General features: G+C 35.0%; 1 protein-coding gene and 14 non-coding genes across 15 annotated transcripts; all 15 read left to right on the top strand.

Moving 5' to 3' along the window:
* Positions 1-11,991: 11,991 nt before the first annotated feature.
* LOC131654510 (small nucleolar RNA snoR134) lies at positions 11,992-12,127 on the top strand. The gene has a single exon (XR_009299535.1). It is a non-coding gene; the product is annotated as a small nucleolar RNA snoR134 (small nucleolar RNA).
* A 202-nt stretch (positions 12,128-12,329) lies between these two features.
* Positions 12,330-12,414, top strand: LOC131654492 (small nucleolar RNA U36a). The gene has a single exon (XR_009299517.1). It is a non-coding gene; the product is annotated as a small nucleolar RNA U36a (small nucleolar RNA).
* Positions 12,415-12,464: 50 nt separating this feature from the next.
* On the top strand, positions 12,465-12,556 carry LOC131654436 (small nucleolar RNA Z223). The gene has a single exon (XR_009299474.1). It is a non-coding gene; the product is annotated as a small nucleolar RNA Z223 (small nucleolar RNA).
* An 82-nt stretch (positions 12,557-12,638) lies between these two features.
* On the top strand, positions 12,639-12,753 carry LOC131654442 (small nucleolar RNA Z278). Its single transcript, XR_009299480.1, has one exon. It is a non-coding gene; the product is annotated as a small nucleolar RNA Z278 (small nucleolar RNA).
* Positions 12,754-12,795: 42 nt separating this feature from the next.
* On the top strand, positions 12,796-12,919 carry LOC131654445 (small nucleolar RNA Z278). The gene has a single exon (XR_009299483.1). It is a non-coding gene; the product is annotated as a small nucleolar RNA Z278 (small nucleolar RNA).
* A 73-nt stretch (positions 12,920-12,992) lies between these two features.
* LOC131654479 (small nucleolar RNA snoR97) lies at positions 12,993-13,098 on the top strand. The gene has a single exon (XR_009299510.1). It is a non-coding gene; the product is annotated as a small nucleolar RNA snoR97 (small nucleolar RNA).
* Positions 13,099-13,132: 34 nt separating this feature from the next.
* LOC131654490 (small nucleolar RNA snoR8a) lies at positions 13,133-13,215 on the top strand. Its single transcript, XR_009299515.1, has one exon. It is a non-coding gene; the product is annotated as a small nucleolar RNA snoR8a (small nucleolar RNA).
* A 20,009-nt stretch (positions 13,216-33,224) lies between these two features.
* LOC131654509 (small nucleolar RNA snoR134) lies at positions 33,225-33,361 on the top strand. The gene has a single exon (XR_009299534.1). It is a non-coding gene; the product is annotated as a small nucleolar RNA snoR134 (small nucleolar RNA).
* Positions 33,362-33,567: 206 nt separating this feature from the next.
* Positions 33,568-33,652, top strand: LOC131654493 (small nucleolar RNA U36a). The gene has a single exon (XR_009299518.1). It is a non-coding gene; the product is annotated as a small nucleolar RNA U36a (small nucleolar RNA).
* Positions 33,653-33,702: 50 nt separating this feature from the next.
* Positions 33,703-33,793, top strand: LOC131654437 (small nucleolar RNA Z223). Its single transcript, XR_009299475.1, has one exon. It is a non-coding gene; the product is annotated as a small nucleolar RNA Z223 (small nucleolar RNA).
* Positions 33,794-33,879: 86 nt separating this feature from the next.
* LOC131654443 (small nucleolar RNA Z278) lies at positions 33,880-33,994 on the top strand. The gene has a single exon (XR_009299481.1). It is a non-coding gene; the product is annotated as a small nucleolar RNA Z278 (small nucleolar RNA).
* Positions 33,995-34,035: 41 nt separating this feature from the next.
* LOC131654444 (small nucleolar RNA Z278) lies at positions 34,036-34,157 on the top strand. Its single transcript, XR_009299482.1, has one exon. It is a non-coding gene; the product is annotated as a small nucleolar RNA Z278 (small nucleolar RNA).
* A 75-nt stretch (positions 34,158-34,232) lies between these two features.
* On the top strand, positions 34,233-34,338 carry LOC131654480 (small nucleolar RNA snoR97). Its single transcript, XR_009299511.1, has one exon. It is a non-coding gene; the product is annotated as a small nucleolar RNA snoR97 (small nucleolar RNA).
* Positions 34,339-34,373: 35 nt separating this feature from the next.
* LOC131654491 (small nucleolar RNA snoR8a) lies at positions 34,374-34,457 on the top strand. Its single transcript, XR_009299516.1, has one exon. It is a non-coding gene; the product is annotated as a small nucleolar RNA snoR8a (small nucleolar RNA).
* A 6,991-nt stretch (positions 34,458-41,448) lies between these two features.
* Positions 41,449-43,543, top strand: LOC131653739 (protein TIC 20-IV, chloroplastic). The gene is made up of 3 exons (XM_058924011.1): positions 41,449-41,648; positions 42,098-42,183; positions 42,766-43,543. Exons 1-3 carry the CDS (start codon positions 41,575-41,577, stop codon positions 43,419-43,421), a joined length of 816 nt encoding a protein of 271 aa, XP_058779994.1. The 5' UTR covers positions 41,449-41,574; the 3' UTR covers positions 43,422-43,543.
* The last annotated feature ends 28,546 nt before the right edge of the window (positions 43,544-72,089 follow it).

The following is a 72,089-nucleotide window of genomic DNA, read 5'->3' on the forward strand; positions in this document are numbered from 1 at the left end:
AATGACTTAGGCAAAAATTAGGGCATCCCGATGGATCAAATTCAAAGGAATTGGCTCATGCAAAAATAAGGGATAAAAAAAAAGGCGAAATACAAAGGACAATATTGTGACTGCTAAATCATCGAAGCTTCACATCAATGCTTGGATCTCTACGACATTTTTCATCGGTGCTTGGATCTCTACCAAGGCTTCTGCTCAACATCAAAATTGAAACGATTCTCTTGCAAACAAAGCACATTCATTGGATTTAGCAAATTTTTAGGATTTGGAGAACATCAAGGAGAAAGGGGTGGGTTAAATAAATTTTGAGTCTTATATCCGCTGTTTCTTAAACCACGAACCAAGCCAAGTTATAACATTCAAAAGTCCTAATTGAGGCAAGGTTAACTACGAAAGCATATTAAGCAGGATTTTGTTATACTGAATCCTAGGTTTGTTAAAACTATTTCTAACCACTACGCTTCTTCAAACATTCATTTCTAATCATCCAGTCCTAATTCATAACGGACTTCGATTTCAAAACTTGCATGCGCATCGCATTGGAGTTACTTCTCAAAGGGCATGGCGTCATCTACGAATATACACTTAGCATCAAGGAGATTTTGAAATTGGTTAATCAAAGGCGATCATTTCTAATAAAGATTCTTGAATGGGGAAACCACGTCTAGAGGGTTTTCCTAAACAGGGGCAAAATCTCAAGGGTTACAGGGGCATACAATCAAGGATCCTATTAACTAGGGGCATTCATCCTAAGGTTCAATCGACTTGGGTCACAATAAACAAGGGCATGTCAAACATGGGAAGAATTAAAACCGAACGGATAAGAACACTATGGATAGCCCTCCATATCCTAGAGATCGAGGGCATACCCTTCACTCTAAATGTTGAAGCATATGTATCACATTTGCATGACAATGTTATTTCTCGGGGCACTTCCTTCATGGCTTGGAAATCAAAGGCATCTTTTTCCATGAAAATATTGGGGGAGTGGATGTCAAATCCATAGGGCGAACAATTCGAAAGGTTAAAGGTGTGAAGAACTTCAAGAGGTTAAAGGTGCGGAAAATGACAAAAGGTTAAAGGTGGAGAATTCCAAAGGCTAAAGGTGTGGAGACTTTCAAGAGGTTAAAGGTGCAAATTGCAAAAGGTTAATGACATGGAGAACTTCGAAAAATCAAAAGGCGTGAAAAAGTCAAACCGGGGCAAGGCGCACAGCAAAAGGAAAAGGCGTTCTCACACTTTACAACATCCGACAAATTTTTCTCCTAACTACGATCTTCAAGTTCAAAAGCAGGTATTGGGAAGTCGCGCTAGCATCCAACAACCTTACAAGACTAGCAAGCTATATACGCTTTGGTTATCAACGACCTATCATCTGGGGCATTCGCATACTACATATCATAATCATTTTACAAAGGATATTTTGAAAAGACATTATCAACGACCATTAAAATACAATCCGAACAAGGATTTATTCTAACAAACATCCCATACATCAAAAACATACAAGTCGTCACTCTGGTGCTAAACCATACTGTCCACCTGCTTCCTGGTAACCTTACCGATGACAGTAACCTTACTGTTTGTTATTTCCAATCGCCTGATTGACGTATCCCGGTAACCTTACCGATGACAATAACCTTACTATTGGTTTATTTCTAATCACCTGATTGATGTATCCCGGTAACCTTACCGATGACAGTAACCTTACTGTTGGTTTATTTCCAATCACCTGATTGATGTATCCCGGTAACCTTACCGATGATAGCAACCTTACGGAGATATTCACCCCAATCACTTGATTGATGTATCCCGGTAACCTTACCGATGACAGTAACCTTACTGTTGGTTTATTTCCAATCACCTGATTGATGTATCCCGGTAACCTTACCGATGATAGCAACCTTACGGAGATATTCACCCCAATCACCTGATTGATGTATCCCGGTAACCTTACCGATGACAGTAACCTTACTGTTGGTTTATTTCCAATCACCTGATTGATGTATCCCGGTAACCTTACCGATGATAGCAACCTTACGGAGATATTCACCCCAATCACCTGATTGATGTATCCCAGTAACCTTACCAATGATAGCAACCTTACGGAGATATTCACCCAATCACCTGATTGATGTATCCTGGTAACCTTACCAATGATAGCAACCTTGTTGTTCATTTCACTCATAAACAAACTACACATATGCATAAGCATAAGCATTATCCACATTACCAAGTCGGCATAAGCATAGTCGTGGTATAGGTGCAAATATGGTTTAAACAGAGTTCAATGGGTTTAAGGAGATAAAATCTTGGGATTTGCATCAGCATTAGCATATATACATATGCATCAGTATAAGCGTTCGAGTCAACATCATAAGGCATCTACATGGCACAAACGCCAGAATCATAGGCATGTACTCGCTACGCATTACACACTACGCTCCGCACACTACGCATTACACACTACGCTCTACACACTACGCTTCACACGCTAACTTGGTACAAACAGCATATACAACGCCAGGTCTCTGGCTCTCATATTTCTAAGTTCTACAGATATGCCAAAGAAATTTATGCAGGTAAGCTTGTCAGAACCATGGCAGGTAATTCCTTGGGTGCAGGTAAGTTTGCTAGAACTATAGCAAATAATTCCTATTAGTGCAGGTAAGCTTGTCAGAACGATGGCAAGTGATCCCTATCGGTGCAGGTAAGTTTGCTAGAACTATAGCAAATAATTCCTATTGGTGCAGGTAAGCTTGTCAGAACCATGGCAAGTGATCCATATTGGTGCATGTAAGTTTGCTAGAACTATAGCAAATAATTCCTATTGGTGCAGGTAAGCTTGTCAGAACCATGGCAAGTGATCCCTATTGGTGCAGGTAAGTTTGCTAGAACCATAGCAAATAATTCTTATTGGTGCAGGTAAACTTGTCCGAACCAGGGCAAGTGACTCCTATTGGTGCGGGTAAACTTGTCCGAACCAGGGCGAGTGATTCCTATTGGTACAGGTGAGCTTGCTAGCTAGAACTGTAGCAAGCAATCCTTTTGGGGTTACAAAAACTACGATAGTAAGTGGGTTAGACCAACTGCGAAGACTTACTAGAACTATAGTAAGTGGGTTATACCAACTACGAAGACTTACTAAAACTACGATAATAAGTGGGTTAGACCAACTACGAAGACTTACTAGAACTATAGTAAGTGGGACATACCAACTACGAAGACTTACTAAAACTACGATAGTAAGTGGGTTATACCAACTGCGAAGACTTAATAGAACTATAGTAAGTGGGTCATACTAACTACGAAGACTTACTAAAACTACGATAGTAAGTGGGTTATACCAACTGCGAAGACTTACTAGAACTATAGTAAGTGGGTTACCTACAAACTACGAAAGCTTGCTAGCACTATAGCAAGTTAACTATCTTCCACACAACAAACTGCGAGTCGTCGCTATTGATAGCTACGTTTATTCATCACGTTAGTCCCTCGGCAGTGATCTCTTCCAAAATTACAAAGGTTTTTACAAAGGATTTTTACAAAGGGTTCTTCAATTGGGTTATTCATCACGTTAGTCCCTCGACAATGATCTTCTTCAAGACTACAAAGGGTTTTACAAAGGATTTTTACAAGGGGTTCTTCAATTGGTTTATTCATCACGTTAGTCCCTCGGCAGTGATCTTCTTCAAGACTACAAAGGGTTTTACAAAGGGTTTTATAACAGGGTTTTTTTCAAAGGGTCCTCAATTGGTTTATTCATCACGTTAGTCCCTCGGTAGCGGTCCTCTTCAAAACTTCATCAATAACAAACAAGGGTTTTATTTTTATTTTCCAAAGTTACTAACATACTTCAACTAACATAGCTAATAGTCATGCATCATTCAATTGCACACCTCATTCATACATAATGCATATACATACATTGCTCTCATTTATTTTGAGAAGCTCACTGCATCATACATTACATGCATCATAACATTGCATAAAATCAAGGTTGCCTTTTCAGGCCATGCTACAATCAAAACTCATGGTTCCTTCCAAAAAGCATCTGCTTAAAAGGGTATTTACCTTGGATGACATCTTTAAGCCCATCTCCCACAGAACTTCTTCCCAAATGCAAATTTCAGGGCACTTCAGTGTTCAATCATCTTCTACCTTTAGACCACGATAGGAAGACGTGCCTATCTAACTCTTCAGGTTTAAGAAGATTGAACAGAGGCAGCTGTCATACCCCAAAATTTGCCCTCTTATATTCAATCAAAGGTTCCTCAATTTGCCTAAGAGCACTCATGGTTCTATCAGACAAAGCTCCTCCTAATCCAGGATCTCCTTAACTAGGGTTTGCATTTTATAAAAGGAGTTTGAATCTCTAAAACCTTTATTTTTAGGGCAGGTTGCTACAGTTGGCGATGTTTATATATATGGTACTAAGACTCACTCATGAACCAGGGATTTTTCTCACACATATACTGTCTAAATATATTAGTTACTCATGAACCATAGATTTTTCTCACACATATATTGTCTAAATATATTAGTTACTCAACGTATCCAACTAACAATTTTTTTCTTATAAATAGGATTAGTGGGAACAACATAGTAAATTCCAATCCTTCATCATTAATATAGCATACTAGTTCAACAAGTTGTATCAACGACCTACAGTAAGTGCCTATAGCATGTGATGGTTTTGCTTAATGCTTAAGACCACTTGTAACGGGGGTGTTGATTTTTTTCAATTGTTGAATGCTTCCAATAGTGTGTTGAATATATTCAACATGTTGAATGAGAAGTGAGTGGGGACCACATCATATACTTTGTAAAATCTTATTTGTTATTTTGATTATTTAGATTTTTATTTCATCATAATTATTTGAAACAATTAGTTTATAATAAATTAATTTTTGATTTATTTTTACTTACACTAAAATGCATCATTTTTTTATCTATAAATAGATACTTGGTTCATTTGATTTGGACACAAAAAAATCGACTTTTTTCTCTCTAGTTTTTCTATTTAGCCTCCAATAAATTATTGTTTGTAGTTCTAAACATCTTTGGTGATGCAGGACCGTTGGGGGATGAGATTAGGAATGATGAAGCTGGAGGCAATTCTGATGTTGAAAGTTTTGTGTCATCCTATTATAGGTATAAACTTATAATTTGTCTGTATCCATAAATTGATGTATAAATTGAAATCTGCCTGTATCCATAAATTGATAATCTGTGTGTCATCTATTTGTATGCAGAAAGACACAATGTCTGGCCACTTACTCCCACATTGTGCTACCATCAAATGGACTAAGACTATGCCCAGTGACAAATATTGAGTACATTAATCCACCACTTATGAGAAGGGCACCAAGAAGGCCAAAAAAGCAAAGGAACAAATCCAATGATGAGCAAAGAAACCCCGGTGTGCTGCCAAGGCAGTTGAAGACATTCAAATGCAAAAAATGTCACAAATATAGACATAACCCAAGGTTGTTTTTTCTCAGAAAAATAAGAAACAGAAAATAGCTGCTAATGAAGTTGATGTTGATTTGTCTCAGGGATCACAGGCTCCACAACCATCTCAAAAGTAGATGCCACTTAGGCCTTTATTTTGGTGTTTAGACAGTTATGCATATTTTGTTGTAATGACAAGTAGATGTCACTTAGACAATTATGTATTGTTGCTATGACAATTAAGTAATGTTTTGGTGTAATGACAATCAAGTATTGTTGTTATGTAATGGCAATTATGTAATGACAATTAACCTTGTTTTTCTGTTACGGTGTAACTTTTGAAAATTAACAAAATTTATATTTGCAATCAACACAATTCACATTTGCAATCAACATTTGAAAATCACATTAACATTCATTTGAAAACTACAACATACATCACTTAACAACTATTTCAACAACTTAATTCAGCTTCTAAACAACTAATTCAGTTGCAACAACACTTATTCAACGCTTTTTCAACACTTTTTCAACATAACGGTACATATCAATCCCATAATGACCACTACAACTAAAACAACTGCTCCTTGACAGAACTTAAGCTTCCTTTTCAAATCCTCATCCTGTTTCATCTTCAAATTGTGATTCTTCTTATCTCCATTAATTCTCTTCATTAGTCACAATATCATTTCCTTTGCACGAACTGACATTTCTTCATCGTACCAGTTGAAGAAGTTACACCCCTTTCGTCCTTGCAACTAAAATCACAAACAAATTTCAGATTTTCAATTTTTGGTGTTTGTTCATCGTACTAGTATAAAGGAGACGCATACAGTTAGATAGAAATTAGTGTTTACCTTGTATAACCCACAACCATTAAACCTCCGCTCAGGACTCTCCTTCGGCCACGAGGTAGTGAGCGGCAAATCAAGGTCACAGAAGCAGCGAATCTGTCTTCTTCGTGACACACAATTGTTAATGGACACAGCATATGATTCTGACATGGTGAGAAGCGAAGAAGATTGAGAGAACTGATGGAGATTGATAAAAGTGAAGAGGAGATCGATGTTGGGAGAAGTTTGGAAGATTGGGACTTTGAGATTTAAGGTTAATGCAAAGAATTCAATTAAATATGACTTTTTGTTTTAATTTGTTTTCTTTATTTTCTGAAATGTTAAATCAAATATTATTAAATAAAATATCTAGTTTTTAATGACGTGTAAATGCCTAGTCAACCCCTTAATTTGGACGCATCAACTTTTTTTAGAGTGGAAATGGGGGTTTGGACCAGTATTGCATCCTTTAGACAAGTTCAGGGAATGCTTTGTTCTGTTTTAAAATTGAAGGACCAAAATCGTGAGTTGGTCAAAACACGAGGACCAAAAGTGTTATTAAGCCCACATTTTTTTAGTGAAATGGATCCCAACCATAGCCATTTTAACACCCAAAATTCTACTAATTACACTCTTAACTATCCAAAATTAGAAAAATAAAATTCAAATAAGTTATTAAATTAGAAAAAAATTAAAATAAATTATTTAACTCTTAATTATTTTAATTTAATTTCAATCGATAACTGTTATTAATATATAATTACAAAAACAAAAATATAAAAGAAAATAAGAATATGAAATGAAAGTGGTGGGGTAGAGTGTTGAATTTTATTAAACAAAACCACTGGAGTGAGTAAAAGTTGAATAAGTGTTGAATTATTAGATACAAAAGAGAGAAGATGATGTAAAGTGTAAAAAGTAAAAAAGAAGGATGTTGAATCAATGAACCATTGTACATAATCTAAGGTTTCTTACTTAAATGTTAACTGTACAAAGCGTATAATAGACGTGTCCTATGCAGATGTGTATAAAAAAAATGAAAGAGTGTTAAGGGAAAATTGCTTTCTCTTTAGAAGATTTTTTATAATAACCAACTTTTAAAAAAAATACAAAATAAACTCATATTTCAATTTATTTTTACCACAATAATCATGTTTGAGGGTGTTTTACACGTAAGCGCTATTCCATATGGCACCTCTATTTTTTTTCCAGAAATCTACATAATATTTTAATGTTTGGTCTGCACATAAATCAGAGATAAATTCGCAGGTAAATCCACAGATAATTGAATTTTTAAAAAAAAAATACGAGGCGTCATGCGGAATGGCGCCTATGGGTAAAACTTGGGGTGGCAAAACGCGCCCGGCCCGCGGGTAAAGCCCGTTTTACCCGTCATTTTTTGCGGGCCGGGCATGAATTTTGAACCCGCATAATTAAGTATGCCTGCCTCGCCCCGCCCCGTAAAAAAACGGGGCGGGTATGACACGGTCACGGGCAGCCCGCGGGTATTTTAAGAACAACTAAAATTATTTTTATTAATATCTCTTTAATTATTTATGGCCCAAATAAAAAAAGGCCCAATATCAAATGAAATTAGGGTTACACTTACACACTTTCTGTTGCTATCCAAAAGAAAAAATATCACTTTTTCACTCTCATACTTCAGCGGCGCTTCTCACCATCTTCTCAGCGGCACTACTTCTTCTCACCATCACTTACAGGTTTGTTATCTCATAATCATACTTCATTTGTAACAAACACGTTACAATGAGAAGACAGTTTGTAAACTCACCATCACTTATAGTTTAACGATTGAGAACAAACCTGTAACTCATTGAGAACACTTCATTTGTAACTCACCTGTAATAAACAGTTTATGTAAACAGTTTGTAACAACTATAAATCATAAAAATTAATAAACAGTTTGTAACGTGATGGTGAGTTTATGTAAACATGTTGTAACTCATTGAGAACACTCCATTTGTAACTTACTGTTTACAAACTGTTTATTTTATATAGTTTATTTTATATAGTTTATTTCATGAGTTTACAAACTATGTAGTTTATTTATAGTTTAACGATTTATATAGTTTACATACTGTTTATTTTATATAGTTTATTTTATATGGTTTAACGAAAATGGATTCACTTGTTATAGTTTACACAAACTGTTTATTTTATATAGTTTATTTTATATAGTTTAACGAAAATTGATTTATATAGTTTACAAACTGTTTATTTTATATAGTTTATTTTATTTTATAGTTTATTTTATATAGTTTATTTTATACTATTTATTTTATATAGTCTATTTTTAATGAATCATTTGAATAAATTTAAAGTTGGTTTTATTTGGATATGTAGGAGATAACTTGAAATGGATTCACAAACTGTTGGTAATGAAGTTGTAGATGAAGTGAATGTCAATGTGGTTGATTTGGAGAATGAAACTATTGGTGAAAATGAATTAATAAATACCGAAGATGATGTTTTACCTAAGTCTAAGAAGGCCAGAACTTCAAGTGCTGATTGTTGGAAAGTGTTTACTAAAATGGGAATGGATAAAGATGGGAATCCATTGGCTAAGTGCAACGGTTGTTCAAAGATTTTGAAGGGTGGCGATAGGAATTATGGTACCACGTCTTTGAATCGTCATATGAAGAAGTGCACTAAAATCAAATATGCCGATGTAGGTCAAGTAATGATCGACTTGCAAGGTAGACTCAAGAATCTTACAATAGATAAAAAGGTTACTAGGTCAATGGGTACCGCTGCAATCATTGCACATGATTTGCTGTATAAATTTATGGAGTTTCAGAAAATTAGGGATTGGACGAAATATTTGAACCCTGAATTTTCTCCTATTTCAAGAAATACCGCTAAGGCTGACGTTGATGAAATGTTCAAGACAGAGAAAGGAGCTCTTAAGAAAGAGTTGGCTAATATTCCCTCTAGAATTTCATTGACTTCTGATATGTGGACAGCTTGTACAAGTGAAGGTTATATTTGCTTGAATGGTCATTATGTCGATTCTAATTGGAATTTAAAGAGTAGGATTCTAAACTTTAGTCATATGCCTCCTACGCATACAGGATCTGAGATGTCAAAAAAGGTTCTTGAGTTTTTATCAGATTGGGGAATTGAGAAGAAGATTTTTTCACTCACATTAGATAATGCTTCTGCTAATGATGTGATGCAAGCTCACTTGAAAAGACAACTCGTCTTGCAAAATTGGTTATTGTCTAAGGGAGAGTTTTTTCATGTTCGTTGCTCAGCACATGTTTTAAATTTGATTGTGCAAGAGGGTTTGAAAGTACTTGGTGATGCACTGGAAAAGATTAGGGAAAGTGTCAAATATGTGAAAGGCTCTGAGGGTAGAATGAAAATATTTAAGGAATGCGTTGAACTCATTGGTGGTGTTGAAACATCGGCTGGTTTGTCTTATGATGTTTCCACTAGATAGAATTCTACTTATTTGATGCTTCAGAGTGCATTGAAGTACCGACGTGTATTTGCAAGTCTTAGTTTCCATGATGATAATTATAAGGTTTGCCCTTCAGAAGAAGATTGAAAAAGAGGAGATAAAATATGCAACTTTTTGTTGCCATTTTATGAGACCACAAACTTGATTTCCGGAACGTCTTATCCTACTTCCAATTTGTATTTTTTGCAAATATGGAAAATTCAATGTGTTTTGATGGCAAGCATCAAAGATGAAGATGCTCTTATTCGAGACATGGCGGAAAGAATGATGATCAAATTTGAGAAGTATTGGAGAGATTATAGTGTGGTTCTTGCTCTAGGAGCGGTTCTTGATCCGAGGATTAAGCTTACCTCTTTGGAATATATGTATGAAAAAGTTGATCCACTTACCTCTGCACTTAAAACGGAAGAAATTAAGGAGAAGTCGTATGCTCTCTTTGAGATGTATCGTTGCCTTCATACTCCGTCTCCCACAATCTCTCAAACTCCATCTTTCAACACTAGAGGAGAATCAAGTTCCCACGCGTTTACCGAAAGTTTGTTCAATGTAAGTTGTTATATGCTCAATGTATGCTGTTATATGCTCAATGTATGCTGTTAAATGTTGCTGTTAACTGTTAAAGTACTGTTGTATGTTGCTGTTAATTGTTAAAGTGCTGTTATATGTTCTGCTGCTGTTATAGGCTGCTGTATTGTGCTGTTATAGGCTGCTGCTATGTGCTGTTATATATTGCAAATTCTGCTGCTGTTATAGGCTGTTGTATTGTGCTGTTATAGGCTGCTGCTATGTGCTGTTATAGGCTGTTGTTATAGGCTACATGTTGTCTATTGTGAATTCTGCAGCTATAATATGTTACAAATATGCTGTCTATTGTGAATTCTGCAGCTGTAGTATGTTACAAATATTCTATCTATTATGTTGTTAACTAATTGCATAATGTGTTAAATAGGATTTGAAAGTACACAAACAACAAATTGCAACAGAGACCGGAAAGTCTCAACTAGATATTTATTTAGAGGAGGCAAGTGTGGATTTAAGTTATCAAAATTTTGATGACTTGAATATTTATTTAGAAGTCGCTTGTTGTCGAAGAATGTAGAATCATTGATTTATACTCGCAATTGGCTTCACGGCTTTAATAGTTTTGGTAAATAATCAAATATCAAAGTTTTGCTTACACTTAAATTGTTTTATAGCTGTAGTGAGTGATGATGAAGATAATGATGATGGAAGCTTGGCGAAAAGTATTATAACTGGAGCATCATGTGTTCATGATGTAGATGAAGATTGATTAGTGAACTTATGTTGAATTTGAACTACTTATGTTTGTTTTGATGTAATGCTTGTTGAACTACTTATGTTTGTTTTGATGTAATGTTTGTTTAACTATTTATGTTTGTTTTGGGGTAATGCTTGTTGAACTTATGTTGAACTACTTAATTATGTTGAATTTAATTATTGGATTTGAATGTAGGATATTACAAGTTTATTCTTATTTTTAACTACATCTTTTTATTAATTGTATATGTTTTTAATTTATAGCATGAGTGGGAAAAAAGTTTTTTTTTTAAAAAAAAGAGAGTAGTGGGCATGCCCGCATGTCCGCCATTAAACGGGGCGGGCCTAGTAAATGAGCCCGCGTCTACTATTTTGACCGTCCCACCCCACCCCGTTTTTTTGCGGGCTTTTGCGGGGTGGACCTAAACGGGCGGACATGCCCGTTTGCCACCCCTAGATAAAACACTCCAAACATGACTATTGGGAGTAATTTTTTTAAAATATGAATGTGTTTTTTTTTTAAAGTTGGTTTATAAAAAAAAATCAATTAATAGAAATTCAATCCGCAATAGCTTTTTCCTTTTATTCCATGTATATAAAAAATGAAATAATAAAAAATGTAAAAAAAAAAAGAGAAAAACTAATTTTATGTCAATATTTTTGAAATAAAAATTATAATAAAAAAATTAAAATGTTTTTTTAGTCAAATAAAAAAACGCTAAATTTGTGGTAATTGGTAAACGACTCCGAAATGTTTTTGCAAACCCTTTCCAACCCGGCTCATGAAATTCGGGTTTTAGGGTTTCGGCTCTGCTCTATAAATAAAAAACAGCATCACCATCTTCTAAACCATCATAGGGTTTGGCAGTGGCCGATCTAGATCTTGAAATTCATCTCCCCAAAAACTAACACTTATAGGTTATTTTTCGTCAATTCTCATCTCAGCCCGATGCTCTGGGGCTTCTCTTTTAATCTTCATGATTTCAAAGCCCCGAGGCACGTTCTAGATCGCCGCCGTTCGTGTTGCTGTTCTCCCTAATTTTCACGGCCGATCTGTGTCAAAGTAATGGCTAAATATCAATTTGATTTAATTTTTTGTTTGTTGAATTTGCCTCACTACACCTTTAGCTTGTTTTCTTATTAATATGAAAATCAAAGCTAGTCATAGAGGCACAAATTGAATCTAGGCGGTTTTCACGTGGTGCTTTAACCTTTCAATGTTTTTGCCTCTAAAAAAATTCGCCACAGTTTCTTATATCTCTTAGATTTTCGATTTTGTTTGGCAATGATTAAATATTATCCGCGCTTCTGAGTTTTCACTATGAAGTAAATGGAATTAATGGTTGAATTTCTTAATATGAGCCAAATTTGAATCTGAATTTTTTTTTACGAAGTTAGGTTTTGATTTTTCTAATATTTGGCTGTGATGACAATTGAAACAGCTTATGCCAGTTCTGCTTCTGAAAAATCGTGATTGATAGAGCTGTAATCTATTCTGAGCCTTTATGATATTTAAAATAATATTTCTTATCTTGTTAATGTAATTATGTGAGTGTGGTTTATATAATGCTGCGCTGTTTGTAATATTGGCCTATGATTATATAATATCCGAACTGTACGAGGTGTTTTGGATCCAAGCCCCTGTTTACAGGGAGAACCTACTTGGTGAAGAGACATCCATATGACAATGGATTTCTATGAGGCTTATATTATGTTTGTGTTTGTTTTTGGATTTTTGTATTTGCTACCGATGATGTTTTTTTAACAATCCAACTTGTTTGAGGTTATGGTTAACCCAAGATCCTGTTCGCAGGGTGAACCTACTTGGTGTTGCCATATTTCTAATGACATAAAGAGATTGAACTGAGGTTTTGGTTTTTAGTTCTAATTTTCAATCAGCTTTTGTATACTATATTGAGTTTTTAACTATACTCTTCTCCATTATTAATTAGTTGGCTAAGAGTCTGAATAAACTCATAGATTTGGTGTTGTCTATCAGCTTCATCTTTAGTAACCACGAGAATGGAGTTAAATAACAGCACGACATTGATTTAAAGTATATTATCAGTTTAAATAGATTAGGGTTGTTGCAATGATTATAAAAATTCCTCGTACTGAAAGCTACTAGCTTGACAGACACCTTACACCCATAGAATATGAGCAACACTCGTTCTGCTTCTTATAATTTTTTTACTTCAATTACATTTTATTTTGAAGTACTGTAAAACATATTTAGGTTTGTTATTGTGAATCAGTCGCAGCAGTTAGCTGTTCTGCATTATAGGGTGTTTAGTGGTTGGAGCTTTATTGTTGTTCGTTTTGGTGTTTTGGAGTTGGCAGCGGGGTGCGGGTAATGTAACAAATTCTGAATTGCCTAGCCTATTGGCATGTTTCAAAAATAACATATGTATATTATAAACTCTTAAGAGGAAAAAAACACATAAAATTTAAGTAACAGGAAAACTCAAGGATACTTTCATGAAATTAAAATAATTTAGAACAACACATTTCACTAATGATAGTGATGAAACCAATGAAAGGCCATGACACGATATAAATCAAGTAACATTTTTTGTCCCCATGAACGTACAGGTCATGAATTCTCATGACCAAGCTTCAATAAATATTTACAAGTTCACTCATCTCTGGTTCAATAATTGATTCTAAATCATAACCCTGCATCATCCCAACACTTATTTAGCAGTTTTGTAATACAAAAATAGCGGATCTTTTTAAAGTTGTAATGCCCTAATATAGCATCGTAGTATCGGATTTCAAATTTTAATTTAGAAATTTAAAAATTAGTCCTCTAGCTTCGAAAGGAGACAGGGTTATTTGGAATTCATGCATATTATTTATTATTTCACGCGTATTATTTTTGGATGAACACCAAGTCATTGAAAAATATAAGCTATGCGGATTAGAAACCTAGTGGAAGTGACCTTGGGAAAAATGTTTACATAAGCTAAAATTGGAGAAAATATCAGGAGATGAACTACCATTAGGGTTAGACATGCATTTCAATAACTTCTGGATTAGAGTTTATGATTTGTTGTTGAAGTTAAAAATATCTACCATTTGGACTATCACTATTATGGAGAGACTATCAATTTATCTATAACTCTCTTAATCACACTGGGAAAACTTATGATGATGAAATTGGTGGTGTTAGTATGGCTTTCACGGATGTCTATGGCCACCTTGAGGAACATAAGAAGTTAACATGATAATAAATTAGGGAGATAAAACCAGGTAGCTGTTTGTGTTGTTGTTTTTTGGTTAGTTTGGCTATGGCCATCCTAAGGAACATAAGAAAAAGTTAACATGTAAATTAATTAGGGAGATAAAACCTGCTAAGGTTTGTGGTGTTGTTTTGGGGACTTTAATGACACTGTCAATACCAGGGACAAAGTTGGAGGAAACCCCGAAAGTGCAAGCTAATGATGCAGAGAAGGCAAACTATGGAGGATTGTGGCCTTTGTGATGTTGGCTTTGAGGAGCATCCTTTCGTTTGGTACAGCAGGGAGGGAGGGTGAGCAGAATATATACAATGCAAATTGGATAGGTTTTGGGGGAATTAGGAGTTTATATACATATTTTCTCCAAGAGTTAAACACCTTCCAAGAAGAGCTTTGGATCATGGAGTCATTTACATTGCACTGGAAGCTAATTTGCACCAAAGGTGGAAAAAAAGGATTAGAACTTTCAAATTTGAAGGATGCTAGATGTGAAGAGACTATTTGCAGCTCCTAAACAAGTAGCTATGCTCATAATAAAGAGAAAATCGAAAGTTTGAGATATTTAGGAAGTTTGTTTGACAGGTGCATAAGTGACAATGTCATGAAAGAAATTGTGAAAATCGAGGAAACAATTCAAGATATGAACCTCCGGGTTAAACAAGTTGAGAGATCTTAACAAATAGTTGGATGACTGCTCAGGATGGAGGAGACTATTTGGAGGCAGTAGAGTAGGGACATTTGGTTGCAAGATGGTGATAGAAACACAAAGTTCTTTCATGGGAAAGCGATGCAAAGAAGGAAGTCTAATGAAGGAAGTATGAAGAAAATGAGAGGGTTCTAGTTTCCCATTTTGGTAAAAACAGGTTAAACAATGATCATATTCTCTGATATTCAAAAGTATTTGATAAATTAGAGGTTAAAAAGGCGACCCATCGAATGCACTCGTTGAAGGCTCCATGCCCATGACAACATTCCAACTCTTTTTTTTAAGAAATTCAAGCACATTGTTGGTAAGGACATAGAAACTCTTGCTCTGGATATTCTCAATAACAATCAAAGTCCCAAAGATCTTAACAACACCTTCATCTGTTTGATCTTGAAAGGGAAAAATCCAGTGTCCTCTGTTGAGTTTCGTCGTATGAGTATATGCAACGTCACAATGAGAATTGTGACCAAAACAATTGCTAATAGATTGAAATTGATTTTACCTGATATTATGGATGTAGTACAAAGTGCATTTGTCCAAGAGAGATTGATCACTTACAATAGACTAATTGCAATATAATGTTTTCACTGTATGAAAAAGAAAGTGAAAGGGAAGCATGGAATCGTAGCCCTCGAGTTGGACATGTCAAATGCATATGATAAGATCGAACGAGACTTTGTCAAATATATGCTCTTGAAAATGGGATTTCCTTGCAGCCTGGTGAAGACAATCATGGAATGTGTTACAACACTTTCCTATAGAACTCTGGTGAATGGCCAATATAGCAAGCCCTTTAACCCCCGAGCGTGGCTTAAGGTAAGGGGACCGACCCTTTTGTTATGCCCCAAAATTTGCTCTCATAATTATACTTTTATCGGGCTTATGCTTCTCATTTCATCTGCATCATCTTCCATTTGGTCATTAACATATCATGCAGTTCATTGAATAAATAGAATGAGGTTCATTGGATAAGTGTACATGGTATAAGCTAGGGTTTCATGGATCATTGTATCTTTATCAATGAGGGTTTATTTTGCAACCAAAGTTCATGGGTTAGGTTTCCATCATTTATTTAAGGCTTGATTCATTTGGTTTTCATTGGAGGTTGGATCATCTGATTATTTGGATTACAGGTCATAGGGCTTTGGATCTTATACAAGAAAGGGGTTGGATTCATGTGGATTCATCGCACAATTAGAGTTTTGATTCACTCTTGAATGCAATGGGTTTTACCTGATCAATAAGGTTACAAGACATATGCTCTAGATTTTATGCATGAGTTTGACGGGAAACATGGTGTTTTGAGAATCTTTTCAAGTTAGAAGGCATTTGGGAAAAGCTTTTACTTTTAGTCAAAGTCAACCATGGGAGCTTGACTTTTTTACCAAAGTCCACATGCAATCTTATTGGCTTTTATCTCATATCATGGTTCCTATTCAAGTGTTTCATACAAGAGCATAAAATTGGAAGATTCAAATTCAGAGTGATGTTGGGAAAGTGTAAAATTCAAATTACTTGAAAAAATTTAACACATGTCCAAGAGAGGTCAAATGCAAGTTCCAATTACAAGACATTACAAAAGAGGAAGGAAATTACAAGAAAAAATGAAGATTACATTAAAAAATCACACTTTTATTATGGTTGACTTTTTGATCAACAGTTGATCAAATACATTGACCTTTGACCAAACTCTATTAATCCTAAAAAGAAGACCCTAATCCTAGACCTAAGACTTTGCTTCCCCTTACCTTAAGGATTGCACTTCAAGTCATCATTATTTGAAATTTCAACTTGATTCCTTTGTCACACTTCAATGTTGCCATGGTCTTGACCCCTGCGTAACCTACATCATAACCAGACATCAATACCACTTCAGACATACATATGCAAGCACCTAATATACCAACCATGCTCAAGCCCAATGTACAAACTTTGCTTCATGTTGCAACGTAACCAAAACCTTCAAGCCCACCTACCAATCCCAACAACATACCAAAACAATTCCATCTTTATAAACCAAATAATTCACATACACCATGTTTAATTTATATATTTGTAGTGAACTCATTTTAATATCCTCATATGTATACCTTACTATTAATATCTTATGTTTGCATATGTGTATATGCATGTTTATCGGTGTCAAATCATGAAAAATATTCATTTACATGTGCATTTCATAACCATTCAAGCTTGAACCATTAACATGTATTCATTAATGGATAAATAATACCTACATGCATTTCTTGGATACACTCAATCAAGCAAAGAATATAGAGATTTCTTAAGATTGAAAAATTCGTGGATGTTACTTTTGATGATTCTCATCCGAGAAATGTTGGGAAAGATATTTCTTTTCATGATACATGTGCATTTTCAGAAGACATACTCAAAGATACCGAAGAAGGAATTGATCAACTTGAAATGGTAAAACCTGGGGAGGAGGAATAAGACTATAATGAAATGAAGAAGGATGAGAATCCATCTAAAGTGGATGATCTACCCTTGGTCGGGAGGTCTTCCAAGGACCATCCAATTAACAAACTTCTTGGAGACATCACCAAAGGCTTAACTACACTCTATAAGAGATAATGTGGGGAGAGATTGATATGAGGTTAATGGGGGAGTTAAATTACTTTCTTGGGCTTCAAAACAAACAACTCAAATAAGGGACATTTATGTGTCAAACAAAGTATTGCCAATAGTTGCTTAAATGTTTCGAGATAGTAGATGCAAAGTCAATCGTCACTCTAATGCCCATAAATGAAAACTCGGACAAAGATGAAAATGATAAGGATATTGACTTCAAAAGGTATAGAGCTCATGTGACAATATTCTCCGTTGGTTATCCAATGAGGTAATATTGTTTCACCTATCTCTTTGTTCGTAAGTCCTTATATCTTGCGTTGCTTATCTATATCTCTTGAAATTTGTTTGTATGTTCATGTTTTAAAAATTGATGTATGATGCAATCCCATGAATGTTCACTTTCAAATTTTTTGTTGATTAATCTATTAGTGTTATTCAATTATATGCTTATAGTGACTTCTTGTTTTAACCTTTTGTATTTCATCATCATATGTTTTTCTTTCATGACATAAATTTTTCACAATTGAAGTCTATGATCTTGGTGTCTAAGCATGTTATGTACTATTGTTCCTTGCACCTAAGTGTGCTTTCTATCGAATTTAAGACGAATTAAGTTTAGTATGTGAGTGTAGATGTAATTCTTGATGCAACCATGTCACATTTTATGCTAGCTTCTTTTGTTTTGGCTTTAGTAGTGATATATTGTTTTCACCAAGCTAGGCACATGCGTGTGCAACATCGGGAGTACCAATGTGAGCAGTTGCGTAAACATGATGTATTTGAAATGACTCAAGAGTTTAACATTGCATTGGATTCATCACCTTTCATGTATTTGTGCTTCTTATTGTGGTGATTGTTAGCGCTTTCTATTTATGTTTAAGATTTCTATCACTCCATGTATATGAGTATATGTGAGTGCATGTCCTTACTATTGCAAAATGCCTTTGTGTGATATGTTCGTATTTGTTTATTATATGATATTTCTCATGACTTTATTTGTCTCTTTTTTATATTATCAAAGGGGGGTGTCATACCCCAAAATTTTCCCTATCATTATTCATGTCCATCTCTTTTTGAAACATTCATCCTCAAATCATTCACATCCAGCATCATGTTTTGATTCAAGGATTCCTCAGTTTATACTGCATTTGAAGCTCAAAGCATGTGTTTGTTTATTTGTATGAGGGGATTAAGGTTTCTCATGACTAAGGTGTTGTGTTGATCAAAGTATTCCACTAATCATAGAAGATGGGTCATTTGGTTGCATGTATTAGATGATTGGGGCATTCTATTGTGATAATTAGTCAAGTGTATTTGTGGTGAATCAAAGATAAGGTTTTTTTTGGTATTATATGATGAATCAAATCACAATGGATTGGAGGGTTGTTTGAAGGAGAAGAAAGAACACTGTTGCATTGGTTTTGACCTAGTTTTCATTCAATATTGGAGGTGAATTATGCATTCTCTTGACGTTTGGTTGACAGAGTGCTCTTTCTCTTTTAACCAAAATATTCAAAGTCACAAGAAGTGTTATGTAATCAGGAATTCAAAAAAAGAGAAAAATTTTCTTCTTAATTTGAGTTATCAAGAGAAGAAAAGTGTTTTACTTTTTTGGAGATTCAAAAGAATTTATGGTTCTAAATCATGTCATCTACGTTTTTTCAAGTGCAAGTTTCAAATTAGAAAATGGTTGGAAAGTTGAAATTTCAGGAGAATTGTGATCAAGAAGATCACTTGGTCCAAATAATTTTGTCATGTCAAAATTCTCAAGAATTGCAAAGTGTCATGAGAGAATTAGAAGTTCAAATTCATAATCAAGATCAAATGGAAAAAATTCATTCATATTCGTATTAATTAAATGCTCTAATGTATTAACTGACACTGAGGTTTTATCAATTGATACGATAGAGATACTTTTGGACATTAAGTTAGTAGTGTTAACTTAAAGATATTTTCCTTATATCATTTCCTTTTGTTTTCTTCTTCATTCTACACCAAAAAGAGAAAGATAGAGAGAAGAAGTAGAGAGAAGGAAGAGCAAAGGAGAAAGAGGAGAAAAGCTTGGATCTTCACCATTTCTTCGCCGAATCAACTCATCTTCGACATCAACGACTCTTAATCGAGGTGGGTTCTAGTTAGAAACTTATAGTTTTGATTATGGATGAGAAATCATAAGTTTTGATTTAGGGTTTTGTATAGAGGAATTCTAGGTTTTGGACAAATTCATCAATGTTCATGAGCAAAGTGATTATAATCCATGAATAGATCACCTATAGTTTGTATCCATGCTTTAATCTGATTTGGAACAGGTTTAGATGGTTTTGAACCATGGAAGTTGTGGCTGAAACAGAACTGAGAACTGAATTCTCGCGCGCTTCGCGGCGCGAACGGGGCTGCGCGGCGCGAACTATGCAGGTTTTAGGGGTTCTGCTTCTGCCTTCAGCACGCGGCGCGTACTGGGTGTCGCGGCGCGAACAGTGTTAGAAATTATAGTGGTTTGCTTCTGCCATAGGGTTCGCGGCGCGACCTAGTTGTTGCGCGGCGCGAACTGAAGCTTCCTTAACCAATTTTTCTTAACTTAATGGAAATTGTTTCAAGCATAACTTTTGAACCATAACTCTGTTTTAATCACCGTTCGAAGTGATAGGAAGCTAGAAGCGTGTACTTCTAGTAGTATAGGTTTTGGGAACAAAGGGAGGATTATTTAATCGAGAATCGGGAAATTGCTTGAGTACTTGGGTTGGTTTTCGTTCGAATTCTTGAGAACGTTATGCTTTTTGTATGATGCTTGTGTACTCTTTAATTGTTACTGAGTTCTATTGCAGGTGGATTAGAATACCTTGTTATAAATGTTTATATCAAGAGGGTTGAATAACTTCATTGTTATGTGAATAAAGAATAAGTGAGGAAAAACTAGGAATTGTTAGGTTATGTAGCTTAACAAAGAAAACCTAGGATGAGACATTATATGGACATACGTGTTGGAATCTTATGATGAAAGGCTAACAGGCCTAGTGGTTTGCGGAAGCGATCACCCTTGTTGATGTATTAATCGGAACCGTAGTATTTTCTTTATTCTTTATTTTTCCTTTGAATGCTAACAGGCATTCACCGTGCAGAAAGGCACATAATCTTGGCAGGTTTGATTCCCGCTTTTGTGTACGAATGGAACCTACGGGTAGAGACTTGTGATGGTGTACGGGCCATGTGAAGTGACGATTCATGGGGAAAGGCTCATGAGTCCGAATCCATTTCGTATGTCAAGATTTTTCCAAAGGATTCATGACTCGTGCCACCTCCTAGACGTAGAAGGGGACGGGAATATGGGGATGCCTTGGTATTGGTTTCCGATTAATAATCTTGTGTTGAGTTGTTGAACTCTAAGTATGATTCCATATAATGTTAGTGTGTGAACTCAAGGTCTAGTTCCTTGTCTTGATTTGAGAGTGATAGGCTAGAACCTTGTAAAGCCGAGAGGATCCATAGGATAGGGAACTCACTGGGATTTTATATCTCACCCCATTATATATTGTTTTCAGGTACTACAGGTTCCGCGAAGGGTAAGGAGAAAGAAGTTTGATTTCCTTATTCCTTGTTCTTATTTTGGATATGGCGAAGCTTCCGTTGTGGAATTCTTTTGAGATCATTGTTTGATCTAGTTCTTAGCTTTTTATTTTGAACATCTTGTATGTATTATGCCATTGTGTAGAACCTTAGTATTTGGGCATTAATATGTATAATGTGTTGTCTAGGAACTTATTGGTATTTCAGTACCAAATACTTGGATTCATGTATACTTATATGATTTGATGCATGTATTTATATATGGGTGTTACAGTTGGTATCAGAGCAGGTCGTATCCTCGACCTAGCCATGAGATATTATAAGTGTTTCTTTCTGTCCAAGATGTGTTGTGTTCCCATGAGTTTTGTTGTGTTATGACTATGGCATTGAGCCTGATCAACTTAATCCCATTTTGATAACCTCCAGGAACATGGCGGACGGACGCAGGACTCGTGGTCGACCCCCCACACGACCTCCACAAGTGAATACACCGGATGGCGGTGCGAATGTTCCATGGCCCCAGTTCATGCAACAGATGCAACAGCAGCAGAATCAGTTCATGCTGCAGATGATGCAACAAATGAATGGCGGTCATAATGCTCCAGTGGTTGTGCCCGAAGCTGTAGGTGGGACTTATAGAGATTTCATTCGCATGAATCCTCCGGAATTTCATGGTGGATTAGATCCTATAAAGGCGCATGAGTGGGTGGCCAATGTAGAAGGAATCTTTGAGATCGTGCATTGTAGTGAAGAGGACAAGGTAGTGTTTGCTTCTCATTCGCTGAAAGGTCCAGCTATGAGGTGGTGGAAGGGTGCTTCTGCTTTGATGATTACTCAGGGAGTACCTAAGGAATGGGAGAATTTCAAGACCACTTTTATGGAGAAATACTTTCCTAGTTCACTGAGAACTAAGAAGGAGTTGGAGTTCCAGCAGTTAAGGCAGGACAATATGTCAGTAGCTACTTATGCTGAGAAGTTTGAGATTTTGGCTGCTTACTCTAGGCAGGCCGCGTATGCTCCTGATGAGGGTTGGAAGGTGGACCAGTTTCTGTTTGGTTTAAGGGCTGATATCTCACATAGTGTGTCCCAGAGGGAGTTCACTACTTATACAGAGTTGTTGCGACAATGTTATGTGGCCGAGACTAGTTTGAAGAAAGTTCAAGCTGAGGAAGATTTGAAGAAGAAGAATCAACATGAAAGAGGAAGGCCAAGCCAACAATTTCGACCTAGGCCACAAGCTTTCAAAGGAAAGCAAGTGCAAGGTCCTCGGTCTAGTGCACCTCCGGTGTGTCGTAGTTGTGGTAAGAATCACCTTGGAAGATGTGCCTTTGAAGGGGCGAAGTGTTTCCATTGTCATCAAGAAGGGCATATGGCTAGGAATTGTCCTCAGAATAGGAATCAAGTTCAAGGAAGGGGTACTGGTAGAGTTTATACCTTGGATGCTAAGAAGACCAAGGGTGATAACTCTTTGATTGCGGGTACGTGTTTCATTAATGGGCATTCTTGTTTTGTTCTGTTTGATTGTGGAGCAACACACTCTTTTGTGTCATTACAATGTATGAAGCGACTTGGGTTGCAAGCTACTCCTTTATTTCCTCCTATGGCGGTTACTACTGCTATGGATGAGATGGTAGAGACACCGTTGGTGTGTGAAAATTGTGTGTTATCTGTGGGTGGTAGGAATTTCCAGATTGATCTTGTTTGCTTACCACTTAAGAAGGTAGACGTTGTATTGGGAATGGATTGGCTTTCTGCTAATTCGGTGTTCATTGGGTGTGAGGAGAAGTTAATCATTATTCCAACTGAAGAAGCTACTCCGAAGGATGTGTTGACTACTATACTAGAAGGTACGGTAGGTATGATTAATTTCTTGTTTGAGAAAGAGAAGTCTGTTCTGTTGGTTCTCACTAAGGAGACGGGTGACAAGTTAGAGGTTTCACAAATTGCTGTCGTTAGAGAATTTTCCGATGTTTTTCCCGAGGATGTCACTTCTCTTCCTCCGGAAAGGGAAGTGGAATTCTCTATTGACCTGGTACCGGGAACGGCTCCTATATCCGTTTCTCCGTATCGGATGGCACCACTTGAATTAAGAGAATTGAAGGGGCAATTGGAAGAACTGATGGCTAAACATTTTGTGCGACCTAGTGTCTCACCGTGGGGAGCTCCAGTGTTGTTAGTAAAGAAGAAGGATGGTGGGATGAGACTATGTATTGATTACCGTCGGTTGAATAAGGCCACCATCAAGAACAAATACCCTTTGCCTAGGATAAACGACTTGTTAGATCAATTGAAAGGAGCCTGTGTGTTCTCGAAGATTGATTTGCGGTCAGGTTATCACCAAATCCGTGTGAAGAGCTCAGATGTGCCAAAGACTGCATTTAGAACCCGTTATGGTCATTACGAATTCTTGGTGATGCCTTTTGGTGTTACGAATGCTCCAGCTGTTTTCATGGATTATATGAATCGGTTATTTCAGCCTTACTTAGATCAATTTGTGGTAGTCTTTATCGATGACATTCTTATTTATTCTCGTACTCCACAAGAGCACGAAGAACACCTGAGGATTGTTCTGTCGGTACTGCAAGAAAATCAATTGTTTGCTAAGTTAAGTAAGTGTGAGTTTTGGATGACAGAGGTAAGATTTCTTGGTCATGTTATATCTCAAGGAGGTGTGGCAGTGGACCCGACGAAAATCGAAGCGGTAATTAATTGGGAGAGACCGAGCAATGTCTCAGAAGTCCGAAGTTTCTTAGGCTTAGCCGGCTACTACAGAAGATTTATAAAAGGGTTTTCTCAATTGGCTTTACCAATGACTAGACTTACTCGGAAGGAGTGTCCTTATGATTGGGATTCGGGGTGTGAACAGAGTTTCATGGGCTTGAAGGAAAGATTGACGACTGCTCCTGTTTTGATCGTTCCTGACCCAAATAAGTCCTATGAAGTATTTTGCGATGCTTCCAAGAAAGGATTAGGAGGGGTTTTGATGCAGGATGGTCAGGTGGTAGCATACACATCTCGACAGTTAAAGGTTCACGAAGAGAATTATCCAACTCATGATTTAGAATTGGCTGCAGTTGTTTTTACCCTAAAGGTGTGGCGTCATTACTTGTATGGAGTTCATTTTGAAATGTTCAGCGACCACAAGAGTTTAAAGTACCTATTCGACCAGAAGGAGTTGAATATGCGTCAGAGGCGGTGGATGGAATACTTAAAGGATTATGATTTTGACTTGAAGTATCATCCAGGCAAAGCAAATAAAGTGGCGGATGCTTTGAGTCGGAAGGTGTTAAAGAGGGCCGAATTGATGATGTCAGAGTATGCATTATTGGAGAAATTTCGAGATCTCAACCTTCAATTTGTTTGGACCCAAAATGGAGTATTGATGGGGAACTTGAATGTTAATTCTACTTTGAGGAACGACATCCAACAAGCACAAGCGTCTGATACTAAGTTACAAGAGGTGTTGGTTCAACCAGGTTTTACTCGAGCTACTGATGGGGTGATTATGTTTAATCAGAGGATTTGTGTTCCGGATGATGCGTTATTAAAAAGAAGGATTTTGGATGAAGCTCACAAGGGTGCTTTCACTATACATCCGGGTTCTTCAAAAATGTACCAAGATTTGAAAGGGGATTATTGGTGGTCCGGAATGAAAAGAGATGTCGCAGTGTACGTATCAGAGTGTGCGGTGTGCCAACAAGTAAAGATTGAACATCAAAGGCCGGGTGGATTGTTACAACCACTAGAGATTCCAATATGGAAGTGGGATAGTATTTCAATGGATTTTGCGGTTAGTTTACCTCGTACTCAAGGTGGATATGATTCTATTTGGGTGATTGTAGATCGGTTGACGAAATCTGCACATTTCTTAGCCGTGAAGACTACTTACAAGGCAAGTCATCTTGCGCGGTTGTTTATCGCAGAGATTGTGAAGTTGCACGGTGTACCCTCTAGTATTGTGTCGGATAGAGATCCAAAGTTTACTTCAAGGTTTTGGAGAGCTTTTCAGCAAGCGATGGGATCTAAATTATGTTTGAGCACGTCGAACCACCCTCAAACGGATGGTCAGACGGAACGGACGATACAAACCTTGGAGGATATGTTAAGAGCGTGTGTGCTTGAAAGTAGAGGAAATTGGAAGGAACTTTTACCATTGATTGAATTTGCTTACAATAACAGTTATCATGCGAGTATCGGTATGGCACCTTATGAGGCATTATATGGGAGAAAATGTAGAACACCGTTGTGTTGGTCAGAAATTGGTGATGATAGAATTTTGGGACCCGAAATTATTCAAGAGACCACGGACAAGATTAGAATGATTCGTGAAAAGGTTAAACAAGCACAGGATCGTCAGAAGAGTTATGCGGATAACCGCAGGAGGCCTTTGGAGTTTATGGAAGGTGACCATGTATTTTTGAAAGTTACTCCGAGGTTGAGGTTGAAAGGACCGTTTAAGTCAAGGAAGTTAAGTCCGAGATACGTGGGACCGTATGAGGTTCTAGAGAGGATTGGTGAAGTAGCTTACCGTTTAGCCTTACCACCTTCTCTATCAGAAATGCATGATGTTTTCCACGTGTCTCAACTGAGGAAGTTTATTCCCGATCCTCTCCAGCCGGTGTTACCAAATGCAATTGAGATAGAATCAGATTTGACTTTTGAACCCTTACCGAGCCGTATCGTAGGAAGAGAGACTAAAGTGTTACGCAACAAGGAGATTCCTCTTGTCAAGGTTCAGTGGGATGTGACGCATCCGGGCGATGCTACATGGGAACTTGAATCGGAAATGCGGGATGCTTACCCTCACCTTTTCAGGTAATTCTTGAATTCGAGGACGAATTTCTATTTAAGTGGGGGAGGATGTAATACCCCGTATTAATTAAATGCTCTAATGTATTAACTGACACTGAGGTTTTATCAATTGATACGATAGAGATACTTTTGGACATTAAGTTAGTAGTGTTAACTTAAAGATATTTTCCTTATATCATTTCCTTTTGTTTTCTTCTTCATTCTACACCAAAAAGAGAAAGATAGAGAGAAGAAGTAGAGAGAAGGAAGAGCAAAGGAGAAAGAGGAGAAAAGCTTGGATCTTCACCATTTCTTCGCCGAATCAACTCATCTTCGACATCAACGACTCTTAATCGAGGTGGGTTCTAGTTAGAAACTTATAGTTTTGATTATGGATGAGAAATCATAAGTTTTGATTTAGGGTTTTGTATAGAGGAATTCTAGGTTTTGGACAAATTCATCAATGTTCATGAGCAAAGTGATTATAATCCATGAATAGATCACCTATAGTTTGTATCCATGCTTTAATCTGATTTGGAACAGGTTTAGATGGTTTTGAACCATGGAAGTTGTGGCTGAAACAGAACTGAGAACTGAATTCTCGCGCGCTTCGCGGCGCGAACGGGGCTGCGCGGCGCGAACTATGCAGGTTTTAGGGGTTCTGCTTCTGCCTTCAGCACGCGGCGCGTACTGGGTGTCGCGGCGCGAACAGTGTTAGAAATTATAGTGGTTTGCTTCTGCCATAGGGTTCGCGGCGCGACCTAGTTGTTGCGCGGCGCGAACTGAAGCTTCCTTAACCAATTTTTCTTAACTTAATGGAAATTGTTTCAAGCATAACTTTTGAACCATAACTCTGTTTTAATCACCGTTCGAAGTGATAGGAAGCTAGAAGCGTGTACTTCTAGTAGTATAGGTTTTGGGAACAAAGGGAGGATTATTTAATCGAGAATCGGGAAATTGCTTGAGTACTTGGGTTGGTTTTCGTTCGAATTCTTGAGAACGTTATGCTTTTTGTATGATGCTTGTGTACTCTTTAATTGTTACTGAGTTCTATTGCAGGTGGATTAGAATACCTTGTTATAAATGTTTATATCAAGAGGGTTGAATAACTTCATTGTTATGTGAATAAAGAATAAGTGAGGAAAAACTAGGAATTGTTAGGTTATGTAGCTTAACAAAGAAAACCTAGGATGAGACATTATATGGACATACGTGTTGGAATCTTATGATGAAAGGCTAACAGGCCTAGTGGTTTGCGGAAGCGATCACCCTTGTTGATGTATTAATCGGAACCGTAGTATTTTCTTTATTCTTTATTTTTCCTTTGAATGCTAACAGGCATTCACCGTGCAGAAAGGCACATAATCTTGGCAGGTTTGATTCCCGCTTTTGTGTACGAATGGAACCTACGGGTAGAGACTTGTGATGGTGTACGGGCCATGTGAAGTGACGATTCATGGGGAAAGGCTCATGAGTCCGAATCCATTTCGTATGTCAAGATTTTTCCAAAGGATTCATGACTCGTGCCACCTCCTAGACGTAGAAGGGGACGGGAATATGGGGATGCCTTGGTATTGGTTTCCGATTAATAATCTTGTGTTGAGTTGTTGAACTCTAAGTATGATTCCATATAATGTTAGTGTGTGAACTCAAGGTCTAGTTCCTTGTCTTGATTTGAGAGTGATAGGCTAGAACCTTGTAAAGCCGAGAGGATCCATAGGATAGGGAACTCACTGGGATTTTATATCTCACCCCATTATATATTGTTTTCAGGTACTACAGGTTCCGCGAAGGGTAAGGAGAAAGAAGTTTGATTTCCTTATTCCTTGTTCTTATTTTGGATATGGCGAAGCTTCCGTTGTGGAATTCTTTTGAGATCATTGTTTGATCTAGTTCTTAGCTTTTTATTTTGAACATCTTGTATGTATTATGCCATTGTGTAGAACCTTAGTATTTGGGCATTAATATGTATAATGTGTTGTCTAGGAACTTATTGGTATTTCAGTACCAAATACTTGGATTCATGTATACTTATATGATTTGATGCATGTATTTATATATGGGTGTTACAATTCATGTCCATCTCTTTTTGAAACATTCATCCTCAAATCATTCACATCCAGCATCATGTTTTGATTCAAGGATTCCTCAGTTTATACTGCATTTGAAGCTCAAAGCATGTGTTTGTTTATTTGTATGAGGGGATTAAGGTTTCTCATGACTAAGGTGTTGTGTTGATCAAAGTATTCCACTAATCATAGAAGATGGGTCATTTGGTTGCATGTATTAGATGATTGGGGCATTCTATTGTGATAATTAGTCAAGTGTATTTGTGGTGAATCAAAGATAAGGTTTTTTTTGGTATTATATGATGAATCAAATCACAATGGATTGGAGGGTTGTTTGAAGGAGAAGAAAGAACACTGTTGCATTGGTTTTGACCTAGTTTTCATTCAATATTGGAGGTGAATTATGCATTCTCTTGACGTTTGGTTGACAGAGTGCTCTTTCTCTTTTAACCAAAATATTCAAAGTCACAAGAAGTGTTATGTAATCAGGAATTCAAAAAAAGAGAAAAATTTTCTTCTTAATTTGAGTTATCAAGAGAAGAAAAGTGTTTTACTTTTTTGGAGATTCAAAAGAATTTATGGTTCTAAATCATGTCATCTACGTTTTTTCAAGTGCAAGTTTCAAATTAGAAAATGGTTGGAAAGTTGAAATTTCAGGAGAATTGTGATCAAGAAGATCACTTGGTCCAAATAATTTTGTCATGTCAAAATTCTCAAGAATTGCAAAGTGTCATGAGAGAATTAGAAGTTCAAATTCATAATCAAGATCAAATGGAAAAAATTCATTTATATTGGCAAATTACAAGTTTGTTTTTGTTTGCTTTTACAAGTCACTTTACATGAAGAAAATATATTCAAATTACAAGAAACTTGCCATGTTTTTTAAGTTCTAAAGTTCTAAGTCCTAAGGTCTAAAACCAAGAAGAACCAAATTTCTTCAAGATTCTGATGAAATAAACTTGAACTTTAAGCTTCATCTTCTTGGCTCGAATTGTCCTTTGATCTTCATACTCTAGCCAAAGCTCCAATACTCTCCATGAGTTTACTCTCCAAAACCAACAAATTCACAAGGGGAGAAACCAAAAATTTCCATAAAGTACACTTGATTCCAATGACATACAACATCAAAATAACATCCAAACATGTACAATCAGAAACTCATCTGAAAAAAGATCTACAAATGTTCTGAAGCAAAGCGACTATTCAGATATAAGAATTCAGTTCATAAACTCTTATTGCTTCCTGCTCAGAAATCAGATTGCGTCGTTCAGATAGGTTGTTGCTCTTGACTCTGAAGACCTATTTTCTGTATCTGAAGGATACTCTCTATTGGAACATATGCGTTACTTGATCTTCTCACTACACTCTCTACTTCAGATAAGAAGTACATCATAATTGATGGATGATCAGATGCCTGCAAAAGAAGCAACATGGTATAACAATACACCACCTTTTCCACTTTTGCATGACGTATTGTACGATTCTGCCGTTTGTGTGCTCACAATTCCCAAGACTTTTTAGATTCGTTACTTCAAGGAAAGCTTTGTCTTATCCTCTCTTAACGGTCATCTTTTCAAGGGATTATATATTTGAGACACTCTCATTTGAAGAAGCTGCCGATCCGAGAAACTACTAAAGCAATATTTTCAAACTCAACAAATAAACTTCAAAGAGAAAAAGAGAGAAAGAAATTTCTTAGAGAAACTGCAATAAACACTCAATTATGAGAAATCTAATTTCTAAGAATCTGGAAGAACACAAGAGCTGTTGCTCATAGATTGTGTTAAGATTTGAGCTAAATTGTTTATGTTTCAACCTGCTTTATAGAAGCAATATCATGTAAACATATCATTTGTCAATCTTTTGAGATTTGTATTCCTCAAGTGACTAGGTTGTTAGTTATAATACTTGAGAGTGCTAAGGTGTCTTTCTAGACTCTTAGAGGTTGTTTGTAATCTTTTAAGATTAGTGAATTAAGTCTGTTTCTAAGTAGAATTCACCTTGGCGGGTGGACAGGATTATCCTTTTCTAAGGTGAACCTGGATAACTGAAAGTGTTATTTTCTTTCTTTCCCTGAGCTATCTCTCTACCTTTTGAAACCCATTTTAAAAGAATCAAAGATTTTTTTAAAAAAACACAATTCAAACCCCATTTTCTTTCGTTTCTCTCAACCTTCACTAACAAACTTCATTTCAATCCGAAACTAACCTTCCTCCATAACATACTAGCTTCAAAACGGTTATAACCGAGTCTCGAACTTCTAATCTTTTAACTGTCAAACCAGATCAATTAACCTCCCCTGCACCACCAACATAACATAAAATCAAAGAGGATATAATACAGTTGCAGACAGAAATCAGAGGAAATTCAATACACAACATGCCTTGCAATACCTGCAAACCTGCATCTCGTATAAGCACCAAACCACGAATACATACAGTCAACACAAACAATTGCAAAACATTGCAATCTCAAACCTAAAACAACTCATTCATATTCAAATATAAAGCATCATTCATCATGATTATACAAAAGTTCACTACTCATAACATTCCAGCCAATGCCTCGGTTTAAAAATACATAAAATACAAGGAAAGGAAAAAAATCAGAAACTTATTCAAATAGAAATACAATTCCTCTTTTCCATTCCAACTAACTGAGTTTCTTGTTCATAACAAACTGAGTTGAAGCAAACCCAGTGAGTTCAACTTAACAAACTTCTAACCTGCAAAAAAACAATTATCCACCCATTGATCAAAAAACTAACATTCAAATTTCTGAAAACTAACTATTAAACATCTAACAAGTATCATAACAGAACTAACATTTCACTCACTGACCTTTTAACTAACCTAACATAAATCATAACTAACAAAAACTTACTTAACTGAGAACTCACTCTCAAACTCTCCATAACAGAAAAACCAACTGAATCTAACTGCTTCAATCTCCTCCCTTTGTTCCTTAACTAACTCTCTAAGATCTAACAGCTTAGAATCTCCATCCTCTAACTAACTTTCAAACCACTTAACCTATATAAACAATTCATCACCTTATATCTCATTCTCACGCCATTTCTCCCTCCATTTCATTTCTCCTCAAGTGTTGCATTTCTAACCTATACTAGTCAGAGACCCGTGACCCGTGCTTCCGCACGGGTGATTTTTTTTCTGGTGTAGTATGTTTGTAATGATATGAATAATATAAATAAAAGGAATTATAAGCAATATGCATAATTAAAAGGAATTGTTTTATTTGAATAGAGTTAGAGTTTTATTGATTGCTCTGTTATACTCCCAATTCTTTGAAAACCTAATATCCATAGGAATCGTTTTGAAATTTGAAAATAAATAATTTAGTTTTCAAATAAAAGTCATTATTGTTTAAAATAAAATAGGCATTGTATTGAAATTGGACCTTAAGATTAAACATTATTATCTTATTCATGTGCTAATTTTGTGTGTAATAAAGAACCATATAAAAAAGGACATGTGAGTTGGAGAAAAAATAAAATTTTAACAAATGCAAATGTAAAATTTTAAATATAAATGAAAAATATAAAATAATTTACTTAATTGTAAATTTAACAATAATTATATAGAAAACAATGATCCACAAAAAAATGTTTAAGATAGGTTAAGAACACAATAGCAAAATTGGGTCAGGTAATTTAATAATTGACGGTCCAACAACAATTAAAAGAAAATGATATAGATCACTATGGTTTAATTATAAATGAAAAATGATCATATAAATTCAATTATATTAAATAATCATAGAAAAAATACTATAAGATGGAGATAATAAAAATGAAATATTAACATTTAAAAATAAAAATTATCTCTCAATTAATAGTAATTGTTGATTAAAATAAAATAGCTACTATGTTGATAATGACCCGTGAAATAAAAAAATAATTTGATGCGATATAAAATATATTTAAAAACAAATGTAAAATAAACAATAATCATGGAAATTTAATTGTATTAAATAATGATAAAAAATCGTGAGATGGAGAAAAAAAATAAAAATAAAGATATTATCTCTCAAATAAATACAATGATTGATTAAAATAAAATAGACATTATGTTGATAGTGACCCGTGAGATAATAAATAAATAAATAGAGAAAAAAATTAAAATGAAAGTAAGAAAGTGTGAAAAAATGTGAGAGAAAATTGAAATTTTAATTAAGATAGAGAAAATGTGTAATGATCGATTAAAAAAAATTAAATATTGAGTTGATAGTGGCCCGTGAAATAATTAAATATTTTTGGGAATAATAATTAAATGATCGATTATTAATATTTTTTGCGATAATAGATAAATGTTGAAAAATTAAAATGAAAGTATGGAAAAATGAAATGCGAAAGAAATTTAAAATTTTTAGTAAGATTAAAATTTAAAAATAGATTATTAATATTTTTTGTGACAATAAATAAATTAAGAAAAATTAAAATGAAAGTAAGAAAGTGTGGGAAAATGAAATGTAAAAGAAATTTAAATATGACTTCCATCATCCATGGCTTACATGTGATGTCATCATTCATGCAATAAAGTTGTAAGGAAAATGTTATTTAATTTGGACCAATGAAAAGCTAACACTTGGGGCATCCATTCAATAAAGTTGAAAGAGTGAATACTTAATTTGTTAGTTACAAAAATGACCTTTTATTAGTGCAAATAAATTTTGGTGAAAGAGTAATTTAGACAATTTGGTCAATCTATTATTAATGAATAGATAGTAGATAAACAATATGTTTTGTTAAGTTAGCTCAGTTAATAGTTATGCAGAGACATCACGTGCAAATTGAATGTTCAAACTTGTGACATTTCACTTGTTGATCTTTAAAGAGTAAACTCTATTCACAAAACTATTTAAAAAAAAAAATTAAACAAATACAAGTGATTTGTTAGAAGAATACATACCTCTCACTCTTTTTTTCTAAACAAAAAACATTTTATTTTTGGTCGGTCAAAGAAAAACGCTAATTTTGTGGTAATTGGTAAAGGCTCCGTAATGTTTTTGCAAAGCATTTTTAACCCGGCTCACGAAGTTCGGGTTTTAGGGTTTTGACTCTGCTCTATAACAACCAGCATCACCTTCCCAATGATAATCATTCCATCATAAGGGTTCGGCAGTGGCTGATCTAGATCTGCAATTTCATCTCATCCCAAAACTCGCACATTAAGGTTATTTTTCGTTAATTTCTCATCTCAGCACGATGCCTCCGGGGCTTCTCTGATAATTTTTATGATTCTAAATCCCCGATGGACGTGCTAGATCGCCGCCGTTCGTGTTGCAGTTCTCCCTAATTTTGACGGCCGATCTGTGTCAAAGTAATGGCTAAATATTAATTTGACTTTCTTTTTTGTTTGTTGAATTTGCCTCACTACACCTTTAGCTTGTTTTCGTTAATTCGCCATGAAAATCAAAGCTAGTCATAGAGGCACAAATTGAATTGTTGGCGGTTTTCACGTGGTGCTTTAACCATTCAATGTTTTTGCCTCTAAAAAAATTCGCCACATTTTTTATACGTCTTTTAGATTTTAATTAGATTTGGCTGTGATTATATATTATCCGCGCTTCTGAGTTTTCACTATGAAGTAATCGGAATTAATGGTTGAATTTCTTAATATGAGCCAAATTTGAATTTGAATTTTTTTATACGAAGTTAGGTTTTGATTTTTCTTATATTTGGCTGTGATGACAATTGAAACAGCTTATGCCAGTTCTGCTTCTGAAAAATCGTGATTGATAGAGCTGTAATCTATTCTGAGCCTTTGTATGTTATCTAAATTATTTCTTATCTTGTTATTGTTGAATTATGTTAGTGTATTATATACTATTGTGCATGTGATTATTTATACTGGCCTATGATTATATAATATCCGAACTGTATGAGGTGTTTTGGATCCAAGCCTCTGTTTACAGGGAGAACCTACTTGGTGAAGGGACATTCATATGACAATGGATTTCTATGAGGCTTTTATTTTGTTTTAGGTATTTCTTTGATTTTGTATTTGCTACCGATGATGTTTTTTTGACAATCCAACTTGTCTGAGGTTATGGTTAACCCAAGATCCTGTTTGCAGGGTGAACCTACTTGGTGTTGCCATATTTCCAATGACATAAAGATTTAACTGAGGTTTTCTGTTTTTAGTTCTACTTTTCAATCAGGTTTAGTTATACTATATTGAGTTTTTAACTATACTCTTCTCCATTATTAATTAATTGGCTAAGAGTCTGAATAAACTCATAGATTTGGTGTTGTCTATCAGCTTCATCTTTAGTAACCACGAGAATGGAGTTAAATAACAGCCCAACATCGATTTCATAGTAGTTTTTAAGTTTAAATAGTTTAGGGTTGTTGCAATGATTATACAAATTCCTCGTACTGAATGCTACCTAGCATGACAGACACCTAACACCCATAGAATATGAGCAACACTCGTTCGGCTTCTAATAAATTTTTTCTTTAAGTAAACATTTTATTTTAAAGTACTGTAATACATATTTAGGTTTTTTATTGCGAATCAGTTGAGTTAGCTGTTCTGCATCAGTGCCGGTGTTCTTTCTAGAGCTTGTGTAGCAGCATTATATCTGCTTGGAGTGTTCTTTCTAGAGCTTGTGTGGCAGCATTATATCTGCTTGGAGTCAGTAGTACGTATGGTTAGTACCTATGGTAGGGTGTTTAGTGGTTGGAGCTTTATGGTTATGCGTTTCGGTGTCGGCAGCGGGGCACGGGTATATCAGATTCTCTGATCTTCCAACAAATTCTGAATTGCCTAGCCTATTGCAGCAAGTCTGTTTTGGTGTTATTTCATATTAGATGTGAACCTTCAATTTTTTATTTCTAATTCTTGTGATTTAATTCTGTGATGTGGTCTTTTATGGTTGAGGTATGTGTACTGGTCAGCTGGTCTGTGGCTGCATTTTAGGCATGATATCCTTTCTATTATGCTGAATGGAATATTAGCATGTCTCATGCCTTTGGGTATTGGAAATATACTTTTGCTGTTTTAAAAAAAATATTTATGTATTTTATAAACTACTAACTAATAGATTTATGTGTGATATAACACATAACTTTCTAATATAATTTTAAAATAAATCATAAAAGGAACCTCGATGTTAAAATGAGTTGAAAGAAAACATTTTAAAAGAAAACAATTCACTAATGATAGTGATGAAACCAATGAAAGGCCATGACACGATAAATTAATTAACATTTTTTGTGTGCACGATGACCATACAGTGCGGTTTGCCTGATCAAGGCCTGAGCAAAGGCCTGATCAATGCTTGGCAGATGGTTCGTTAACACATCTCTGCATCAATACTTGATTCTAAATAATAACCCTGCATCAGCCCAACACTTATTTAGCAGTTGTGTTATACAAATATGGAGGTTAAGTTTAAATGACATTCAAGCTCATTTAACCCAAAAATATGTCCTTAGTGCATACAGAAAATTACTATAATTTTCTTACATACATTTGATATGAACTGGTTAGTTAATACAATATTTGTTTCTGTGTACAGGCTATAGTTGCAGCTACTATAGGTCATGGGGTCCCCTTGGTTGGTTGGTTGGTTCAGTTGCTCAAAGTCTCAATTTACGATCAACATTTTCATTTTCGTCTGCTTCTTTGTTTCAACATGCTCTTTTTATGATCACTGTCTTTCTTAATTTAGATACTGATGTGTTTTCAAGTCTAATAGACGTCCTAGTCTCATAGTTATCGTTACTCTTACAAATACCCACACATAATCACATTCTCTGTGCATGCGTTCTAGTATATTCCAATAGATTTGATAATGTATAAAAATGAATCTTTCTGAAATTATGTATGAAAATGAATTTTTTGGCAAAGGATAAATTAGGAAAAAATCGATCCATCATTTTGTGGAGCTTCTATTTTAATTTTTTAACCGTTAAACATTTTTTGGTCTTTATAGTCCAAACTTTAGATTTTTTCTGGCTTAACCACTGCTTTCTTGCATAGTAAGAGACAAATATTCTTTAATGATAATTTCATTAATTTTTTGCCTCAATTTGTGAAACAAAAGTCTTATGGTTACATACCTTGCTAAGGGAGTTTTGAGACGCAATTCTCTTAAAAATATCTCCATTAATATTATGAATGAAATGGTTCTTAATGATCCTCCATTCTTAAGATAGACTTTCTTTAGTTGAATTCTTTAACTTGAATTTCTCTATTCGGACTTTGGACTTCCTCTTTGTCTTTGATATTTTTATCTCCCTTTATTTCCATCTTTCAAGGATGTTCTTTTAAGAAATTCCTGCAAAGTTAACAACCTCTATTTCTACCTACTAGGAGTTAGTTAACCAAAGATAACTTGTATAAGTTCTTCCATAGTAATGGTCCTTTCGACAAGAAGTTAAAAAAGGATTTTACATTAAATTTTTATAGACCATACGTATAGATGGATTAATCATACTCTATTACCTTTATTACAAAACTTACTTAATACTGAGTAACTTGTGCAATAATGCTTTTAATCAAATAGAATATTCAAAGGGTAAGATTGCGGATCTTACCAAAAATCAAAGATTCAATGATTTTTTCAAGTTGTTATTAGGTGAAGAGATTTCTTCCCTTGTAGAAGTGGAACAACAGAACATATTTATTTCTTTAGTTGTGTCATTTCAAGAGTAAATATCAGTATCACCATCTGTATCACAACTTGATTTTTCAATTTTTGGTACCCATATCTTTTTGGGTCATTTAATATTATTAGAAGACATTTTTCTATTTTTACGTTCACAATGCTCTTTATAAAAGTATGAAGGAAGATGTCCTTCTTTGTTTTCCTGACTCTTTTTTTATGAAATCGAACATAGCTACATATCCGTCTTTATTAAAGTAATTGTATTTTAGCTTTTTGCACTTAGATGTTTGTTTGGCATTGCAAATATTGCTAAAGCTTTTACAACTATTTTTGGATTCATAACCAAGACCAACACTATTGTAAGATGCTCTTTAGTTACCTAATAGAAGACTCGAGTTATTTTTTCTTTACTGAATTTATCAAGTATATTTTGAAGATCATCAATTTTATTTTCCAAAAAGTTACATTGATCAAAATTGATAGATTCGTCTAGGACTTTATGAAATGAGGAAGAGTTTTGAATTAGATCATATTCTCTCTCTCTCTCTCTCTCTCTCTCTATCTCTATCTATCTATCTATCTATCTATCTATCTCTCTGAGATTTTCTATTTCTTCCAACAGGTTTTTCTTTTTCAGCTAAAGGGAAGAGATATTTCCTTTTTATGTAAAGATGATTTGTTCTAATTTACTCGTTTCTTTTATTTGCTTCTTACAAATATTGAATAAATTTTTATAATAAAAGTGAAAGATTACCTTATCGTCTTAATGGTTTTTTGTGAGACGGAGATTGTCTTGTTCATCATCTGAAGATTTCATATAATTGGTTTTCTAGGATATGAATGCTCTCTTTCGGGACTTCGATAACTTTATTTAATTTTGGTTTCTTCTCAGGTATTGGGGGTAGTTTGGTCTTATGTGTCATTTCTCTCTTCATTGATGACATGTAAGAATGAATGAGAAACTTTCTTCAATTTGCTTCTTGAGCATTGAAATTTCTTTTCCATGTTTTAGGAATTCTTTGAGTTTACAAAACATGAATTTTATGAACTCATTTATTTTACTTTGACACTCTTTATCATCTTCCTCTATATCTTTAATACTTGTGACTTTTAATGCGATACTTTTCTTCTTTTTCTTGTCATCTTCTTCGTCATCAGCGATTCTTATTAGTTCTATCTCGTGTTCCTGCAATTTTTCAAAGAGAGTGCCTTTGTTCGCAGTCGCTAAATTTTTAGATTCAGAAATCGTAGTGACTTTGAATTGCCAACTACAGTTTATGCATCTAAGAATTTTTACAACTTGTTCTTCATTTGAAAATGTTTTTCCTAGAGTTCTCCGATGATTGATGGTATGGGTGAATTGTGTTTGCATTTGATTTATAATCTATTCATGATTCATTATAAAGAGTTCATAATCATGGGTTAATGTGCCCAACCTTGCATCACAAAATATATCCTCCTCAGATCTCCCACACATGCAAAGCATCCAGAAGATTCCGTAGAGGTATGGGCCCAAGAAAACCAGGTCATTTCAACCTCAAAAAGGAGACCTAGAAATGCACAGCAGAAACATGATCCATACCATGCTGTCATACCCTAATTTTGACCCCCCCTAAGATGTCACATCATCTGACATTTCACATCTCCCAGTCAGAGCAATATGGATACCCAGAGCAATCACCTATTCACTAGGTATTCTATTAGGGTTTCCAGTCTATGAAATTCAGGCAAAGGATCAATCAATGGTCAACATGATACTCAAACACAATCATAGGGACCAAGATGTTTCATCCATCCACCTATGATCTCCAATCCCCAGGCATCAGACCTCAGATCTACCCAGGTCACTAAACTAGGATTTTGAGCCTATCAGGGACTAAAGTCAGGGCTCACATTTGGGAATACTTGCAGAGCTTCAAGACATGATCCCAAAGACCCCATCATCTTCAAATAATCCCTATATCAATATCCAATTGAATTTGTACTTCAATTCAAGATCTACAGTCATCAATTTCATCTAGTCCACAATTAGGGTTTTTGACCTAATTCTTCTAGACATTTGACTTTTAGTCAGGATATAGCTCCACCACTTAAACCATGATTCAAAGACCTCTAATACTTCAATATAATCCATTCAATTCACTCATTTGAGGAGGAGGGCTTGATTCATCACAAAAATCCAAGATTGCACTTCATTTGGAAAAAGTCAACTGTGCATGATTACCGTTGACTTTTTGGATTTGTGGTCAACCATGGACTTTTGAAGATCAAAATCATCAATATATGATTAATAAAGTCATTTGACCAAGAAAAATCAAGAAAATCAATTAGGGATTAAAAAGTCAAAGTTTGATTTTTCATACTTAGAAATTTTTCTTAGTGTTTTTCAAGGGTTTTCTTCAAAATTTGAGAGGGAATATCTCAAAATTTCAAGTACAAACTGAAGAAAACTTCCAACATCAAAGTTGTACATTTTGGTCCAAGGAACAACTTTGTCAAAACTCTTGATTTTGCAAAAGATCAACCATTGAAAAGATATGGAGCTTCAAAGTTGCTACAAAATTAAAAATGGTGAAAACCCTAGTTTTCTTCCAACTTCAGGGCCAATTTTCACAAACTTCCCAAATGCTTTTGAAGAAACATAAAACTAATGGATTGAAGTATATGCCAAGAGCTTTCCAAATTGTGCTCAACCATCTCCAAATTCATTTTGAGCAAAAAGTTATGCATGTTCAAAGTTGGGCATTTGAAGTTGTTTAAGCCATGACCAAGTTTTTACCTATTGCTAATTTTGTGCAAATGCCTCTACCAATTGATGCTACATGACACATAATACATCAGTAGAGATTCCATATATTCATTTTCATCATTGCATAAGGATCGAAGAATATTCCCAAAAACAAGAACATGTGATTATGTAATGATTGCTATTTGGGAAATTTATGGTCAAGTGGTGAATCACCAAAGGAATCTCTTCCCAACCAATTGGAGCTCATTTCTGCATCAGAATTGTCCCCTAAGATCAAGCAAAACCGAGGGCTAGGGAGTGGTATCAAAAAATCCATAATTGCATTTGGATATTTCACATTTCTTCATTCCTAAGCTACTCCAAGAGTGACCTTGCTAAGCTTACTTCACTCCCTCAATACTCAGATCATTTTGCCTATAAATAGAAGTGCTCTCCTCAATATTGAACATACCAAAGCAACTCTAATTCTTGCTTTCTCCTTCTCTCCCTCTTGCTTATGGTTTTCATAGGTTCTTTGGCAAGAAGAATCAAATTCTTCAAACCAGAGCTCTTCCTTTGAAAGTAAGCTTTCCAACACATCATATAGGTTCATTAGAAGTGATCCAAGCACTTGGAACACTTCTGAAAGTGGAGAATCACCATCTTCACTTCCAACTTGGTGCTTAAGCAATTGGAGTCGTGTAGAACAATTCAGGAGGTGTTAAAGCAATTGGAGCATATCAACATGTTCCTTAGGGTATAGTGAAGCTATCCAGATGGTCACAACTCATCTGTAAGTGCAGAATATTCATCTTCCATTCTCACTTGGAGCTCAAGCAAGAGGGTTCGAGCAAATCAATTCAGGGTGGTTCAAGGTGAATTAAAGGTCCCTATAGCACCAATGAGGCACCATTGAGGTCCCTTTAGCCCGTATTTCAATATTATAGTTTTAATTTTATAAAAATGATGTAATGGATAGATGCAACATAATATAAATAGAGAGTCATCATAAACGTATATAAGTGATGTTTAAAATATTTATCCATAAATATATATATGAATACCATAAAAACGTCCATGTAAAAGTACAAAGTAACTTAATATTATAACCAATACTTATCAAATTTTCGCTTCATCTCACAACTATTTTCTTGATCACGTCATCTTGAAAATATATATTCATCATCTTTAACTTTACTTTGGGCCAGTTTGTTTTAGCTTTAAAAAAATGGATTTTTTCTTTGTATTTTTTAAAATAGATTTTCTAAAACCATTTTTTAAAATATTACAAGTTTTTTTATATTCGTTTTTTTCAAAATGAAACACTTAATTTGAAATCCTATAACATAAACATACATAATTGAAGACCATAATTTAGTCAAAATCATAATTTTTTCAAAAAGTTGTATTTCAAAAATGATTTTTATTGAAATCTATTTGAAATAGCTTCAAAATTAAGTGATTTTTTGAAATTTTGATAGCTAAATTTTTTTTCCATAAATAGATGAAATACCTAAAATCACATTTTAAGAATAACTATTCAAACAAAATTTTTTATTTGAAGCTTTTATAAAAAGTTTCTTTGTAAAAAATTTTTTCACAAAATTTGGTAACACTATAAAAATCATTTTAAAAAAAAGCCAAAACAAACGGGCCCAAATCACTTGAAAACATATTTATGCAATCATATCTCATCTCAATCTTTTTTCCTTAAAATTTATCAAAATCTTTTTTTAATGAGACAACCCGAAGCCAACCCAACCCACCCCTTGAAAAACATAGCCCGATGGGCTGGTCCAAATGATAGAGTCGTGTTTTTTAAATTATTTTGCGACCCGGTCCGACTAAATTGTTGAACTTATGGATCGGTCCGATGGGGCGAGCCTATTTTGACAGCTCTATGAGTGAGATAAGAGATTTGCTAAAAGTATTTTATTAAGTAATTGTTTTGAAAAATATTTATAACAACATAGAGGAAATATTTGGTAAAAAAGAAAAAAGAAAATGTTTTGAATAAAACGAAATTTGGTTTAAGTATGACACCGCCTCCGGTAAGTGTCCTCGAAATTCGAGATCCTTCACAGATAAGGCAACGTTTCTGAAATAGTACTCCTCAAAATTCAAGAAAAATTTAATAAAAAATAAAAACGAGAATAATAAAAAGGTGGGTAACGGAAGAGTCGAGAAGAGGGTAGAAAGAAGACGATGGCAGGTCAATTCACCGCCGCCGCTGCAGCCACAACAACCAACGTTTCTCTTCTCCGTCTCCCTTCTCTCTCGTAATCATCTTTTCCCTTTTCCGTTTTCATTTTCGATAAATTCGTGTTTCGCAACTGTGATTACGTGTTCGAGTATTTTGTATCGTTACGATCAATGTTTCTAACCCTACTCAAATTTGATTCAATTTTGTTTTTACTATTTATCATTTGAATCTTTTTTTTTTGATTCAGTATATAACGATTTTAGGGATAAAATATGAAAATTGTTGTTATCTCTTATCAATTCAATTGTGATTAATATGTTTCTAATATTTAAGGAATTATAGCAATATAGATTGAATTTTGATGATTTATAAAGTTTTTGAAAACTTTTCAAAGTTTAATTTCAATATAATTTTTAAGTTATCTATATTGGGGTTTCCTCAAAACCTCCCTTTCCCAAAACCCTAATTCTTGTTTACTTATTTTTGTACTTTAAAACTCAATTTATTTGTTTGGTTTTTAATTAGGAATAAAGATTTGATCCCGGAAAGACGAGTTACATTCTACAAGAAAAGGAATTTTGCCATCAAAGCTCTTGCAGGCAGTTCTCTGGGTAAGTATGCATCATGTTTCCCAACAATTCTGTTCTATATGGATTATTTATTAGTGATTTTTAGGTTTTAGGTAGTTGTATTAATATGATTTTAATGATTTAGTGAAATTTTAGATGTTGCTTTAAGAATAATGAAACAGGAGTCTGAAATTTAGCGCGTGTGTTTGGTTCAGCGTTGACAAGAATTGATTTTGAATGAATTGATTATGCAAAATTGATTGTGGCTAAAAACAACTTGAAGGGAAAGTGATTTATGTTTGGATAAATTTATGTACAAGTGAGTTGAACCGTAAATTTCAACTTAAAAATCGTATAAATTCACTCAAGCTCCAAATTTTAGTTTTAAGTAGAATCAATTTTGGAGGCAGAATCAATTTTTGCACCTCTAGAATTGCATTTTTCTCTTCCAAAAGTTAAACCAAGCATAACATCTTAATTTTTTTAACCCCTAAACTATAAGATTTGGGTTTTGGCTAAGGTTTGCGTCACTTAAGTAACTTCTTTTATTTAAATAATCACAACTATTTCTTCATATACACACTATGCTATCTTAAAATGAAACAATTTTTTTATCTATTTCAGAAAGATCAGCTACGCGACTCACACCTGTTCCATCTTTACTATCTACTGATAACCGTGGTCATCTCTTACTCGGTGTTCCTATATCTCGAAGAGGCAGTTCTAGCACCCGTCCACAAGCATATATATACCATTGGTCTGGCTTTCGAATCCCTGCAAATGCTGAGAAGCCAGAATGGTGGTGGAGGACTTTATCCTGTATACCCTATCTAATAGCATTGCAGATGTCTGCAACTGGGTATTACATAGAGCCTTTACTTGATAAATATAAGTTCTTTGAAAATCTGATCTTTTATATCCCAGGAGCTGTCAATCGATTGCCAACCTGGTTCCCTATATTATACTGCTATTTGGCTATTGTGCTAGTGGTAAAAAATAGGGACTTTCCCGTTATCTTCAGATTCCATGTAATGGCGGGAATGCTACTAGAAATTGCTCTGCAGATAATATGGGTTGCAAGCAATTTCTTGCCGCTCATACACTTCAAGGGAACGCTTGGGATGTATTACTGGGCTGGTGTGGCGTTGGCATATATTCTTCTAACCATGCATTCCATCAGGTGTGCTCTTCTTGGTACATTTTCGAATATCCCTGTTATTAGTGAATCAGCTTTCCTTCATTCTCTATTTAGTTTAGGAGGGTTCCAGCGGCCGTTTTAGGAAGTATTCAAAAACATATCTGTAATCTATGTGGTTTTTGCAGTGAAAGTAAGGATTGTCTTTTATTTGTAGACTGTAGTTGACATTTTATTCTATTATATAAAGAGATAAGATTCCAATAACTGCACTGTTGTTTTTCTTGTCTTTACCTGCTGTGCTAAAATTTAGAAGCTCGAGTGTTTGTATATATCTTTTTTTCATAAATACGATCAAAACTCTAATGTGGGTCAATGTTAGTCCATAACATAGTGGATCTAAACAAAACAAAATGTGCCTTATTATACTTGGTCAAATCATGGATTATATTTTTAGTTTTGAAATTGGTCCAATTTGTCCAATGTTCAGCCCTTATAAGAGTGAACAAATAGTGGTATGCATGTACTTGGGTGTTATGTAAGACTAAAAACATAATCGGTTTTGATCAACTAGATTTGGGCATCCAAAGGATGTTTGAGGATGTAAAAATTATGATTTGGTTGTTCTCAGAGATTAAAGGATTTGGATACTTAATATCACAGTGGTGTTTAAATTTCACTAGCTCTTTTGGCTTGATGTAGCAGTGAAGGATTAAGTGATATAAACCTCATTGGTTACAGTGGTTGTGCGGGTTTATGGAAGACTAAAAACACAATCGGTTTTGATCAATTAAATTTGGGCATCCAAAGGATGTTTGAGGATGTAAAAATTATGATCTGGTTGTCCTCAAAGATTAAAGGATTTGGATACTTAATATCACAGCGTTGTTTAAATTTCACTAGCTCTTTTGGCTTGATGTAGCAGTGAAGGATTAAGTGATATAAACCTCACTGGTTAGAGTGGTTGTGCGGGTTGGAGGATTGTGGATAGTAGTGGGAGATGTTTGAGAAATTAACTCTTATAGGCGATAATCTTGCGCTGTCATGTGCCTAGTATTTGCAGTGATTAAATATGTGGAAATGAATAGGTACTTATCTTGTTTGAAGTGTTATGCTTGGTGGTTTGTCTTGGCTTTTATAATTTCTTCAATTTCTGAGTATTGAAAGTAAATGAGATAAACAGCACAATTGCTGAGGTTTGGGATCGATGTTACTGTAATGTTGATGAAAGCAATATCAATTCTCTATAGAGCTTTTGTATGTGCAACACATGCATGAATTGCAAGTCATTTTTTGAAGAATGTGGAGTGTGAGTTTATATGTTCTGTTAGTATTACTGTCAGAAGAAGTGAAACTATTGAAAGGATGATTTTGTTCATTCCTGTAATTATAAGACCATTGGTAGTGTTTGGCCATCTTGTGCCTCGATATGGTTAATAAAATATAAAACTTTATAAAGTGATTTTGTTATAATTTGAAATAAATGGAAGCTTGGAATTTAATGTGGAACCTTGTAACCCTCGAAGTATTTTTGGTCACGTTTCTCGGCATTAGAAAGTTATCAATAATTGAGAGAGATACAAATTTTATCACAGAGAGACAATCAACCAAACTTGATTGACTTGAGGAATTCTTACTATGTTAAATTAGTTGTGTATTGTTTTCTCCTAGTGAGCTGAAATCTTGCTTTCAAATTGGCAGAAAATTCTAAGCTGAAACGAACAGCCATCTAACATACCTTTTACCATTAAAAGTGTAAATTTTTTTTAAGATAAATTTACAATTGTATTTTGGATTTTGAGGAAACAACAGAAAATGGGGGTAGGCCTGGCCAGCAGACGGAACTAGAGAGGAAGATTTTGGCCATATCATAGTGCACATAGTTAATATCGATTATTACACACCCTTTTCACAATCATGAAAGATTTTTGCGCCAACTCTTCCCAAAAAGGACAAAAGGTATAATTCAAGAAGATAACGTTAAAAATAAAAGCACATAATTTGTGCGTTTTTTCACAATTTCTTTTAATATGATGATGTTGGCAAATACTCTTAATTTACTAATTACTTGTTCATCTATTAAGCTTAATTTACTAATTACTTGTTCATGTCTGTATTTATTTCTACTTTTCCTTTAAAAATATCAATTAAATAAAAAAGAATCAATTTTATTTAATTATATATTTTTTATGGATAAAAGTTAGAATGCCAACTAAAATAAAATGATTCCTTTTGTTAAATTGTTCATTTTTTTGGATACAAGCTAGATTTTGGTGAACCATTTATTTATTTTATTTATGAAGGAAATTATAATACTGAATACACTAAAAAGAATAAAGGTTTGTTTATCTAATATCTTTATAGATGAAAATTAAAATGTCAATTAAAATTGAAGTGATGAAATAATAATATCTCCAATTTTTTTGTGTTTTTTTTGTAACAATTTTATCAAATTGATGCAATTGGCAAGATTAGAACTATATATATATTGGTTTTGCCGTTTTAAAAAACTGATTTATATTGATCTATTTTTGTTGGTGATTTTTCTCTATGACTTAATGGCAGCTTTTTGTAAAGCAAACGCATATAACTCATGTGCCCTTATCTTGAAGCTCTCTGTATCTAATAATAATTGCAACTGTGCAACTTTCATTGATTTTGAATTGAGCTTTAATTGGAACTTCAAATTTCAAACTTTGGGTACAGAATTGGATTGACTATAGTGAAACCATTATTGACAAGTGGAGCTGAGAAGCTAAGTAATCCTCAGAAGCAAAAGCCAATTGGGTAGTCATTATGTAGTTAGAAATGCTTGAATAATTTTAAAAGGTCAAGCATGTTTGGTGGCTATAGCATTGATTCCGGATTTTCGGTTGTAACATATAGATGTTAATTTCACTGTTAGACAATATCAGTTCATAGTTTCTTCTTTGACAATTTAGTAAATTATTGTCTCCTAGTATTTTGCTTCTGTTCATTGCAAATTGTAATGAACCAGATGCACTTTCCTTGGCACATGTTAGTTAGTTTGTTAGCTATTACGACCTTCCTTATACTGTTGTTGCTTTTTTTTATCAATAAATAGTGGCCTTCCATGTTGGAACCAAAAATCAAAATTTAGAGGGATTATTAACAAAAGTTTGATATTATAAATATATGAAACATTTTAAAAAAAACCATTTTGCAGCGAATGAACTATCTAACATTGATTATTATTTACCTTATTACAACAGGATAATAAAATAATAGACTATGTAATTCTCAAATGAACTCATAAATTTGGAAGAATCATTTAAATATGTCAGGACTCCCTCCGTTTTTGTTGGTTTAACTCAACTGACAATATCGATATTGGTAGGACCCTCCGTCTCAAAATAAGTGTCACATTTAAAAAAAATCTTAAAATACTTGTCACTTTAAATTACCAATGCAATTTTATATTTAATCTTTTAACTATACCCTCTAATTATTATTCTTAATTTATTATTTTTCACTTAATATTAATGTTAATTTGAATACACAAATAGTTAATTAGGATAATTTAGTAAAATCACTATTTTCTCTCTTTCATTTATTAATGTTCTTAATCTGTGTGAAATAGTTAATTGCGACAAATAATATAGAACGTAATAACAGATAAGTATAAACTGTTCCTATAATTTAGGTGTAACCACCCTTTCTATTAGTATGCATATGACTTGCTATAGTTTGAATCCCTCATGCTGTGATGTTAGGAATCGGCATAAGAGCTCCCTTAAGAATAGGAATTAGTTATACCATAATGTATCTTTTGTATCTATAAATAGTCAGCATTTATGACTAGAATAATTATTGGAAAATCATTCTCTTCATGGTATCAGAGTCTCGTTTAAGATCCGGTGGGCCACCTTCTATGGTTTCCGCTATCGGGCCACCCGCCATTTATTTCCATGCTCCAGTTGTCTAGTCCTGGGTGTGAGGGGGTGTGTTAAGAGTCCCACATCGGACAATATATGGCATGAACATGTCCTTATACGTGGGGGCAATCGTCACCCTACAAGCCGGTTTTGTAGGGCTGAGTTAGGCCCATGGCTAAAACCATATATGCAAAATAAGCTCCAAACCAAGTCTAAACCTTGCATATTCCTAGGATATTCCATGTCACAACATGCATACTATTGTCTTGAACCATTGTCAAAAAGAATATATGTATCCAGACATGTCAATTTTGTGGAAAATTCATTCCCATATCAATCCATAATTAACTCGTCGTCTACTTGTCCTCTAATTCCATCACAAGACCCTGCTGTACATAGTATTATTCATGTTAACCAAGATCAAAGTTCAGCTTCGGTACTAAACCAGTCCCTAGAGCATGAGTCATCTATGTCTGTGCCATCCGTTCTCCCGTTAACAGTATCTGAAGGATAGAAAAAAACTTAGAAAGGGGGGGGATTGAATAAGTGTGACTTTAAATCTTGGACGATAAAAATAAATTGCACAATTATTTTTATCCTGGTTCGCTGTTAACGAAGCTACTCCAGTCCACCCCCGCAGAGATGATTTACCTCAACTGAGGATTTAATCCACTAATCGCACGGATTACAATGGTTTTCCACTTAGTCCGCAACTAAGTCTTCCAGAGTCTTCTGATCACACACTGATCACTCCAGGAACAACTGCTTAGATACCCTCTAAGACTTTTCTAGAGTCTACTGATCAACACGATCACTCTAGGCTTAGTTCACTCCTAAGACTTCCCTAGAGTATTCTGATCAACCTGATCACTCTAGTTACAAACTGCTCAGCCAACTGCTAAGACTTCCTAGAGTATACTGATCACACGATCACTCTAGTTCCTTACAACTTAATGTAATCTATTCAAGAGTTTACAAATGCTTCTTAAAAGCGATAATCACAACTGTGATATTTCTCTTAACGTTTAAGCTTAATCTCACTAAGATATTACAACAGCAATGTAGTGAGCTTTGATGAAGATGAAGATTCTGAGTTTTGATTTGAACAGCGTTTCAGCAAGTTTGATATGAGATGTTTTGGTGCAGAATCGTTAACCTTGCTTCTCATCAGAACTTCATATTTATAGGCGTTGAGAAGATGACCGTTGAATGCATTTAATGCTTTGCGTGTTCCGTACAGCATTGCATTTAATGTTATACGCTTTTGTCAACTACCTCGAGCCTTGTTCACGCTGTGTCTACTGACGTAGCCTTTAGTAGCTTTAACGTTCCTTTTGTCAGTCAGCGTAGACTGCCACCTGTACTTCCTTCTGATCTGATGTTTGTGAATACGACGTTTGAATATCATCAGAGTCAAACAGCTTGGTGCATAGCATCTTCTGATCTTCTGACCTTGAAGTGCTTCTGAGCGTGATACCATCTTCTGATCTTCAGTGCTTCTGATCTCATGTTCTTCTGATGCTTCCATAGACCCATGTTCTGATTCTGCTTCGACCATCTTCTGATGTCTTGCCAGACCATGTTCTGATGTTGCATGCTGAACCATTTGAGACACAACTTCTGAGCGCTGAATTATGCGTACTCTTTATATATATTTCCTGAAAGGGAAATTGCATTGAATTAGAGTACCATATTATCTTAAGCAAAATTCATATTATTGTTATCATCAAAACTAAGATAATTGATAAGAACAAATCTTGTTCTAACAATCTCCCCCTTTTTGATGATGACAAAAACATATATAAATGATATGAATTTGCGATCAGAAAGAATAGACGGCAAAAGACAAATTACACAGCTATAGCATAAGCATATGAATATGTCTCCCCCTGAGATTAACAATCTCCCCCTGAGATAAATAATCTCCCCCTGAAATAAATACTCGAAGAACTTTGATAAAAGACTTCCCTGATTATTTCGGTAGAGACGATCATATAAGCTTCTGCCTTCAGAGAATTCATAGCTTCTGACTTCTGCTTCCATTGGACAGCTTCAGAACTTGAATTTCTTTAGATCTTCAGAACATTCACAGCTTCTGACTTCTGCTTCCATTCAGGACAGCTTCAGAACTTGAATTTCTTTGATCTTCAGAACATTCACAGCTTCTGATTTCTGCTTCCATTCAGGACAGCTTCAGAACTTGAATTTTCTGGATCTTTTAGAACATTCACATCTTCTGATTTCTGCTTCCCTCGGATAGCTTCAGAACTTTGAATGTCTACCAATCATCACTTCATGCTAGATTTGTATCAGAACATTGTTGAATGTACCAGAGCATCATCAGAGCATCTCTACATCCTGAAATGTTACAGAACAAAAACTAAACGACAAAAGTCAGCATGAGCGAGTTAGAACATAAAATGTATGTTTGAACACATTATATGTATCAGAGCCATATAGGCTGATATAATGTATCAGAGCAAATAATGTATCAGAGCCATAACATTATATGTATTAGAGCAAATAGAATTTTGTCAGAACAGGATAGACAATGATATTCAAATTCTATTATCAGTGCTTCTGATTCATTCTTCTTTCTTGCTTCTGATCTCTGAAGCTTGACAGCACTCAGCTTGCTTCAGTTTCCAAGAGCTTATTCCTTTTACAGAATAACGCTTCTTATGGTTTTGCTTCTTAGTGTTTGCTTCTGAAGATTCACTTCACTTCTCTGTACCTGCAAAACACTTAAACCATATAGAACTTGCAGTTCTTGTTAGTGAATGTGTGGGAGCCTTTACCCAGCAACTGATAGATTTAATCAAATCATTTATCATTTATCTTTCTCCCCCTTTTTGTCATAACATCAAAAAGAAATATTTCAAAAGATTCAGATGCATAAGACAAATAGAAACACTGGAATGTAAAAACAAAGAAACTTATTCATTGATAATCAAAAAGGTTTACAAGACAGGAATGCAGGAAAACAGATGCAACAAGGAAAGGAAAACTACAAAGACCAAAAGACTAAGATCCTAGCCTACGCAAAATCCGCGCCAGAACATCATGAATCCCATCAGTGCTTGTAGCTTGCCTTGTCATGAAGGAACGAAACTCAGCATTGGCTGCTTCTTGCGCGTCCAAACGAGAAGCCAGCATAGCTTGATTCTGATGAAGAGTTTCCAAGGTCTCCATCAGAGCTGAGGTTTCACCAGAAGAAGAAGCACCAGTATTTCTGCCCAGAGAGACAGCAATCTCAGCAGGGTGATCTTCTGGAAGATCTTCAGCTTGTGCATCTCCCATTTCCTCATCTGAGTCTGACTCAGAAGGAGCCTTAGCATATTCTGGTTCAGGCAGCTCAGAAGTTCCATCTTCCAATGCTTGAAGAATAGCTGCTAGGTTTGTTGGAGGAGTAGGACCAGCAACTTCAGCACGATAAACCACTACTGGAAAGACCATGTGAGGTGCTTTTTCAGAAGGGTTCATTCTGAACCAGTTGAACAGCCACTGAAAATCTCCAGTCAGCACAGGAAACCAGAGCACAGAAGACCGGGGTTTCCACACCACGATATCTCTGCAGAGATTTTCTTCTTCCAACTCATCTGCAGGTATCTTCTCTTCAAGAACGCTTCTGTTCCTGATGAGACAGTGATGGCTGCTCTCACCAACTTCCAACCGGAGACCACGAACACCAGGAGCTTCAGACATAATCCTTCTCTGAGTGTCTGTAGCCTTATCCAGAAAATCCTGACGAAAGGTATTCCAGAGGTTGTTTGTAGCATACTCATCCAGATGATTAAGGTGAGCAGCACCTAGAATCTCCAACCAGCCATTTACATCAGCATGTAAAAGCTCCAGATATGTTTGAGTGGTAGGGGTTGGAGGGTTGACAGTGAACCTTGAGTCGGGAAGAACAACACTATAGGGATTAGGTGTTCTGGTGGGAAAAGGGTATGAGAGGGATGAAGAAATATCTGATGGAAGGGTTAAAGGAGAGGAGATATCAGATGGTGAAGAAGGTGGTTCCGAGAGGATGAATGAGGAGGAAGAGGTGGTGGAGGTTTTTGAAGAGGGAGGTGATTGTCGGGAACCGTCAAGGGGTTGATACACTTTGAGAGGGTCATAGGAGATCCTAACTCTTTTAGGTTTGGTTTCTGGTTCAGCAGATGCCTTTCTCTTTTGTTTCCTATCATTGTCTTGATTCCCAGAGCTTGACGATGGATTCATGATGAATTTTCAGATATTGGAAACTGCTAGGGTTTATGATATGAAAAGAGAGAGAGATGAAAAAGAAACCGAATGCAGAGAGAGAGAAATATGAGAGGGAAAAGAAACGTTTGAAGAGTATATAAAAAAAAACTGAAATAGAGTAAATGATGAAAAGCATTTAATGTTACGTGACATGAGGAGAGATAATAATGACAAAAGACGTGATTTGCACAGTTACCTAAGTAGACGTCCCCTCAACTGCACGCACGCTTGTCCAGGAATAGTGAACACGTGTTTACCATCTGGATAGCCAGTTACAGCTGTTTTGCTTTTAGAGAGATTCTGAATCAACTTAGACACTGAAACGTTAGTAATAACTGAATCACAATTTCTAATTGATTTCTATCAGAACTTCTTAAAAAATTTCATATCAAAAGATACTCATACGTAAGAATTTCTCATCTTCTCATTCTGAGCTTGTTTCTGAAGACCCAATTTGTGCCGATTATATTGAATCCATCTGGTCTAGGAACAAGATCCCAAACATCATTCCTTGTAAACTGATTCAGTTCTTCTTGCATAGCAATTATCCAGTCTGGATCTTCTTAGAGCATGATCAACAGAAGTTGGCTCGATCAAAGATACAAGACCTAATTGACAGTCTGCATTGTTCTTAAGGAATGCTCTTGTTCTGATTGGATCATCCTTCTTTCCAAGAATGACATCTTCTGAATGACCAGAGATGAGTCTGGATGATCTTCTGACAGATGGTTCTTCAGAAATACTTAGATCCTCCAGAGAAGCTGATACTGGATCTTCAGATTCTTTGCTTCTGAGAAGCTCTGCTTCTGATGCGTTGCTTCTTGACTCAACAACTTCTGATATGTCAATATCATAACCTGCAAAATTATCAACCTGCTTTGGTTTTTCAGAACCAAGCTTATCATCAAACCTGATATTGATTGATTCTTCTACAACCAATGTTTCAGTATTGTATACTCTGTAGCCTTTTGAGCGTTCAGAATATCCAAGAAGAAAACATTTTTGAGCTTTGGAATCAAACTTACCAAGATGATCTTTAGTGTTCAGAATAAAACATACACATCCAAAAGGATGGAAATATGAAATGTTGGGCTTTCTATTCTTCCACAATTCATAGGGAGTCTTATTTAGAATAGGTCTGATAGAGATTCTATTCTGAATATAGCATGCAGTGTTTATTGCTTCTGCCCAGAAATGCTTAGCCATATTGGTTTCATTGATCATGGTTCTGGCCATTTCTTGAAGAGTCCTATTCTTTCGTTCTACAACCCCATTTTGCTGTGGAGTTCTAGGACAAGAGAAATCATGGGCAATACCATTTTCTTTGAAGAATTCTTCAAAGGATCTGTTCTCAAATTCACCACCATGATCACTTCTGACCTTTATGATTTTACACTCTTTTTCAGATTGAATCTGAATGCAGAAATCAAAGAACACTGAATGAGTCTCATCCTTGTGTTTCAAGAATTTTACCCACGTCCAGCGGCTATAATCATCTACGATGACTAATCCATATTTCTTCCCTCTGACAGATGCTGTTTTGACTGGTCCAAACAGATCAATGTGCAAGAGTTCTAATGGCCTTGAGGTAGAAACAACATTCTTAGACTTGAATGCAGGTTTAGAGAACTTGCCCTTCTGACATGCTTCACAAAGAGCATCTGATTTGAATTTCAGATTAGGGAGTCCTCTGACAAGATTCAGTTTGTTAATCTGAGAGATCTTTCTCAAACTAGCATGACCTAATCTCCTGTGCCAGACCCACTGCTCTTCAGAAACAGACATAAGACAAGTCACCTTCTGACTCATAAGATCTTGCAGATCTGTCTTATAAATGTTGTTCTTCCTCTTGCCTGTAAATAGGATTGAGCCATCCTTCTGATTTACAGCCTTGCAGGACTCTTGATTAAAGATTATATCATAACCATTGTCACTCAATTGACTGATAGATAAGAGGTTATGAGTTAATCCTTTTACAAGAAGTACATTAGAGATGGAAGGAGAGTTACCAGACTTTATAGTTCCAGAGCCAATTATCTTGCCCTTCTGATCTCCTCCGAACTTGACTTCTCCTCCAGACTTAAGCACCAGGTCTTGGAACATAGACCTTCTTCCTGTCATGTGTCGCGAGCATCCAGAGTCCAGGTACCATGACATGTTGTGCTTTGTCCTTCTTGCAGCCAAGGATATCTGCAATAGGAATAATCTTATCCTTAGGTACCCACATCTTTTTGGGTCCTTTCTTGTTAGATTTTCTCAAGTTCTGATTGAACTTGGGTTTAACATTATAAGCAATAGGAGGAACAGCATGATAATTCTTAATGTGAGTTTCATGATATTTCCTAGGTTGTGTCACATGCTTCTTAGTGTGTGTAGTGTGAAAACTTTGAGCATGTGAAGTGTGCCTAATATCATGGGAGTGGCCATACTTGAACTGATCATACAATGGCTTGTATGTAATTTTCATTTCATCAACAGGTTCAAGTTTGTATGGGGTTTCACCCTCATAACCAATGCCGACTCTTTTGTTTCCAACATTATTGGATAATTTTAAAAGTTTTTCTTTTAATTCAGAATTCTCCAACTCAAGCTTCTTTGTTTCAAATTCAAATTGCTTTTTCAGCTTTTTGTATTTGAGACTAATCTGAGACTTGAGTTCCAGAAGTTCAGTTAGACCGGAAACTAACTCATCTCTAGTAAGTTCAGAAAATACCTCTTCAGAATCTGATTCTGATGTAGATTCTGATCCGTCATCTTCTGTCGCCATCAGCGCACAGTTGGCCTGCTCATCTTCTGAATCATCTTCTGACTCATCCCAGGTTGCCATAAGACCTTTCTTCTTATGAAACTTTTTCTTGGGACTTTCCTTCTGAAGATTTGGACATTCATTCTTGTAGTGTCCAGGCTCATTGCATTCATAGCACATGACCTTCTTCTTGTCAAATCTTCTTTCATCAGAAGATTCTCCACGTTCAAATTTCCTTGAACTTCTGAAGCCTCTGAACTTCCTTTGCTTGGTCTTCCAGAGTTGATTTAGCCTTCTGGAGATCAGGGACAGTTCATCTTCTTCTTCAGATTCTGATTCTTCAGGATCTTCTTCTCTGGCCTGAAAAGCGTTAGTGCATTTCTTGATATTAGATTTTAATGCAATAGACTTACCTTTCTTTTGAGGCTCATTTGCGTCCAGCTCTATTTCATGACTTCTCAAGGCGCTGATAAGCTCTTCCAGAGAAACTTCATTCAGATTCTTCGCAATCTTGAATGCAGTCACCATCGGACCCCATCTTCTGGGTAAGCTTCTGATGATCTTCTTTACATGATCAGCCTTGGTGTATCCTTTGTCAAGAACTCTCAATCCAGCAGTCAGAGTTTGAAATCTTGAAAACATCTTTTCAATGTCTTCATCATCCTCCATCTTGAAGGCTTCATACTTCTGGATTAAGGCTAGAGCTTTAGTCTCCTTGACTTGAGCATTTCCTTCATGAGTCATTTTCAAGGACTCATATATGTCATAGGCCGTTTCCCTGTTAGATATCTTCTCATACTCAGCATGAGAGATAGCATTCAGCAAAACAGTTCTACATTTATGATGATTCCTGAAAAGCTTCTTTTGATCATCATTCATTTCTTGCCTTGACAGCTTTGCGCCACTGGCATTTACTGGATGTTTGTAACCATCCATCAGAAGATCCCATAGATCACCATCTAGACCCAGAAAGTAACTTTCCAGTTTATCTTTCCAGTATTCAAAGTTTTCACCATCAAATACCGGCGGTCTAGTATAACCATTGTTACCGTTGTATTGCTCAGCAGAGCCAGATGTAGATGTAGACTTTTCACTTTCATCAACCATCTTTTAAATGAAGCGTTTTTCTCTTCCTGAATCTTTTCTAGACACGGTTAAGTGCTTGCACCTTAGAACCGGCGCTCTGATGCCAATTGAAGGATAGAAAAACACTTAGAAAGGGGGGGGATTGAATAAGTGTGACTTTAAATCTTGGACGATAAAAATAAATTGCACAATTATTTTTATCCTGGTTCGCTGTTAACGAAGCTACTCCAGTCCACCCCCGCAGAGATGATTTACCTCAACTGAGGATTTAATCCACTAATCGCACGGATTACAATGGTTTTCCACTTAGTCCGCAACTAAGTCTTCCAGAGTCTTCTGATCACACACTGATCACTCCAGGAACAACTGCTTAGATACCCTCTAAGACTTTTCTAGAGTCTACTGATCAACACGATCACTCTAGGCTTAGTTCACTCCTAAGACTTCCCTAGAGTATTCTGATCAACCTGATCACTCTAGTTACAAACTGCTCAGCCAACTGCTAAGACTTCCTAGAGTATACTGATCACACGATCACTCTAGTTCCTTACAACTTAATGTAATCTATTCAAGAGTTTACAAATGCTTCTTAAAAGCGATAATCACAACTGTGATATTTCTCTTAACGTTTAAGCTTAATCTCACTAAGATATTACAACAGCAATGTAGTGAGCTTTGATGAAGATGAAGATTCTGAGTTTTGATTTGAACAGCGTTTCAGCAAGTTTGATATGAGATGTTTTGGTGCAGAATCGTTAACCTTGCTTCTCATCAGAACTTCATATTTATAGGCGTTGAGAAGATGACCGTTGAATGCATTTAATGCTTTGCGTGTTCCGTACAGCATTGCATTTAATGTTATACGCTTTTGTCAACTACCTCGAGCCTTGTTCACGCTGTGTCTACTGACGTAGCCTTTAGTAGCTTTAACGTTCCTTTTGTCAGTCAGCGTAGACTGCCACCTGTACTTCCTTCTGATCTGATGTTTGTGAATACGACGTTTGAATATCATCAGAGTCAAACAGCTTGGTGCATAGCATCTTCTGATCTTCTGACCTTGAAGTGCTTCTGAGCGTGATACCATCTTCTGATCTTCAGTGCTTCTGATCTCATGTTCTTCTGATGCTTCCATAGACCCATGTTCTGATTCTGCTTCGACCATCTTCTGATGTCTTGCCAGACCATGTTCTGATGTTGCATGCTGAACCATTTGAGACACAACTTCTGAGCGCTGAATTATGCGTACTCTTTATATATATTTCCTGAAAGGGAAATTGCATTGAATTAGAGTACCATATTATCTTAAGCAAAATTCATATTATTGTTATCATCAAAACTAAGATAATTGATAAGAACAAATCTTGTTCTAACAGTATCCAGTCCTGCACCAGCCACTGTACCGAACCAAACATGAGTACCCTTGTCATCTGTACCTAGTTGTACACCTACATCTGAGTCATCAGTCCCTGCCTCGAATCCTACACCAATCCCTGAGTCAATGCTTCCTATTGAGTCATCTGTAACAACAGAGATACCAGTGACTAGTGATAATTTAACAAGTTCTACCACCAATAATGCACATGATCAGGTTCAACCTGCACAAACAAATAATCCAGTTCAACGTAATCCTATTGTAACAAGGTCCCAAAATAATATATTCAAACCCAAGAAGTTATATACTGCCACTAAACATGAGTTACAGGAATACCTTGAGCCATCTACCATTACTCAAGCATTTAAAATACCACATTGGAGAGATGCTTGTTCTGCTGAATTTAATGCACTCATGAACAATGGTACTTGGACCCTGGTTCCACATAAAGCTCACACAAATTTAGTTGGCTGTAAATGGTTGTTTCGCATCAAAAGAAATCCTGATGGAAGTGTGGCACGATATAAAGCACGGTTGGTTGCAAAAGGATTCACTCAAACACCTGGTCTTGATTTTAAGGAAACATTTGCACCAGTTGTGAAGCCTCAAACCATTAAAGTGGTTCTCACTTTAGCACTTGCCTAGGGGTGGTCTTTACACCAAATAGATGTTAATAATGCCTTTTTGCAGGGAAAATTGACCGAAGACGTCTACATGCAACAACCACCCGGATTCCTTCATTATGAATTTCCTCAACATGTATGCAAACTCAAGAAGGCTATCTATGGTTTACGACAAGCACCTCGAGCATGGCATGATTCTCTCAAGACTTTTGTTCTTTCTGTTGGGTTTCAAACAAGCCTAAGTGATTCCTCCTTGTTTATTTACAATAAACATGGTGTCCAAGCTTTCTTATTAGTATATGTTGATGACCTACTTTTGACGGGCAGTGATACTACCTTTTTAAATCATTTCATGACAAAACTTTCCAAGAAGTTTTCTCTCAAACAACTCGGTTTCCCTCATTACTTTCTTGGCATTGAAATGATTCCAACCAAGGAGGGTATGTTATTATCTCAACATGGTTATATTAGAGAACTCTTGGATAAGTTCAATATGGCTGGCGCAAAGTCCGTCAACACACCATTATGTATGACTACTCCTCTCAAACTACATGATGGATCTGCCGCTGCCGACTCAACGCAATTTCGTAGTATCATTGGTGTGCATTGCAATATGTCACTTTGACAAGGCCAGATCTGTCCTTTGCAATTAATAAATTGTCACAATTCATGCATCAACCAACTCAAGAGAGTATTAAGGTATCTCAAACATACTATTAATCATGTTCTGAGGCTAGCAAAACCACTTCATCTCAAATTACAAGCCTTCACTGATGCTGATTGGGGATGTAATTTTGATGACAAAACATCTACTTCAGCTTACATAATTTACTTTGGTGGAAATCCTGTCTCATGGCTATCAAAAAGGTAGAAAACAGTTGCAAGATCATCCACAGAAGCAAAATACCGATCTGCTGCCAATACTACAACGGAGATTATGTGGCTGCTCAATCTATTGAGTGAAATTGGAGTACCATCTCACGTACCTACTCTTTTTTGTGACAATATTGGCACAACCTACTTATGCTCGAATCCAGTATTTCACTCTCGAATGAAACACATTTCTCTAGATTATCATTTTGTGCGACAGATGGTTCAACTTGGAAAAATACGAGTCTCTCATATTTCTACAAAAGACCAGCCGACAGATATTCTAACAAAGCCTATGCATCGAACCAGATTTTCATTTCTCAGAGACAAAATTTGTGTCATTGATGGTGACTCAATTTTGAGGGGGCATAATAACAGATAACTATAAATTGTTCCTATAATTTAGGTGTAACCACCCTTCCTATTAGTATGCATATGACTTGCTATAGTTTGAATCCCTCGTGCTGTGATGTTAGGAATCGGCATAAGAGCTCTCTTAAGAATAGGAATTAGTTATACCATCATGTATCTTTTGTATCTATAAATAATCAGCATTTATGACTAGAATAATTATTGGAAAATCATTCTCTTCAGAACGGAGGGAGTAATAAATTGTGAAAATCGAATCGATAATTCAATTAGATTTTAATTCATAATCACTTATGTTATAGATTGTTAGTGATTTAACAAATTATTTAATTAATTTATTTATTAGTTGGGTTGCTTATTTAATCAATAAACTATATACAATTGTCCCGTAACTCAATTTGTTCAATCGATAACTCATTCACTTTCAACACACTATCCTCTTGTTCATTGCTTTCATTGCATATGTATTCATTTGCTTTCGTTACAACAAAAAAAATCAATTGCGTAGCGCTAATAATTGGCATTAAAGTTAGGTTTAGAGAATTGTGAGTGATAATACTATTGGGAGACTAAATTTTAAGAGTTCTTGATCAACAAGAATGAATAAAATTGGTAATATTTCATCGAACATCTTGGTTCTTGATGGGGCTAAATGGAAAAGGTGGGGTTGATTTGATGATATCATTGTTTGAAGCTCAAGAAATGTTGTGCAAAATAGTTAGGAAGAACTGAAAGTAGAATCCACAAATGGACAAAGAGGTACATTCAAAGATTCAAAGAAGAAATATTGGAAAGCTATATCCTGCATTCAACAAAATGTAGATGCTTATCATTTATAAACGATCTAAAATGTGACAAGATAAAAATAAATAAAAAAGAGATATTCGAGAGAGGTACCATGGTGATGGACAAAAGATGAAGCAAATGAAGCTCAATCTTTAATGAGGAAATATAAGATGATGTAGATGGAAGAAGACTAAGTAGTAAGTGATTATTATTCTAAATTATTGTAGTGGTGAATCAAGTGAAGACTTATTGCGAGATTATTACTGGTCATCAAGTGGCTGTGAAAGGGATGGGATCCCTAAATTCAAGATTTACCTTCCTACTCGTGGAAATTTAAGAATCCTAAGACTTAAAGACCATGAAAGTAAAGGAGTTTAAAAGTTTTTTGAGACTCATGAACTCTTGATGATTGGTAGAAAAGTTGAGAGGTCAGTTTAACAAGCTTTGCAAGCTCAGACTATAAATAAAGATGGTCATGAAAGGAAGTTCAAAAAGAAATATAAATGAAAATTCAAGAGTAGAAGTTGGTCTAACAATAAAAAAATTAAAGATAAATGATAAAGTTGAATCTTCTAAGAGAAAGATATGGGGTGTTTCTAGAATCAGTCAATTAAAGAAGAAAGAATTTGACTAAATGAAAGTGCATTGGTATAATTGTGAGAAGTATGAGTATTTTGCAGCAAAATGCATATGTGACATTGTCACCAGGAGAAAGGATGATAAGAATACACTTATTGAAAAAGTACTATATGTACCTGCTATAAGGTGAAACTTTATGAGTATTGGGAAATTAGTTTGAAAGATATTTTTAGTTACCATTAATGGTAATTCACTATAGATATTTGATCCTCATAATAAGTTGTCACTAATGTCCACTTTGTCAAAGAATTAAACATTTAAATGTAGCATTTAAATTATAAAGAAGGTGTGTATGTCAAGCATTACTCGTGATGAATTTGAGTGGATTTGTTATATGAGATATGATCACTTAAAATTTAGAAGGTTAAGTGAGTTGAGCTCTAAGTGAATGTACACATAATGTTATATGAAGGTTGTTTAAGAGACAGGCAAAACATATTGTTTTTTTTTTGCTTCAGACATGTCTAAGAGATCAAATGATGCACTATATATTGTGATTATAATTATGCGGTCTTTTGGAAGTATCATCATTAGGTGAGAGTAATTATTTCACCATTTTGTTGATGAGCATACAAGGGTGATGTGGTTGTATTCCATCAAGCTTAAAAGTGTGACTCTTGAAGTATTCAAGAAATTCAAAATCTTAATTGAGAAAGAGAGTGGAAGTAAATTAAAGATTTTGAAAATTAATGGTGGTGGAGAGTATATCTCAAAGCAATTTGAGTCAGTTTGCCTCAGCGAAGGCATAAACCATGTAATCACCTCACCGTATACTGCTCAACGCAATGGCTTGGCAGAAAAAAGAAACATGACCTTACTTGATATGGTAAAAACATGTTGAAACACTAGAAAATGCCTATAATATTTTAGGGAAAAGTAGTCAATACAACTACTTATATACTAAACAAGTGCTCCACCAAGAAATTGAAGATGAAAGTTCTTGAAGAAGCTTGGAATAAAAGAAAACTAATTGTGGAATTTGGATGATTATGTTTCAAGACACACCTGATAAAAAATAAGTAAGTTGAATGAAGAAAGAGAAAGCATGGTGCTCAAAGGATGCCATTTAACATGATCTTATAAGTTGTATAATCTCATGACTCAAAAGGTACACATAAGAAGAGATGTGATTTTCAATAAACTAAAGGCATGGAATTAAAAAGATACACTAGAGAAAGGAAGTAATCTTAGTCATGTCCTTGTTGAACCTGATTAGAGTGAAAGGTATGATGAATAAATTGAATCTCAAGGTACCGAAGTAGAAAATGATGGACCAAGATAAACTCAAACACATGAAAAATCATAAAGAACAAGGAATTTTTTCAATAGACAAACAAATTGTGAGTTACTATCTGATAGTGCAGTCAATAATGAAGGTGAACTTATTCACTTTGCCCTGCTAGTTGATGTGGAGCTAATAAGCTATGATAAGGCAATAAAGAGAAAATTATGGAATGAAACAATAATTTAGGAACTTAAGCCAATTGAAAATAATCAGATATGAGAGCTGGTTACTTTAGCAACTAATGTGAAGTGGATCTTTAAGGTAAAAATGAATTCATATGGTGTAGTTTAAAAATATAAGGTAAGATTAGTAGTACCTAAAGGATTATTATAGAGACATATTATTGATTATAATGAGGTATTTCCTCTTGTGACAAGACTTGAGACTAGTTGTGACAATAGCTAGTAGTAAGAATTGGTCCATTTATCACTTGGATGTCAATCATGCATTCTTAAATGGTCCATTAGAAGAAACAATCGTTTTCACTTAACCAACAATTTTTATAAGAGCACATGGTGTACAAGCTACATAAAGCTTTGTATGGATTAAAGCAAGCCCCTTAAGCCTAGAATAATAGAGTTGACCAAATACTGATTCAATTAAGATATATAAGGTGTTCAATTTATTATGGTGCCTATGTGAAAAGTTCTAGTAATTAAAGTATCATGATGATATGCTTGTATATGGATGACTTGCTCATCATTTCCAGCCATCCATTTGAGATTGAGAATCTACACACTAAAATGAAGCTTGAGTTTGAGATGACTGGCTTAGGTAAGATCTCACACTTTCCTGACATGAAATTTGTGAAAGTCTTGGAAGATAGGGTAACACATCAATAAAAGTGTGTGAAAGAGTTATTACATAGGTTTGAAATGAATGATTGCAACATAGTCACAAATCCATCTGAACCAAATGCAAATCTTCACGAATGCATTAATGAAGAGAAGGTAAAAGCAAACATTTACAAGAAAATGGTGGGATCATTGAGGTACTTATGCAATAACAGACATGTCACTAGCTATACATTAAGTATAATTAGGTTCATGAACGAGTTTAGGAAATCACATCTGGTGACTACAGAGAGAATACTTAAGTATCTAAAAGGAACCATGAGACTTGGCTTGCTATTTTCAACTATTGTGAAGTAGAAGAAAGCATATTTGATAAGTTGCTCGAATTTTGATTGGTGTGGTGACAAAATCAATAAAAGGAGCACCTCAAGTTATGTTTTCAAGTAAAATGGTGTTTCCATCTTGTGTGAAGCACAATATACACTTATGTTTATGGATTAATAAGGACGTATTAGTTGGTAATCCAAAACCAATCATGTCATGGGTTGTTAGTGACTAATGATTATTGGCTTAACAAACTAACTAACTAGTTAGTTGGGTTAATTACTTAGCCAACACGATATGTAAAGTTGTCTAGTAATACAACATGTTTCAGCAATAATTCATTCACATTCAACACACCGTCATCTTCTCCATTGCATATATGTTCATTTGCTCGTATAATAAGAAACTTAATTAAGTTGTATTAAAAAAATCAATATAGACAAAAAAGAAGGAATATATGATAACAAGAAAAATAGTGTGTATTATTGATAGTAAATAATAATCATAAAAAAGTAATTATGCATAGACATCAAGTACATAGGCGCGAGTTCGAACCCGTGACACCATACCTATATATATTATAAAAATATTCAAAAGATAAAAAATTAAAAAAATTAAAAAATATGAAAATATATTAAATAACATACTACATGACACAGAAGTTGTACCAAAATACAAAAAAATAAAATCATAAATATTAAAATAAATTATTAGCATAAAATATAATAAACGTTTAAAATAACTTTTAATTCTGGTTATTCTCATAACCAAAATGTTCCCATATGTGTTCTATCAAGTCCTGTTGAAGGAGTTGATGAATTTGCTTATCGCGAATAGGATGTCTTCTACATAAGAACTCTTGAAAATCATTATTAGAATTGTCCGGTGGTGCAGTCGGGTCATTGCCCAAATGATCATAAGAATAATCAAAATTTCCACCATATATGACATGTTCATTTTCAACAATCATGTTGTGCAATATGATGCACATGTTCATTATACGTTTCAGTGAATCCAAGTGCCAAGATCGAGCCGAGTTACGTATGATCGCAAAACGGGATTGGAGAACTCCGAATGCTCGTTCAATATCCTTTCTTTCACCTTCTTGATATTAAGCAAACAATTTTCTCTTATCCCCTTGTGATATTAGGATGCTTTTCACAAATGTAGCCCATTCAGGAGAAATGAGATATGATAGATAATAGCCCATGTTGTATTCATGTCGATTGACTGAATAATGGACCTCAGAAGTTCTCCCTTGCATAATATTATTGAAGAGATCAGATTGGTTTAGCACATTGATATCATTGTTTGAACCCGCTACCTCAAAGAAAGCACGCCAAATCCATAAGTCTTGCAAAGCAAATGTGATAAGTGCCAAAATGTCGATATTTTGAGTATATATTTGTGGCGCTTATCGATTCTATTCTTATGATTTTTGTAATAAAATCCTAACTTTTGTGTAAATATGTGCATACTTGTGTTTTTGATTCATTTTTATACCAATTAATAGTTTTCCATTCATTTTATAGGTATTCATGCATCTTTGGAGCATTGAGTAATAAAGACCAAAGGCTAAGCTTCAAGAATGCAAATTCTACCAATTCATCAAAGAATAAGAATCAAAATAAGGATGATAAAAATCATCATTTTGGTTTCCATTCATTCATTATTGGATAGAGCATTGAATAAGCTTTCCAACTCTTCGAACCTGGCGCAATTCGGAGTTACGGTTCTCAACTTATGGCGAAAACAAGATTTCACTTTTGCTGTCAGTCCGTTGAGAGGAGCTCCAGCGGAGCAAATCAGAGTCTGGATGCAATTTTGAGTCCGCTGAGCGGAGGGGGTCCGCTAAGCGGACCTGCTAAGACAGCAGCTCGTTAAAAGGGGCAAAAATCACATTTTTAGGTTATGGGTTGGGTATTTTTGAGTCCCAACTCCATCATTTTCATTCTTAGATCAAAATTAGCTTAGAAAACAACTTCAGAGGTTGCATAAGGATGATCGGGGGTGGATTGAGCGTCGAACGGAGCTGACAAACCGGGAGATTTTCGGTTCATTTCTCTTCTTCTTTGTGTATTTCTCTTTGGTTGGGTTTTGTTTGTATATTTACTTGAATCTTATGTATATTTACCGATTATAATGTTATGTTTAACTTGCTTTACAAATCTTGATGTTATCGTGGATTTTTGCTATATGCTGAGGATTTGGGGTGCTTTAGAGATAAACTTCTTGAATCCTTATCTAGGATGATAATCTGTTGGTTCTGAACTCTAGAGATAGATTTAGAGCTAGCATTCACTGTGGGTATCTGTACGTAATGCTTTCGTGTTTGAGCGGCGCGCGAGAGACTGCCGACGCGAGAATACGGATGTTCTCGTGACTTTGCGTTAGAGATAACCTTAGTTGTGAGATGATCTCGTTTGTGCTCCAGAGATGGACGCTTATGTGAGAGATACGTGATAACATAGATGAGTATCGTAGGTTGAGTATAACGGGTTGGTAAGTGTATGTTTGTGAAGAGTGAATATATTTACATTCCTGATAAGTTATTTCTCTTCTAAGAACGTGTTTATTCTTTTCCTGTCTATATCTTTGTTTACTTTTTGCTCATTCAAACTCAAGCTCGAAACCGTAGAAACTGTTGAATGGCATCTCTCCATCTCTGAGGACGATAATTCCCGGATCAATATTTCCAAATCTTTTTTGTTGCTTGCCCTATACTGCATTCAACAAAATGCTTCAAGCATAACCGTGGATTTACCATGATCACCTCGAAAATACTGCCCTTTCAATGCAACTAGACAATTTTTCCATTCCCAGTGCATACAATCAATACTCTCCAACATACCTGGAAAGCCACGTGCATCCCCCATCTGTTGCAAGCGTTCAATGTCTTCAGTTGTTGGCTTTCGTAAATATTGTGGCCCAAATAAACTAATCACACCCTTTGTAAACTTATCAACACATTTTAGTGTCGTGGTTTCAGTGATTATCAAATAGTCATCCACACTATCAACAGATGTTCGATTGCCAACATACGAATAATATCATTTCTTTTTTGTAGCGGTGAAAGACCTGATCTACCAGTTGCATCAATCTTTAACTAAAAATACTCATAATGTAGACCTAGAGCTTCAATGATGCGAAGGAATACATGTTTATGCATTTGATACCTTCTACAAAATTGCTCATTTGTGTACACTGGAGTTTTTTAGCAATAATCATTGAATAGCCGCTAATGTCCTTTCTTCACGATTCGTCTCTATATTCCTTCTTTGGCGTCTAGGCCTACTTGAGCTCTCAAATTCTTCTTGCGCTTGACTTTTAAAGTAGAGCTTCACAAGTTCTCCGTCCATACCGTCATTCATAAAATCCATGAACGTTTTTCCAAGATGGGAATGATTGGAAGGATCCATGTGAAGATAAGTTTGATATTGAATGAAAAGAGAGAAGTTTGGAATGATTTTTTAAAGGCATGAAGTTAGGAATGATTTTGAACTTTGTTATGCATGTTATAATATTTATATGGATATGAATAACGGCTAGTTTGACTAAAATTGAGTTTGAATAACGACTAATTTGACTAACATTGAGTTTGAATAACGGATAATTTGACTAAAAATAAGTTTGAATAACGAGTAGTCTTCATAAACTAAATTTATATATAGATATTAAATCCAACATACATAATAATTAAATCCAACATAGATAAAAATGACTAGTCAACATAAACTAAATATAAGTTAAATCCAACATACATAATAATTAAATCCAACCTACATAATAATATAGACTAACTCCATATCTATCTCTAATTAGGCCGCACAAAAGTTCATGATCTTGTAATTGTCTTGGTGTCATATTTGATGTATCCTTCGAGAGCATTTGCAAATCATTGATCTTTGCCGCGTGCAACTCAACATCAACCATTTTCCCCTCTATCTACATTTTTTTACTCTCAATACGTGCATAATCACGTGCAAACCCCGACATTAATTCAATTTTTTTAAGTCATCTTTCATAACATCAAATTTAGGAGTAGGCTTTTCCACAAACTTTTATTTTTCTTCCTTTTGGCCGCCTTATTACCGATTGGACAATGTAACAAAGCCGATGATGATGGATTATATTCTCTTGTTGGCGTTAGTGGGTTAGAAGATGTTGAATATGCGCCAGAAGCCAAACTCTTTGTTCTTTTTGCAGAATGTTACAATGAACCTCCAAGCCATTTGAGTGCATCTCTTAATAATTTCCATGCACTCTGAAATGTGAACTTTTCATGTATGTCTTGGTAATAAATATTGCATGCCGCCGAAACAATGCCACTCTCAGAGCTACTGCTTGTCTTTACAACGACAACTTGTTTATAGCACCCAACAAACTTTTGTACAGAAGGATTACTTTTTTTATGCCATCGACCTTTTAGTGTCATCGTATTCCTCTCTGGAAAATTCTTGTGGCGGTGGTTGTTATAAGCTTTACCAATCCTCTTCCAGAAACTATATCCTTTTTTTATCAATCCCAACAATTGGATCTCTTGAAATATTAAGCCATGATTAAATGAGAAGTCCATCCTCCTTTGGTTGAAATCTTATTTTTGACATATTCATAACCAATGTAGTTTTGACTTCTTCACCAAGGCTGATTGTTTCCAACCCATCTTGAGCTTGAGTGCAAAATTGTGGTGTTTCAGGCTCTTAATCATTTACTTCCACATGACTATTATTCATTTGAACTCCATGAAATAAAGTGGGACTATTTGATTGAGATGAAAAGTGTTGATAATAATATGAGTATTTTCCAAAGTGTGAATTATTTTGTTCATTTGGGATAAAAGTAGGATTTTGAAATTTTGAGTTATGATGTGAGTTTGGATTACTGGATGCATTGTGTTGATTTAGAATAAATGATGAAATGCCACAATTTCGCATGAAATTGGACCAAGAATTATGGTGGTTGGGTTCATTGGTAAGTGAAATGTGTAGAAGAAAAAATGAAAAAAAAATGAAAGAAATGATTCAAATTTAGACTAAATGTATGATGAAAAATTGTGATAGATTGAAATGGTTGATCCCTTATTTATTCTCAAACAACTTTTTTATAACAAATTAAAACTTTTTTATAACAACATTAATTAAAAAATTTAATCCAATTAAAGTTGTTCCAAACCAATATATTAATTGAAAGATACTCCATCCATTTTTCTTTATAAGCAAATTTGACTTTTTAGTTTCATTGAATAAATGATGTATTTAGACTATATATAAGTTAGATACATCAATTATTTAATAAATCTAAAAAGTTAAAATTTATTTATAATTAGGAATGGAGGGGATACGCTATTTTTTAGATACGTTGTCAATTAATACCACATCATTTATGTCCCATTATTCATACTACTTTGACAACAAATGGCACAGGTAGACAAATACCACGGTGATATTTATGCTCTTAAGGTCTTAAATTCAAGTCATGTTAGGCGTTAAAAATCTCTCTCTGTCTTGGTTCAGTTCATATAGAATTGTACTCTGACTTTAAACGAGACTTCCGTTAGTAGACGGTATGATTTGTTCTCTTAAATTAGTCGGTCGTAAAACCAAAATAAATAAATAAACATTTAAGATTTTATCTAGAGAGAAAAAAAATTAAAATAGTGGGTAGAGTCACATTTCTATATCATTTGTATTTGTATACTTCTTGATAAAGATGTATATAAAATAAAAATAAGAAACAAATTGATGAACTATGAACTAACAAGCGATGAAAGAACAACGTCAATGCAAACAGTTTTGTGGTTGGCTTACAAATTATACCTTGTCAGAGAAGGAAAATATTTGTCTGCATGTATATTTAGCTCAAACCAAAGGTTGTTTGCTTAAAGTTTTAAACTAAGTTTTGACCCATCCACCATACTAGGCGAGCAATTAAGCTATCCAACACCATTACTCACGTACAACTATTTATTACTTTTAACTGAATTTATAGTCAAATCAAGCTTTCTTGCAATTAAAACTCACCTTTTTTTGGTACAATTAAAATCCACGTTTTAAATATTAAGTTAAAACCCATGAGACATTACTAGCAGAGTACATGAAAAAGTGGTAGATATACCAAAACAGAAAGGATAACAAAATTGAATTGATATAAATAAATAAAGTTCATAAGAAGCTAAGTTTGTCCTTAAAACGTTAATCAATTTTCGATGACTTCCTCCAATGAATATTTGTCATACTGTAGATCGAATGACACTCAACTTTATTTAAAAGAGTATTAGTAAATTATGCATTAGTTTGATTAGTTGATTAAAAGTTTTCTAAAAAAAAATAGAATGATAGGATCCAGTAGTTTTTTTTTTGACGAGAGGATTCAATAGGTTAAAGATGATGAAAATATAGCAAGTGTGAGTATGAAGAAAATAATCTCATATTGGATAGGAATATGTTGATTTGAGCATTTATAAGTCAGAGAACCCATTGACCTACCATCTTAAGATTTTAGATGGACAAATGGTGTATCTCCCACTAAGGTATGTTGTTCAAACGGAAAGTCCCAAAAAATAACAATACTCCTCGCTCGACCCTCCCCTATTTATTGCGCTAACAAATGATATCAAAGTCTTTGATTTCGAGAAAGAGACCTGCTTACTTGTATCGAAAGTACTTCTCACAGGTGGTAGATAAGAGGCGTCACGTTAAAGAGTGTTAAGGGTGATGCAAGTGTATATGGAAGAGTATGGGGATAAGAGGTGTCCCGTTAAAGAATGGTAACGACATTACAAGTGTATGTGGAAGAGAGAGCTTCCACTTGAGGGGGAGCATTGTGTGGACTCACACTTGAGGGGGACTGTTGAGAATATAGCAAGTGTGAGTGTGGGGAAAATAGTCTCACAATGAATAAGAATGTGGTGCCTTTGAGCATTTATACTCACTCACCTACCACCTTAAGGTTTTAGGTAGACAAGTGGTGTGTCTCCCACAAAGGTGCATTGCTCAAACGAAAAGTCTCGAAAATATGAATGCTCCTCGATCGACCTTCCCCTAATTGTTGCGTTAACAAAAGATGCAAGTATAATTTTTTTTATGTAAGTGTCCTTTCTAAAACTTACTTGTCTAGTGTCGGTTTGCTTTCAATTTCTACCATGCAAGCTCTTTCATCTAGAATTCTATTGTCAAAAGTAAATAATGAGTTCAATGATAACAATTTGTTGTAGTCTCTCTTCTTTGAGAACAGATTCTATCAACCCTGAAGAGTGTGGGGATAGGAGGTGTCTCGTTAAATAGTGTTAACGGCGATACAAGTGTATGGGGAAGGGAGAGCTTCCACTTGAGGGGGAGCATTGTGTGGACTCACACTTGATGGGGAGTGTTGAGAATATAGTAAGTGTGAGTGTGGAGAAAATAGTCCCACATTGAATAGGAATGTGGTGACTTGAGCATTTATACCCACTTACCTATCACCTTAAGGTTTTAGGCGGACAAGTGGTGTACACGTGTCTCCCACAAAGGTGTGTTGCTAATGGAAAGTCCCGAAAATAATAATGCTCATTGCTCGATCCTCTCCCGATTGTTGTGCTAACAAAAGATACAATTATAATTTTTTTATGTAAGCGTCCTTTCTAAAAATTATTTGTCTAGTGTCGGTTTACTTTCAATTTCTACCATGCAAGCTCTTTCATCTAGAATTATATTGTCAAAAGTAAATAATGATTTCTATGATAAAATTTTATTGTAGTCTCTCTTCTTTGAGAATGGATTCTCTCCATTCAATTTACCCTCTTGTGAAATAAATGTTACACAATAAAATATGAAAAGTATAAATAAGATAAAGAGGTAGAGTTTGAAGGATATTGATTAACGCTAGTCTCCCTCCAATGAAATCAACACCCTTTTCTCTTTTCTTTCTGATTTAACTATTAAACTTCTTTTGATCCTCTTGTTATTATTTTCCTCTTTGTTCACATTCATAATCTTATTCTAATTGCAAAATATTTTAACTCAACAATATCGCGACACATCAATTATTTGTCCATTCAGCTTCCACAAAATATTATCATTAAGCTTACCAAAAAAAGTCAAAATTTCAACTCCATCACTTAAGATGTCGTTGTTTGTTTTGATCATATTAACACCTACACTACTAGAAGTGACTACTTGTGCCTCCTCTATAGCAAAGAAGGTTTAACTAATTATAATATCACTCACAATCTTGCTTTTGAATTTGAAAACTCTTCCTTTTGAAAAAGATTAGGTTTTTATTTTGACTTGTATGTCACAACTTCATGCCTACCTTTTTCTGCTTCATTATTGTAAAATGAATACCTCGGTTTTACGCTCTCCACACGACCTGAAAGATAAGTCATTCTTTCATTGTATTCGAGATTGTAGTGATTTAAGAAACTTTTTCCTAAATCTTAGATTTTTTAATACAATTTTCTTTTTTATTCAGGATGACACCATTTGGCTAAAAAATAAAGTTTTGAAAATCGTAATAAATTTTTTCTTATGGGGATTTGTAGGGCATGGAGAAACCAAAACTCAACATGCATCTTACATGAACCCATTCTCATGTATCTCCTTTCTTAGACTTGTCTCTCCATAATAAACTTTGAAGACAAGCTTCTTCAAGGGTTTTTGATGAAGACAAAACATCACCATAGCTTTTGGCAAAGGATTTGGATCAAGAATTCTCTCAATATACAAGTTTAATCTTCAATATATCTTGATCAATTGTAAGGTAAATAAGTTAAAGAAAAACTCACTTAGATATAATTGTGTAATCAATGGAAATATCACACATAACATGCATTGCATTAAAAAGGCTTTTGGTAAAACTCATTTCAACATAAAAAAGTTTTTTTCAAAGTGTTTTTTGGTTTTGTAGTTGAAGTAATCGGTTACTGAAGCTTTGGTAACCGGTTACTGAAGTTCTCAAATGATCTCTCTCTGGTTTTTGTATGGGTAATCGATTACCCTGGTTTCAGTAATCGGTTACCCTGTTAAAAATTTGAAAAAAATATGAACGTTGGTATTGGGTAACCGGTTACCCTACTTCTGGTAACCGATTACTGCTGAAGCATCACATCTTTTCATTATTTCTTCAGCCATACGAAACTTCTTTTTAGCCATGAGTTTGCATCTTTTTGAAAATGTTTTTGCAGCCTTTTGGAAGGGTGTTTAATCATATATAAAGGCTTCTTTATTCCTTTTGAAAAACACACACATACTATCATTTTTTCATAATCATTTTGTTGTGCTCTTGCTCTCAAATTTCCATTGTGTTCAAACTTCTTTAAAGAAAATTTTCAGCATACACTTTCATATACTTAGAAAATTTTCTTCATCATTTCCATTGAGTACATAATAACCTATTGTGAGAAAACTTTACTTATTACCAAATATATTCAATCACTTGTAATTCTTTATGTTTGTATTGATTACATCTTATTGTTCCAAGTGTGGATATAAGATTGTAAGGTTGTAACCTTGTTGTCCATAGTTTTGGAAACAAGAGGTATCCTTAGGGAGGGTGTTCTCTTAAGGACTTATTGAAATCCAAGAAGGGTGTTCTTGGTGGGTGTCTCTTTAGAAGGACTAGGAAGAGTCTTGTAAGAGTCATAACATTATAGTAAAATCTCTTGCTTGTTGGCAAGGGGACTGGAGTACTCTCGATCTGTGAGGGGAACCAGTATACATCGTGTGTTCATTTACTTTCCGCTTTTATTGCTTTCAACACACTCAACAAGATCATAAAAGAATAAAAGAACAAAAATCTA

This window comes from Vicia villosa, linkage group LG2 (assembly GCF_029867415.1).
Source record: "Vicia villosa cultivar HV-30 ecotype Madison, WI linkage group LG2, Vvil1.0, whole genome shotgun sequence".
NCBI classification, from domain to species: domain Eukaryota; kingdom Viridiplantae; phylum Streptophyta; class Magnoliopsida; order Fabales; family Fabaceae; genus Vicia; species Vicia villosa.

Coding starts and splice junctions, on each gene's coding strand:
- LOC131653739 (XM_058924011.1), top strand. CDS start 41,575: ATGGCAGGTCAATTCACCGCCGCCGCTGCAGCCACAACAACCAACGTT. Junction 41,649..42,097: donor CTCCGTCTCCCTTCTCTCTC/GTAATCATCTTT, acceptor GTTTTTAATTAG/GAATAAAGATTTGATCCCGG. Junction 42,184..42,765: donor TCTTGCAGGCAGTTCTCTGG/GTAAGTATGCAT, acceptor TATCTATTTCAG/AAAGATCAGCTACGCGACTC.